We start from the raw sequence: 70,161 nt of genomic DNA on the forward strand, positions 1-70,161 counted from the left end.
CAAACATTGACATTGAAACAGTAAGGTAAAACATCACTCTTGGAACTACCCCACCTGCACTCGAAAAATTAGAGGAGGACTGTAATGCCCGAGATGCGCGTAAACTGACCTGGTCGGATAACGAATCAAAAAAAAAAAAAAAAAACTCGGTCACCCTGCGTTACCCAAAAGAAAGGGTAAAACATCACACCAAAATATAAAGGGCAAGCTATTGTTTGTTTGTTTTTTTTATATCTTTAATGGTCTTCTTTGGATCCAATAATCTGCTCCAGAGGCAATATATAATTGCAATTTACTAGTATTATTTTGTTTGGCTAATCTAGAAACCTAGCTAATTAAGCTGCTCCTATATATGGCAGTTTAGTTATTGAACATGGTGAAAAGCTAGAAGCCCGTGTAGATGAAGACAATGTACGTGGTTGCGTTGTCCTTGTCATTTTGGTTGATCTGGTTTGGTTGTCTAAGTCTCGATGACGAATACTAACAAAAACAAAGGCCACCTATACATATCATGTGTCCTAAACCATCTTTGGTTCTCCGGCGAGGGCGTCCAGGACGTAGCCAATATAGTTTTTTAGTACTTGTACTCTTTTCATCTCACATATATGATATATATATCATGTAATTAGTTACCGAGCCTGACCTTTTCGGATAGCCGCAATCGGAGGAGGAATGGATGCCAAAACAAAAGGGCACAGGGAGAATTTAGTCCAAAATTATGGAGATGGGGTCAATTATGATGCCATAATAAAAAAAGCTAGGCAGCAAATCTAGCAAGAGAGAAGAAAGCTTCCCAAAAGGAGCTGAGATACGGACAATGATTTAACTTCTTCTCTCTTTTTTTGAACTTGAAAAATTTATATCAAAGCTATCAGGAACTTACAAGGATTCCAACAAAACACAATGAAAAAAGCCTAGATATCCAATCTAATCCACCACACCAGGTACAACTATGGAACAAATGAGCATGGGAAAAACGACGTCTTACAACCTAGATGCAAGTCACATGCTCCATTAACGCATATACTTCTAAGAAATTGAAATTTTTAAGCAGACCGAAAAACTCAAAATATCACGTAGGGACGTAAGAGGGGCTAGAGCAATGGACACAATCAAAGAATGACTAGTCTAATTTAGGATTTGCACAATATTTCTTTTTCAAAATAGTTTCCTGCCTTCCATAGGAAAAAAGAAAAGAAAAAAAGAGGTATCCTGCCCTAGACAACAAAAAAAAAAAAAGAAGAAAAATTGTCTAAATTAGTCTGTGAACAAGAGTTATTCTATGTCTATGACAACCTCTATACCGGGTAAAATTTTCCGATTGATAAAGAACAACATGAAAGAGCACGGATATTTCTTCGTGTCGCCGTGTCACTTTCATGGGATACTAAGACATGTACACCACCCGATATCGCGAATCCGTGTGACATACATTGTAGTGAGGAAACAGAGAGTCAATGACCTTCGCATGACTTCTCAATATTAGTCTATAAATTGAAAGAAAATAAGAACCTTAGATATGTATTAAATTGAAGTTATTGAAACACAATAAGAGAAGACAACTGATAAAAAAATATCCACAAAGTCAAACAGATTCCGAACATGGCCTGATCTGTTTGTATCATGAGTTTGATCCTCACACAGTTATCATAGCAAGAAAATCAATAAATCTAATCATTTATAAGAAAGAAACACAACTTGAGGTGCGCGTTAGCTGACCCGGAACACCATGCGTTACCACAAAGAAGAGAGACCAACACAGAGGGGCAATAATGAAACAATAAAAAAACACAAGTCTGTCCAAATTGTAAAAATTCAATATGTAAATCCAATCAGCCACCATAATCACACATTGCAAAGGAGCATTTTGTTTCTCCAGGACACTCCTCAAAACAAGAACCACAGTGGTAACGATCATTTTGAACATCCACACAATTTCCATCGCAACACGCCCGCCCGTAACCACAAGCGCGCCCGCAAGCACCACAATGACTCGAATCGCTCATTGTGTCCTTGCAGAATTTTCGAAAGCAACAAGTCGTACCTCCCCACGGGTTCTTCTCGCGGTCCAAGCACACAGACGGATCCCGATCGCACCACATGACTCTCTGCCTTCCGCGGTAGAAGTTCAAGTGCGCTGAAGGGCGAGAACCCTGCCTACCGTTTTGAAAACCATGAGAAGTGCCTAATAGGAGAAGGACAACAAAGGGCACGAACTGATTCGAAAGAGCGACATTTCCGGGATTGAGAGATGCACACAGCATGGAAATTTGAAGTTTTGCGGAGCAAATTTGACATGGGTGATTGGCGATTGAGTTGAATAACAAGGATTTCTGCTTAGATAGAGAAAGCTTGAAACTGAACCCATGTTTTGTTTATCACGTTGGTTACATCAGCTGTGTGAACTTTAGTCAAATATGTAACATTTCAAAACACTTTCTTACGTAGAGGATCAACCTAACATGTTTCAAATTATTCATGAGCATGCATGAAGTGGATGGGGATATATAATTATAGCATGTTCTTTTTTTTGGTTGATAACCGGATGTTCGGGCCAGTTTGGGCGCACCTCGACTAATAACCGAGACATTCCATTCCAAGTCCATTCTAGTATATATCGATTCCATTCCAATCCAAAATCGAGAGAGAGAGAGAGAGAGAGAGAGAGAGAGAGAGAGAGAGAGAGAGAGAGAGAGAGAGAGAGAGAGAGAGAGAGAGAGAGAGAGAGAGAGAGAGAGAGAGAGAGAGATGAGTGAAATGGGCTTCCCTTCTGAGCCCGATTCAAGGGTCTTATCTGTCTAATGGGCCTAGACCAAATGAACTTGGCCCAAAGAACATGGACTGGGATCACAATTTTGAAGCTTGGGAATTAAGAGCCCGTTAGTCGTTTCTTTTTTCTTTTGTCTTTTTTACATTATGATTAGATTCGCATAAAATTTTATAGATTAATCGTCCGTCTTGAGAATATAAATTTAAAAAATATATATACGATCTAAATTACGAAATTAACTAAGAACATTATAACAAAATGATTCAAAAAAAAATATCCGAGTCCCAATGTCCTTATCCAGCTTCAATCTATATTTTAATTTATCTGATTTTCCTTCTTTGAGATGAATAATAAATTTCAAACATTTTGACCAAACTTTCAACACGTCCAAAGAAATTGCTGGAGCAAATATCATTTCGATCTAGCACCAACACGCCTGATATTAAGAAAAGAGCTCTTGCAGAACGGTTGGTTAGAGATCTCTCGTAAAAACACTAGTCCTGTTGAGTGTAAATTCTGTCCGGATGAGTCGGAAAAGAGGGGTTTTCCACCACCCCGTGGGGCCCTTTTGCTCTTTTTTTGAGTAATCCAAACCGTGCATCTTGTAGGACCTGTATAATACTGTATCCATTCAAAAAATTAGCTTGTCCGAACATCGACAGGTATGTCAAAAGTTAAGTTTTTAGACGAAAAAATGAACGATTGTGGACAATTTAACTTAAAAAACAGTTGATAGATCCAGGCCGTCCATTTTTTTTATCTAGAAATCAACTTTTGACATACCTATCAATGTCCAAACAAGCTGATTTTTTTGCATAGATATATTATTTTACAGGCCCTACAAAATGCATGGTTTGGATTACCCAAAAAAAAGCACGAAAGGGGCCCATAGGGGGGTGCTGGCGGAAAACGAAAAACCCCCTCCGTCTGGCTCATCTGGACAGAATTTAATCTCCAGTTAATAATGAGATTATTTTCATCTTTCTGAGAGTCCCACACAGATGAATGAAAATATCCAAATTTCTTGTGCCACATATAGTCCAGAAATTTGAAAACTGATAAAATTGTAGAAAGTACAAACCTCTTTTTTTTTCTTCGGTACTTGGGATTTTGGAAGGTACAAATCTTTAACATCAGTGTGGAAATAAATTGTATCTTGCGAGAACTTTCCTTCGTAAAGAATACAAATATAGAGTACAATAATTGACTTAACAGAAAATAAGATTCCAGGACAAACATATGAGCATACAAATCTGTGATCCCAGAAAGACCTTTGCAACCATTTGACATTGACCCCTTTGTCTGGGAAATTAAAAAAGTATATACTAATATAGATCAAAGTTGAAAAAAATTCATAAAAGAAGAAAAACAAGTCGAATTTCGCCGTCTTATATGGAACTTTCATCAACTTTGGTCTATGCTTGAATACCTTTCTAATTCCTCTCGTCAAGACGAAAAATTTGATGTAAAATTCGACATGAATCATGTGAAGATTAAGGGAAAACAACCAAGAAGATCGTGTGCCAAAAAGCCCCTGAAAAGTTACGCCAAACTCAATAGTACGATGGCAATGCATTTCAGAGAGTGGGGACTTTAGGCCTTCAGGCACGCTCGTGAACGTACATAACCTGCAAATTGTTTTCCTAGCTTTTATGCCTAGATATTGTCTCACTCATCAGATTATAAGTTTCAAACTTTCACTCGTGATTCTCTGAGGTCCCATAAAATGAAGGGTCAATTGGGCTTAAAATCTTGTGCCAGTGGCAGACAAAAACTAGAATCCATCCCATCTGTACGATTTTTTTTTCAGTGCTGGGCGGGTACCACGTGGTACTCGCTTAGCGCATCCGAGCCGTCCATCGTATTTTTGAACGGCTCGGACTTGGAGAGAGAAAAAAGAGAGAGAAAGTATTGGGGTGAGAGGAGAGAGAGAGTTTCAATCCGAGCCGTCCAAAAAGTGTATTGGACGGTCCGAGTGTGCCGAGCTGGTGCCACGTGGGATATATCCACCCGGCACCGAAAAATTTCTCTTACTGTACCAACACCAATCTAGAACAGTGTTAAGGCATTTGACGATATAGAATCAAATTCATGCACACATTGACCAATCTAGAAGTGTTGGGGTATTTGATGATCAAGAAATGAAACAGTATAGGCTTTGGTTTCTCCTTCATTCCTCTTCTGTGTCTTTTATTTTTAACTTGTTCAGTTGTTCTCATAAAGATTTTTAAGATCCAAACACAATCCGAAGATAATCCGACGTGTAATTCATTTGGTGAGATCAGACTCAGGATACACCTCACAACGCGAAGGTCATGAGTTCGAAAATCCTACTTGCACACAAGGTCCCCTTTGGGCACCCATGGATCCCAAGACGGTCGATAGATATCGGTTCGAAGGCGGGAAGATTCCGTACCGTATCACCGTGCTAATATGGTGTAGGAAACCAATAATAAACTACTCCGTGGGCATTAAATGTCACCATGTAAATACAACTAATTGGTACATGCATCAACTCGCTTCCATTTGTGTAGGCGGATTCACAATGCGCCCATTATGATTTCTTATTTGTTTATAGATTATAACAACCCGATTGGGGATGCTCGCGCTAAGTGAAGAAGAAGACACTCTTAATTTGATGTTTGGATCTTGAATTCGCAGAGGTAAAAGGAAGGAAAAGAGAGAGCAAGGCAACAAAGGGTTTATGTTTTTTTTTGATCCGCACAAAGGGTTTATGTTGAATCTTGAATTTCTGGTGGTGGAAAAAAAAGAAAGGATAATTGGTAACGGGGTTTAAGAGGGACTCATCAACAAAAAACAGAGTTTTAGGGTTAGGTCCTTTTCATGACAGCCTCACGAGAACTAGCTCAATTTGGCCTCCATCAAACAAAACAAGAAACACAATCAAAAGGCCCATCCAGCTACAAGCATTGCAATACACATGACATGGGTCCACAAGATTGATACTCTAGGGTTTACTATAAGAGAATCTCAGCTCTAGCTTGGAAATTTTAACTGGTAATTCACTCAATGAAGAGTATAGTGGTGAATGATTATGGACTAACATGGGGTTGGCCCGGTTTTCAAGACCTGTGACTCAGGACTATGTATTACTTAGATGTGAAACTTGCAGACCTCATTGATTGTGATATTGATCTTACGGGGGAACGAAATCAAAGAATATATAGACTTGTAGAGTAGGTCTTTTTATTTTATCGGATAATTTCGAATAAATTATGTAAATAAAATGTAGGACTCCCATCATATGAAATGGGTTCAACGTCCAATTATGAAACCCTTGAAAAAAAAGGATGAATCGAAATATAGCTGATACGCCAAAGCCTCCTAAGGTCTCAGGTTTGAAACTTTCCAGGTATTGCTGAGTCCTTTAGGGCCAGTCAATACGAAGCTTTGATCCAGCTTTAATTGGACTCTCAGCAAGTGAGCGGTGAGATTGGGCCTCCAAAATTGGTTGAAGTGAGCGTGAGCGGGCCCGGACACCTAAGTTAAAAAAAGAAGATTATGGACTAAGAAGAGAAGATTGCATAGCATACATACCTGGATCTCATGTGCTCGAATCTCTAGAAGAGCAAGTAGAACAAACAGTGTCAGAGACTCAAAATGGATGCATATGCTTTAACTTTCCAATTCTGTCTTAGGCTGTGTTTGGTTTTCCACAAATTTCTGGTCCTACACAGCCTATGGAAAATCGAGAACAGTAGTGTACATACCAAAATCATGATGATAACCAAGCACAGGAGTTAAAGCGCATAGTGAGACTACAGGTCAGGTCAACAGTAACTTATCAATAAAACAAAAGGTTTAAAACAGCCCACAAGCCTATCGTTAAGATTTAAAAAATATATTGAAATATGTTAAGATGGATAAAAGTGTATTGAAAAAGAGAAAATAATACTCCCTATATCCCGCAATATAAGTCTCTTTCGAGAGTTCCTTTTAAGACGACATGCAACTATTACACATTTTCAGATACTGATTTGTAACATTGTATCTTTAAGACGACATGCAACAATTTCACATTTTCAGATACTGATTTGTAACATTGTATCTTTAGCTCCGTTTATGAAAGTATTCACAATGATTTCCAAGGAATGAACTCAGGAAACTAATGAGTTTTATGTCTCGATTTCCAAAGCGGACATGCATTTCAAGACATCTCAAATTGAAAACCATAAGACAAATAAAGTGTGAAGGTTTCGAGAGTTCTTTTTAAGATGACATGCAACTACTACACATTTTCAGATACTGATTTGTACCATTGTATCTTTAGCTCCGTTTCTGAAAGCATTCACAATGATTTCCAAGGGACGAACTCAGGAAACCAATGAGTTTTATGTCTCGATTTTCAAAGCAGACATGCATTTGGAGACATCTCAAATTGAAAACCATAAGACAAATAAAGTGTGAAGGACAGTATAGTGGTTTACCTCCGTTGCTGAAAGTCAATAAATCTGTGTTTGTTTGTTTTCTCAGCACAGGCTCCCCTTCTCTGAGGGAAACAAGTAAAAAAACCTTTCAAATTCTTGTCTGTAGCATCAAGAGAGCAATAGAGAGGGACCAAAACAAATTTGGAAGCTGCCCAATTTCAGTCACGAGCCAATGGCCCTAGCCTCCAAAAATGCTGCAATATTGTGATGTCACCCTCCTCCCCTTTCTTATCTTCTGCTACAACATCTTCATGAGCTCAACATTCCCCACAATTCAATGGCTTCCACCTCTTCTTCCTCTTCTTTTCTGGTTTCTTCTCATGACAAAGATAGACCAAATATCGAATCGATACGGGTAATTGTTGCTTCAGTCAACCAACACATCAATGAGTTCCTCAGAGACTCCCAAACCAGGAAATCTGCGAAATTGAAATGCACTTCAAAGCTGAATATCCAAAAGACGGAATTCTTTGAATTCTCAGAGCAATCTACACTGTCAAATCTGTACTGGGGAATAGAGAGTATTGAGGCGGCTGTTCAGTCGAAATGCGGGGAGGAAAAATCATTGAGGCTGAAGAATTCAGAGCAAATGCTTCAAGTCCCAGCGTTGCTCGATGAAAACGGAGTCACCGCGGGAATTCCAAACCGGTACCTGGTTTCCTCCTCCTATTTTTACCTGTGTCTGGTCAGGAAACTCCAAGGAGATGAGTGGCAGGTCGCCTTACATCTTCTCCAAGCTGTTTTGGTCTCCCCGAGAGTTGTTTGGACACAGTTTGTGCCAAAGCTATGCGAGAGTCTTTTTGTTTCGTGCATGGCTTCTGAAAGGCGGGAAATGGCAGGAAGGAGTTTGAAATCTGAAGTGTTGGTGGATTTTGATGAGGGTGAGATGGGTGAGAAAACCGCAGACATGGCGAGGAGATACAAGGCCTGGTTGACATATTATCAGGTGATGTCATATGGAGAGTTACCAAAGAGAAATTCTGGATGCGGAGATATTGCTTTAGCCAATGATGACTCGCAATTTTTTGAGTAAGCTCTCCTTTGGTACCTGCTTTCTATTTTTCAGTTAAGATTATATTCAGCCCAACAGACTGCAACTTAGAATTAAGAATTTTATAACTATGGAGGAGCATGTTTTGGAAGGAATTAAGGCCAAGTTACCCTATGCGTTTAGCCCCATAGGGAAACTCAGCAGATTTTACTGAAGCACAGGACTACTAAAATATGCCACAACCAATCTGAATTGATCTTACCAAATTCGGGTAGTAACATGCTATGCAGAATATCCATTCCAAACAATTTAAGAAGCCATGGACACTGTTCACTAGCTAAGAGTCAACTAGTAAAGCAGTAAAAGTAATATTGCTCTAAGGTCTGCAACAACGATTACTTGCTCATCCAGCACAAATTAATCATGATCAAGGGTGCCGTCTATAGAAAGTAGAATCAGAGAGTGAGCAAATGTATGAAACCAGTAGATTTTCTGCATGGAAAAGTTGCAGAGATGGTTTTGTATATGGGGTAGGCTCAAATTCAATTTGAAGATGCGCACAAGCCACCATTGTTGACAAAACCATCTCCACTGGATAGAAAGTGATCTTTTCTGGATTCTCCACTGTTTATCTATTTGTAATCTTCCAAGAGATGCGAATTGTAGCAGAAAAATATGAGAGAGGCAAATATTTGATTGGTTTTCCTGTTTTCGGCTCCAGTAAGCGAAATCCTTTTGTAGAACCGAAACCACATAAAAATCTGTGTTTGTGTTTGTGTTTGCGTGCATGCGTGTGTGAGCTTCTAGGCACAACAAAAACTAGTCACAGAAGAAAATGAAGGTAAATAAGTCCCTTAACATTTCCAAAATGTTTTTGGTCTGTGGCTCGAATGATGAATACCTCAGCAAGTTACAAATTGACGTTTATTTATCTCATGAATTCAAACTTACCGCTTCAGTTGTGAGTTCTCATCTTTTGCCCAATGCTTCTGGACAGGAACAGAAAGGCCACTGGCACAGAATCTTCAAATGTACAAGAATATGAAAAGAGATTGCTAAGTTACCGCAATGTAAGCCTTGACTCACTTTCTCGTTCCACTAACATTTCTTTTATACACTGCAGTAAAAATTGCAAATAGTGTTATGATCGTATCCTCCATAATCAACAAGTTTCAGGATGTAGAAAGATAAGAACTGCTTCAATATTATAAACTAAAGCACTTAAGATATGCCAGCATAGAAAAGCACACTCGGCCACATACCATTGAACTTACAATTTCCAAACTGAATCCGGTTCAATTGGGATTAGTATGTCTTTGGCTTGCATAATCCTAACACGATAAAACAATTCATGTATGATATTATCACAACTTGCCTGAAACAGAAAATAAATCCATTCAATTCGATTCATTTTGAAAAGGTCCATCCACTTGATCCTCAAGGATACATAACTCCTATAACGTCAAAGAAGTCCAAGGTATCTGATATTGTGGAGCTTGAAGACCCTACAGAAGCTCATACAGATTCGGAACAAGTTTACAGCGAACCAGAGGCAAGAACCTCAAGTAAATGTCTTCAAGATTTGCTGACAGAATCTCAGTCAGATACCCCTATTTCCGAGAATTCATACAGTAGCAGTTCATCAGATGACGATGATTTTGAGGTAATTTCAGACAAAATATCATTTTATCAGGTATTTTTTTAATCATTTACTCTCTCAGAGCCAAGTATTCTATGATTCTCCCTGATTTCCTGAATCAGGTGTACACAGGTGACACTGGAACCTCGAAGAAAAAAGTAATAAAAGCAGATATTCCTCGGCCACGAATTTCTAATCAGTTTGTGCAGTGCTCCTAACCGTTCTACAATCATATTTATGTCAACCCACTGCATCAATATATACTAAATGTGATTGCATTGGCACATACAGGAAGCAGGTGGCACCTTGCTCCAAATTGGGTCCAGAGTTTGCAATATCACTGCCTCGTGCTCCTGGAAACCTGGCACATGAGGAATACATCACAAATTCCTATACAGAAAGATGTTACAGATCATTCAGTGCTTTTGAGTTATCCATCTTGGAACTACGAGAAATAGATAGCTTTACTCCATCAAAAAGCCACGAGGAAGAAGGGCGGCCAGATCAAAGGAGTTTACACCAACATGATCTCCAAACTTTCGATAATCTCAAATCTACATCTCTGAAGACTTACCACTTCACCCAGATGGATCAGAAAAGGAGTAGTAAAAGGAGTATTAAAAGGAGTAAACAGAATCAATATTTCCCAAGAAAGCCAACTAGAGTTTGTTCGCATCCTCAAAATGGTTCTGAAATTGAATTTCTGGGAATACTTGAGAAAGCAATTTCAAAGCTATGCTTCTCGGAAGGCTTAGGAAGATTCGATGAAGATCACACAGTGGAAATTGTAAGAACGTACGAAATGCTGAGCAATAAAAGAGGAGTAAAGTACACTCTGGTGAAAGACATAATTCTGGATCAACTGCTAACAGCTATTTCAACTTCCAAAGAAGTACGAGTTATCAGGGCATCAGTTGCCATACTTTCAACTCTTGCTTCAGTTAATAAGGGAGTTATACAAGACATCAACAAGAATGGTTTACCTTTGTGCAATTTAGCAAGTGCTCTAAAAAGAAATGTGCACGAGGCAGCAGTTCTAATTTATCTAATCAATCCACCTCCAGCAGCAATAAAGACTTTGGAACTTCTTCCGACACTTGTGGAGGTTGTGTCCACTTCAAAGAGGTACAAGGGAGGCTTAGCATCACTTCTGCCAACACCTCCTGCGGCGTCATTGATGATTATTGAAGTTTTAGTAACTTCATTTGACTATGGAACCAATAACATGCATTTGGCTGCAATTAATTCACCACGAGTCCTTTCTGGGCTACTGAATGCTCCAAGAAATAATAATATGGAAGACTTCACTTCTTTAGCCACCATTCTTGTGAAATGCATGCGGTTTGATGGGCAATGCAGAAAATATATTTCAAAATCTGCTCCTGTGGGACCATTTCTCTCTCTCCTAAGAAGTAACCAGGAGCGAGCCAAGTTCATTGCCCTCGAATTTTTCAACGAAATCCTTTGCATGCCAAGGTAAAGACACATAGCTATCAAGAAATGACAATAAATGGTTAAGATAATTATCACAATGTACAAAACAAAAACTTCCAATACTTAAGAAACTTGTTTTAGGCATCACAAGGTTGATTGTGTTGTTTTTTAGGTCATCAGCCACCAACGTATTGCGGCAGATACAAAAAGAAGGAAGCGTCAACAACATGCATATATTGGCGCTCCTTATTCAACAATCAGAACGCGAGTACAAACTTCTGGCCGCAAATTTGTTGCTTCATCTAGACATCCTGGTAAACTAACAAGTGTGCAAGTCATGATGTTATCTTTTTCCTACAGTCAATTTCGTCATCATACACATTGTATGTTTCCTATTTCATAAGAGGTCATGATGAAAGTTACTTAAGAAAGTGCTCTTTCCAAGAAAATCTTCAAATATTGTATTTTTCAAACTTTAGGCCTCAATTGCCCTAGCTTTCCCTACTTAATAGGAACTCCATTCCATCTCATAATACAGTTTGGGAAAACTCCGAATATATCAACCAGTTAATTTTTATCCTCAATTGATGGGTGTAAATTGTAGAAGAAAAGGGCTATAAGGGTTAAAGCATGAGAAAGACACTAGGCACACTATGAATATGTTTAAGTTGATAGACATCAAAAGCTTGATTGCAATTGAATTTTTTTTCTCAGGAAGACTCACCAGGTAAGAGTACATATACAGAAGAAGCTGTGGAGGCCCTCGCCGAGCCATTGACCTCTGTAGAGAATTCTGCTACACAGCAATTGTCAACATTTCTTCTATCAAACCTTGGTGGAACATATGCCTGGACAGGGGAACCATATACAGTAGCATGGTTGCTAAAAAAGACAGGTTTGGCCACTCAGCATCACAGGAATATGATAAGAAACTTCAACTGGTTGGATCCAACACTACAGGTGAGTGGTGATAAAAAAAAAAAAAAAAAAAACAGTTTAGCATAGTTTAAACAGTTAAACCTATTTTCTAGAGTTCAACTGTGTTTGGATCGTAATGGGATTTGACGAAGGAAAGGAAATGATAGGAAAACCAAAAAAATAAATCCTGACTCTCCAGTCCGTTATCTTGTTATCTTTCCGGCACCTTTTCCTTTCCCTCCATACGTGCCCCCAACAATCCATGATCCAAACACAGCCCCAACGTCCCGGCTTGATAAACTAGAAGAGAAAAGAAAAAGAAAGGATATAGAGTAGAGGAAAGAGAAGAAAATAGACAAAAAAGAAGGAAAACTGATTTCCTTCTTGCTTAGATAGTTAGATGGTTTAGGAGAGGATTTTAGAGAAAAGATTTTCTTAACCTCTCCTCCTGTTTGGGAAAGTTGGAGACAAAAATATGAGTAAGACAGGTAAAAACTGAAACCAGTTGTGGTAAAGAGTAGGGACAAAAGTGGCAAAAACAAACTCCTTGTCATTTTCTACAGATCTCTCCAATCTTGGAGAGACTTAAAATGCAGGTTAAGGGAAAAGATTCCTCTCGTTTTCGCTATGACATCAAGCTATCCAAACAAGTGATTTGGGAGGAGAGACAAACATCATGTTTATTTTTCACAATTCCCCAATCCAAACAGGCCGTTAAGGTTTCATATGTAGACATAATTGTAAATCCATATGGGGTTGCAGGACTCCGCTACAGATACATGGTGCGAAAAGATTGCTAGAAGTGTTACTAAAACAGGAGAGCCTGTATTTCATGCTTTGAAGACAGGATTAAACAGCGAGATAAAGAAGGTTTCTCGAGAATGCCTTACAATCATTGCATGGGTTGGATGCGGAATTGCAAGAACGCAAGATAACTTGAGACATACTGCATGTGAAATCTTACTAACTGCGGTTGAGCAATTTTTGCATCCTGGATTGGAGCTTGAAGAAAGACTTTTAGCTTGTCTATGCATCTATAATTATGCTTCTGGTAAAGGTAATAACTGCACTCAATAAGATTTTGCAAAAATAAGTTCCACGGATTGCTATAAAGCTGAATACAAAAGAACAAAAACAAGACAGTAAATGCAAAAGTTATTCATCAGGATCTAGTTAGGCACATAGTAATCATTCTGCAGGATCAAACTTTAGTATCAACATAACATCCACAAGAGGATCTAATCTAGGTCAGCAAAGGTTTATAACCAGCTGATGAGCTTTGAATTTTTACTACAACTAATCCAACAGTCTAATAAATTTCCCTCTCCTGACCCCAGGGTGGTTTCTTCCTAAAAATTTTGCAGATCTCAAGCCAATTTTTTTTCTTCATATTTTATAGCAGAATTTACATGGATTTCTGCTGAACAGGAATGCAGAAACTAATTCATTTCTCAGAAGGTGTAAAGGAGTCACTTAGAAGGCTTTCGAACATAACTTGGATGGCAGAGGAACTACTCAGGGTTGCTAATTTTTTCCTGCCTAATAAATGGGTAAGTCTGCTTGAATGCTACAACTTTCAGCATTAGCTCAAAGAGTTACGTGCACTTCGAGCAACACCCTTATATACTACTACTTTCACAATTGTCTAATGCCAAGTGCACAAATGTTTGCATTCAAGAACCCAAATTCTACTCCTGGTCTCAAATGAAATTCTAGACGGATGAAATAACTAGAAAAAATACATGGTGACAATGGCATTGATCCTCTCCCCTCCATTTCACACTGGCAGAATACTTCAAAGTGGCCCTTCTATAACAGATTCTGCCAGTGACTTCCTTCCAGAATTCAAATGCCATGAGAATGATGTGTACTAATGAGTAATGAGTCACTATATCATTGTGCTTTATTAATATTCGAAATCATTTTATTTGACTAAGAACCTGGCATATAGGTGAAATATGATACATAAAAAAAACAAACATAGATCAGACAGGACAACTCAACATAAACCAAGCACATCAATCCCCTGTATAGGTGGTTATTATTATCTAGAATGCTTTCCTCATTAATGTAGTTGTGTAACACCTGCCCCGTAAGTTCACAATAGCAGCGATGATATCAAAATATTGCTTTCCATTTTGGGTTTTGTTTTCTGTTGATTGAAATTTGAAACAACTGACAAATTCCATTGACTGTCTTGCATGCCTACATTAAAATCGTAAGAGCAGCGAATTTCTTGTGTTCACACACAAGTTCTGGAGGCAACTCAAAACTACAGTGGAGCTGTAACTGCTCTCATCTACTACAAGGGACAACTTTGCAGTGGATATGCAGATGGTTCAATTAAGGTAGCAATGCCAAGATACTTAAAAGACGTTATTTCAGGTCATTGTACAGTAACTTGGTATATTTTTTCCTCAGAATGAGGAGCAAACCAAAAAAAATTAAAATAAAAGAACAAGAATTAGCATTTCATTGGGAGGGCTAACTTAGCATGTAACCTGAATGTGGAGTCCTCAGCTGCTTCCCGTTCAGAATAAAAAGAAATTATTTGATTGTGGTTGTGTTTGTGTTCATTAAATAGGTATGGGACATAAAGGGACAAACAGCTACACTTGTCCTGGACATGAAGGAGCACAAAAAGGCAGTAACATGTTTTTCTCTTTTCGAACCAGGGGATTGCATGCTGAGTGGATCTGCAGACAAAACAATAAGGGTAATTTAATGTCCTTGGTCACTTTTTTCCATCTTTCAGTTGTGGCTGGCTGGCTGAAAACAGTACCATATCTGAAAATGGCAATCAGAAAGGAAAGAAGAACTATATCTGAAACTTCTCTACCTGTCATTACTACAGATTTGGCAAATGGTCCGAAGAAAACTGGAGTGCATTGAAGTAATAGGAATGAAGGAATCAATTCAGAGTTTAGATACTTCTGGCCAACTGATTTTCACAGTTACACAAAGCCATGAGTTGAAGGTAAAGTTCTATCAACCAGAACTTGTACAAAATACATAGAAAGGAGTCAAACGATTACTGTGTATGGCCGTCGTATATATCGTAGCTGACAACAAGAGTTCTATTTATCCTTCAAATCAATGTCAAAAGAACATTTACTTTAACAAAGAATCTCTGTTGTTCAGGTCATTGATTCATCAAGAAAAGCTAGAGACCTTTACAAATCCAAACCTGTAAAGTGTGTAAGGGTGATTCAGGGGAAGGTTTATGTAGGTTGCATGGATTCTAGCATTCAGGTTGGTAGGAAATTCTATAGTACAAAAGTCATGCACCAACTAACATTGTAAGTAACAATTAATGACATAACACAACGCAGGAATTGGCTATAGAAAACAATCGGGAACGAGAGATCAAACCACCATCAAAGATTTGGATGATACAAAGCAGACCCGTCAATTCAATATCTGTGTATAAAGATTGGCTATATAGTGCAAGTGCAGTTGTTGATGGTTCAAATATCAAGGTAAGGAACACAAATTGTTTATCTATCTCAAGTTCTGAATAAATGACTTGTAGAATAATGCAGGAATGGAGAAGGCAGAGCAAGCCCCAAATGTCCCTACTGCCTGACAGAGGAACAAATGTGCTGGCAATGGAAGTAGTTGAAGACTTCATATACTTAAACTGCAGTTCATCAAGAAGTGTCCTTCAGGTAACTAATATATTTTCCATTTATTAAGTACTTGTTGAGATTGGAGAAGACAAAGCTATGTGCTGTCTATCGTAGAACTTCGTTAAACCATTGGATGGACTCATAAACATAGCAATAAGATTGTTGTTCTGCGACCAGATATGGTTAAGAGGAACACAGCAGAAAGTTGGAAGATTATCAGCTGGTAGCAAAATAACAAGCGTGCTAACAGGCAATGACGTCGTTTTATGTGGTACTGAGAGGGGACTAATCAAGGTTTGTTCATTCAAATCATGGCTCAAGTTAGTTTTCTGTAGCTTGTTTAACTGGTGATTGTCTCACCTCAATTCCTCATTTGTCGTGCCTCTGACAGGGTTGGATCCCCCTCTAGCAGCAGTCTCTCTGAACCCCAAGGTGCCACTGAAGTCTATTTGAAGTACTATACAAGTTTTTATTTAGTGGTCAATCATCAAATAAGCAGCAAAAGTACATAGATATGGAACATGAGTTTTTGGTCAATTTGTCCAATTTCTGTAAACGAATTGGACGAATACCCACTTTCTGAAACACATTTTGTAAAAATAGTCCATTTCCAAAATGTGCTATAGTCCATCGCGCATTTCCAAAATGCGCGATGTCGTTTTACAAAGCTTGCGTGACAACAAAATCCATGACATCGCGCATTTTGGAAATGTGCGATGGACTATTTTTACAAAACGTTTCAAAAAGTGGGTATTCGTCCAATTCGTTTACAGAAATTGGACAAATCAGCCAAAAACTCTATGGAACACAAAGAGTAACATACCAAGCCCAATTTTGGGAAATCAGTTCCTGTACATGTAGTTGTACTTCATACGAGATTTTATTCCTTTATGAATACAAGAAGACAGTGCAAGCTCCCATTAAACTATAAGAAATTCAACTGCACCCTAAATTTGAACAGTCCTCGTTCTTCTATACGTAATATCAAATATCCGTGAGCACAACACCAATTTCACTCCCCTAATACAATACCAATCATCTCAAAATGAACACAGGTTTCTATATTTCTACAAAGGTGTATTTCCACAAATGACGAAGACTCCATATGGAAACAAAACCAATTAATAAAATCAAACTTGTTTGAATTTGCAGGAAACTTTATATCCAATTTCAATTACGCTTTTGGGTTGGATATAAAGTTTGTACATGGTATCAGCGGGCCCATTCCATCCCACATTTCACACATTTACCATCCAAATCCCATGATGATAAACCCAGCAAAAATGTTGCACAATAATAAATCCAAAAAGAGGCTACACATGACCGATCTCAAGCGCGGCTGCACGTGAGGGATGTTAAGAAATACAATATCGCATTCCTTGGGAATGGAGTGGTTGGTGACTTATTAATGTTGAGACCTCTCCACATTATAGCTTGGGGTTGATTATAAAGTTTCTACAGAATTATCGATGAGATAGTATGTATAAGTTGGATACCCTTGAAGTTCCATGGATCCAGAGTTACAAATTGTAGGATCGTAGTTACAAATTATAGTTTTTGAAGGAGACGATACAAATTGTAGGATCATAGGTTTAACAACTATGCTCATAATTACTATCGAGCTCTGTTGTGAGAGAACCAACCACAGCCAAAGATCTAGCAGCTAATCAATACAAGGCAATAAGACTTCCAAATTCACCTGTATGGACAATCCAAGCACTCAGAGATATTCCATGGTACATCTAGAGAAAGGAAAAAAATTATACTTTCGGTGGCAATAACAAGAATTGCAAAGAGAAATAAAAATCCAAGTACCGGAAAAAGAAGATAGACCTGAATTACATTAGGTAACATGAAGTGATGAAATCGATAACTCATTTGAATCCGGTCAAAAATTGAGCTTTTGCATGCCAAAAAATATGAGGCCAGAATGAGCTAGGAGAGGATTGGCGCCCATTTGTGAATGAAGAATATGTATACACACCCAGAGAGAGAGAGAGAGAGGAGAAAACTTGGGGGAAATGGGGACGACGACTGGTGGTGTTCGGTGAGTAATTCGCATATAACAGACGCGAGCTCTGTCTAAACGGCGTCGACGTGGTTCCGTTTAAAGTTCGCAACTTGAACGTTTGAGGTCTATCAAAAACGACGTCGTCCGTGCTCGCTGGTACTTCTCATCTTCATTCTGCGAAGTCCTTTGAAAACAAGAATTCGTCAAATTGTGAGCGCATTCCGATTTATCTCTTTGATCGAAGTTGTTCATGTTGAAGATCTTTTTCAGATTATAAAAATTTATAAATATCATTTGAATCGAATATTCATTGATATACAATCGGAGATGAGAAGTGTGGATTTTTTTTTGTGAAAATAGATTTGGTCACACCGTATCAAACCCGTATCACAAGAAACGGCGTCGTCCCAGTGATTTTATCAACACCTCGCCTTGAAACGACGTTGGAAGCTTGCAGTATTGGATCTGTAACGTGAATTCTTCGAATTGTGATCTTGTTTCGACTGGTATCCGTGATCAAAATCGTTCAGGTTTTAGAGCTTCTAACGAAGATTTCCAATTTCAATGATCATTTGAATCGATTTCTTAACAGTATGTAATCGGAGATGATCAAAGTGAATTTGTATTTATGAAAATAGATTTGGATGCACAGTATCAAACCCATTTTAGGCTCTGTTTAGGAATTTGCAGAAGGAAAGGGAAGGGCGGAGGAAATTTACTAGTACTACTCTATTTACAGAACTCTATTTTGCCATTTTCTTCCCACATTTTCCAAACAAAGCCGAAGGGACGTCCCCGAGAGAGAGAGATATTTAATTCTTGCTCCATAGAGAGAGAGAGAGAGAGAGAGAGAGAGAGATTTAATTCTTGCTCCATTGCATGTTCAAATTGAGGCGATTGTCAAACTACTTTGCGTGTATTACTGTACGAGCTGTTAGGGAACAGCGAGCACTGGTTTTTGCTACGGATTTAGGTTCTTAGAATGGAAATGGTTGCTTTCAGTTTGGATTCTGGACCTTCTGGATTCTCACTCCATCCTAACCGGTGAGCCAATTTCGATTTTTGTGTAGCTTTCATTGTATTTATATGTGCGATTTTTCATTGTATTTATGTGCTTTTGTGTGTATTACTGTACGAGCTTTTGTGAGCACTGGTTTTTGATCGAGATTTTGGTTCTTAAGAATGTAAGAGATTGCTTTCAGTTTGGACTTCATCCACAAAATTTTATTCTAAACGTCCACAAAACTTTGTCGGTCTCCTTCTTCCTTGTCCCTCTGCAAGCTGCACCTCCAGATCTCATACAGGGCGGTATACTCAAGGTTAGGGCTTTTGGGTGTACAAAAGGGTAGATGAGGAAGGGTATTGTGGGTATTTACTGAAACTATCATGGGCATTCAAGTATTTTTTACTCTCACCCCTACGGACAGGATTAACAATTCCTGGTCCCAGGTGGTATTATTAATCCGGTGAAACAATTGCTAATCCTATCCTATGCTCCAAAACACTTATCAAACAGGGCCAAATTTCCTTGTGCTGGTTCCAAAAATGTGTAGGTAGAACTGACAAGTATGCAGCTTTTTAAGTAATGAGCCACCTGTTCAGTTTAGATAACTGGCCGAACTATCTGCCAACGTATTTTCTTAAGTTTTCTGGTGCTTTTATTTGGTCCTTTATGAAGAACTTGATGAGGGGTAAGAGAAGGACATTATCATATCATTTGTTCTGCTTATTAGTTATTCTTTCATGTGTTCTTTATCCCCTCTGCGTAATGAGTTGAGATAGCAATAAACCCTTTCGTTGACCGGATGATGTCAATATGGGTGTTTTGTTTTCACCTAATGTGCCAAAAGTTGTAAAGTTTCTTAATGTTGTTGTGGATTTGGCTTTTTTACTGCAGGTCCCAAAAATTCCAAGTATCCACGGAATGGAGAAGCTCAAACTGATTTAATTGTTGGTTCGACTGTGCAAACAAAGCGGTGCGTAAGCTCTTTATTTGTGAAGTCTCAATATGGTCCTTTTTTTTTAGTCTGGAAGTCTCAATATGGTTTGCAGGGCCAAATTTTGGTATTTAACTAAGTACCGACACCAAATTTATTTGGACTACTTTTTGTTTCCTTAAAAATCTATTCCTTGAATTTCTTCTAAAAAAGAACGCTTTAAACCAAACTATATAACCTAGTTGAGATTCGTGAGTAATCCACATGGCGTGTGAGTGCATGAAACATGTAACTGCGGAGAGTAAATACAATGTAACTGTTATGCATTGGGTATCAACTATGTTACATGGATCCTCCTAATTGTATAAAGCACCCGTGTCGTAGACACTACTTTCAGATGAGGGTGTGGGGCTTATGTCTGGCACATTTAGTTGGGATGGTGAATACACCTAGAAAGTGTACTTATGAATTTGAATTTACCACGAACTATGCCTGCAACTCCTATATCATACATGAAATGCCCTAAGGCACTTGGAAAACACTATTTATCTGGGAAGATAAATGAAACTTCTCTTTGGAACTGATTGGTGCTTGCAAATTGTACAACAGACTTGATGGTGGTCTTTTTGGGAAATGCAGTGCCATTGTTTCTGCTTCTAGTTCATCTGTTCACGTCTGTGTTTATTCTTGTCAAAGAATTGAGATGCGGGAAAGTAGCTTGGTTTATGCTATTTTACTTTTCTCACTTACATTAATGGTTATACGCTTACTCTTCAAAAAGATGCAAGATTGACCATTCATCTTCTTCTTTTTTCCCTTCTTAATTTGGCTCAGTCAGCCATCTACCTCGGCAAATAAAAAGAAGAATATATTTTCATAGAACTAATCTTCAATTGGTTATTGCCTAGATATCCATATTCATTTTGTTTGACAGATTGACATTAATCTTTCTTAGGTCAATCTCATACTATTTGAGATGGATGAGATTTTGTATTGAATTTCGAACTTCTTTGGGACTCTTGGCATAGGTTTCATTTTATTTGGTCCGTTAGATATGTATCTTGATGTTGTTTGGCGTCCACGTGCATTTTTCTAAGATGCAGATACCTCCTGCTATGTAGCATAGCTTATGTTTGAACTTGAAGTGCGCTTACTGGGCACTGGTGATTATGGTCTCTTTCCACAGTGTTCTCAGCCAGACACCACTACGAGTTCTTTTTTCTTTCGTTTTTCTTAGCATTTGGGTCTAGGAGATTGAAAGTCATTGGGAGGTTTTGCAGTTGCGCTCAATGAGCAGCTTAGACAACCATCCATTGCTATATTGTAGTTGATGTGACAAATTGACATAAGTCGCATTGTTTCATTTTTTTTGTTGTCTTCCAGGAATTCCTCAACGTCAGCCATTATGGAAAGAATTCCATATCAACTATATTTTGAAAATTGCACTCCAACTAGATTTAGCATGAAACAGTGTGGTTCAGCTATTCAGCTGCCTCGCAAACTTTATATTTGATTCTGATGCTAGCAACCACTATTAGAGGTCACCGACTACCTAGTAGTATCAAGTGTATAAGAAGTTTTAGATACTTACTGCCGCTTACGATTTTAATTTTATCTATTTCATGATCTGCAGAATTTTGGTTTATTTTATTCTTTAGTTTAATGAACCCCATGAATCGTGCGAAAGTTGGATGAGTTGATAAAAACTGTCTTTGAGAAAGAAGAAGAAGAAGTGAAGACAGGCTAGGAGTGTTCGATACTACCAGTAGAAAAGGAATGTGCTTTGTGACATAGCTGAACTCAATCTGTTCATTTAATTTGCATGACTGCTTGCGAACCCTTCCCTCCCCCCGCGCCCGTCTTCCCTTTCATCTGACGTGGTTGGTTGTCGACTTGTAGCTGCTCCAATTACAGGATCATGAATTCAACGTATCTGTTTTTTTAACCCCTAGATGGATAATATATCTGCCTCATATGCATCATAGCAACAATGGGATTCAATACCAAGTTAGCATTAGGTGTGATCTTTTCATTTCCTATCTGTTAATCTATGGAGGTGTGGTAAATGCTAAACCTTATGATTACCTTTCATTATATCCTATGATTTTTTTTTTCTTTCCACTTTCCTTATTGAGCCTTATCTGCTGTTTGCTATTAATTCAATTCCAGTAATTTATTCTGTGTACCTAGCATTTACGAAAAGAGTTGTCTGAGATGGAAGTTGAAAAAGAGCTGTTGATGAGGCAGTGGTCAAGGATGATGAGTGCCCAAGGCAAGACCATAGGCATGGTCCCCACCATAGGTTACCTCCATGAGGGCCACCTCTCACTCATCAAAGAATCCCACTCCCACACCCACATCCACACCCACACCCACACCCACTGTTGTCTCAATCTACGTCAACCCAAGTCAGTTCTTTCCCTCTGAAGACCTCTCCACATATCCATCTGATTTCAACGGCGATATCAACAAGCTCATGTATAGGGGTGTCAAGTGGGCCGAGCCGGCACAGCACGGCACAGGTACGACACGTTTAAATGTGGCATGGCACGGCACAGACACGATTGTGGTCTTGGCACGACACGATACAGCATGGTCGAAGTGGGCACATGGACAGGCACGTGCACGGAAGTGGGCGAGCACGACACGAAAGTTGGCCTGGCAGGGCACGACATACACGGTCTTAGTTGGGCACAGCACGGAAGTTGCACGGGCACAGCATGGAAGTTGCACGGGCACGACACGAGGCACGAAAAACAAAAATAAATTATTAAATAAATTGACTTGCTATGTTATGACTCATAATGTCATTAATAAAGGTAAAAATAATTAATTAATTAATTTTATTAAATAAATTGACTTTCTTCATTGGTCTATTGCGTTTGCCACCCATTGGAGTGCCAATCAAAGTAGTAGTAAACAACTGAGTAATTCATGGCCAAATTACTTACTATGTGGCATATTGAAAACCAATAAACTCTTCATACCTAGTGTATAAGGTAGAAATTCTTTTCACTTGCAAACTATGAACCATCTTAGTTTGGTTACTTCCTGGCCACTAAAACTTAGTATGTATGACAAATTTTGAACTCAATTACATAAAGGAAAAATAGTTCGTAGATCAGTCCTCCAACTCCCATTTTAAGACCTACATCCTCTCCATTTTCTAGCTCCATCCTCTTTCTTTTTCCTCTTCGATCCATACTTGATACGATCAAGACAGAATCTAGGGTAGCGCATCTCGCCCTTTCCTTATGAATTCAATCAAGTCGTGACCGTCGTTAAATCCCGTCCACAAATCAGTAATTCTAAAAAAAGGAAAAGATAAAATTAATACGATCAATATAGAATTAAAATACAAAAACTAAAAGTGTACGTGCACTATGAGCTACTTACGTAAAGTCGCTCGCATTCATCCTAATATTTGTAGCAACGAGATAGAAAAACTTGGGAACAAAATTGGGGAAATCCTCTGAGAGCAAGCGCATGACATAATCCTCACGGGAACGAAATGTCAACTATGAAGAGATAGAAAAACAAATTAGTGAGAGATTAAAAGACAATTAAAGAAAGTATTTGACCCAAAATAATTAAACAAGTAATTTATTTATACCTTCTCTTGAAGATGTACTAACGAGTTTCCGTGGAAAACTAAGATAGTGTGTGGTTTATTACAACAACGGGATCGTGGTTGTATACATCTTCCAACCCTTTGAACCTCGGGTCCAACAAAAATCTATGCTATCCTGTCCGAGGGGAGCATTGAATGCCAAGAGTGCTTCAGGTTTCTTGATGTTGGAGCCAAGGTAGTCATATAACTTGAAGACGTCATTTTCGAATGTTAAGCAATTCGCATATATGGAATATGCAATGTTCCTACATATAGAAAAAAAATTAAAATAATAAGTATATAACAAAAAAAAAAAAAAAGAGAATTATAATCGAGTACTCTCTTACCTTAAATCCTTTCCGATTGAGTTTTGTGCTTGATAGCACAGGGTCAATGTTTTCAAATCGGGATACGTATCTTGTATCATTTTTTCAATTGTATACATCGTATCGAGATACGTAACTTTTTTTTTAAAGTAAACATAGTTTGTTGGTATTATTAGGTGTATCAACTTTTTAATTGTATTTTTATATTAATTATGACTAATGTTTTTGAAGCATAAACTAAATTTAGTATTTTGGCACAAGAAAATTAAGTCCAAACAAGTCCAATAGACAAATCCAAAGATGGAAGATATTATTGAAGAAGATATAAATATCTAGTCTTTAGGAACACTAAAATATCTATCTGTAAAAGCTCTAAAATATTCTTGCGAAATATCTATAGTTGTTTTGTGAGAATTATAGTCACATGTGTAATTCTAGAATTACCTCAAAGTTTGTCTTGTATGAAAATATCTTTGTACCAAAGCCTTCTATGGAGTAGTATAAATAGGGATGAGTCTAGCTATTTTCAACCAAGCCAAAAAAAGAAGTTTGAGTTCCAGTGTAACACAAATAGTCTCATTCCCCACTCTTGTTTTTCGTGTTCTACTCTTCCAAAATTTTTGTCCAACTAAACAATAAAAACTCACATATCTTAAGATACACGATACGTATCCCGATATAATGTATACATTTGGAAAAAAAAACGATAAAAGATATGTATTCCGATTTGAAAACATTGACCCTGTGCAATCAAACACAAAACTCAATCGAAAAGGATTTAAGGTAAGAGAGTACTCGATTATAATTCTCTATTCCTTTTTTCTGTTTTTTTGTTATATACTTATTATTTTAATTTTTTTTCTATATGTAGGGACATTGCATATTTCATATATGCGAATTGCTTAACATTCAAAAATGAAAACAAAATAAAATTCGTCTTCAAGTTATATGACTACCTTGGCACCAACATAGAAATTTGAAGCTCTATGCTCGCTTGTGGACATGAGGGGATGACATGACGGACCCGAGATTCAAAGGGTTGGAAGATGTATATAATCACATGCGATCTCGTTATTGTAACAACCCACACACTATCTTAGTTTTCCACAGACACCCATTAGTACATCTTCAAGAGAAGGTATAAATAAATTACTTGTTTAATTATTTTGGGTCAAATACTTTCTTTAATTGTTTTTTAATCTCTCACTAATTTGTTTTTCTATTTCTTGATAGTTGACATTTCGTTCCCGTGAGGATTATGCCATGCGCTTGCTCTCAGAGGCTTTCCCCGATTTTGTTCCCAAGTTTTTCTATGTCGTTGCTACAAATATTAGGATGAATGCGAGCGACTTTACGTAAGTAACTCATAGTGCACGTACACTTTTAGCTTTTGTATTTAATTATATCTTGATCGTATTAATTTCATCTTTTCCTTTTTTTAGAATTACTGATCCGTGGACGGGGATTTAATGACAGTCACGACTTGGTTGAATTCACAATGAAAGGGCGAGATGTGCTACCCTAGATTCTGTGTTGATTGTATCAACACAGAATTGTGAGACATCATACGAAATTGTCGTTTATCAGTGGTTGACATAAACATATATATATATTCACCCATTGGTTATGCACGTTTACTAGAGATCGTGAGATATTAGATGTTATATTGCGACAATCCTTCCGTGTTCTTGTTTGGTAAGTTGCTTGGGGATACTAGTGGGATCAAAGTTGAAGTACTTGTTTGGCAACGCCGGTGTTGAAACAACGTAGAGTTTCTAGATACAAGATTAGAACCTAGATGATACCAAGATTGCTTTTTTTTGGTGGAGTATATTTTTCAGGACTCTTCTATCGTTTGCAAACAGCTAAAGGCGGGCTAGGATCAAACACTTGAATATTCTGTGTTTTTTTTTTAGTAATATATCATGAATTTAACATCTTTTTTGGCTCGGGAAAAAAAGAACATGTTACACGCTCAAGCGCTGACACTTGCGGCGTTAGCCGGAGCTGCTCTTGTGGAGTATTACGACCATAGAACAGGAGCAAAGCAGGAGCATGTTGCTAAGTTACTCAATCACAGGCATTCACAGAAAAGTTGAGGCCATGACTTGATTAGATCTTGATTAGATGATCGTGGTTGAATTACAGGAGGACATATACTAATTTCCTTTCTTTAATTCCCTCCCCTTTTTGAAGTCTCAATGTAAGGACGGAATCATATCTTTTAATGAGGTGAATGACCGGATGGAACTAATTTATGAACTAGTTTTAATGTCAAACTATTTCTCAATTCTGTTCATTTTTTGTTTTTGTTTTTGTTTTTGCTCGGCTTTGTGTTCATCATATTTGAGATGGTTGGCAGAAATGTAATGATCTGTCTCTAGAAATTTCAGCGGATGACTGTAAGGATCCGTTCTGCTAAGATTTTTAGGGCGGTTTTGGATTGAAAAGTAAAGTTAGATTTTTTTTTTTATTCAAATTTTTTCCGCACTTGTTAGTTTTGCACTTTTGCGTCAAACTTTTGCAACTTGCTAATTTGTCTTACGAGAGGAATCGAAAATGTAAAACATTATGATCGAAACTTATAATTTTTTGAACAAACGACAAAAATAAATACAAAAAAGACAGCGTATGTGAAATATTTGTGTAATTGACTTTTTAAATATTAAAGTTTGTGCTTTTTAATGATGAGGTGGTTGTAGTTTTATGCATACGAGAGAAATTTATTTACGGAAGAGTATTTGCGGTTTCGCACAATTTTATCCGTCCATCTCGACGGCTCATGATTGGAGATATGTTTTTTAAATTTTATCGGTCAAAAATATTTGTTATTGGTCAAAATTGATTTTTAATTCGAATTATGTAAAACACTTTTGGACATGCGAACGAGCCTCCATAGAAAAGTTTTTCGCTATGCATATGCATACAGGGTAGGGTACATTAACGTGCACTCTCATTGTGACGTGCATAGAACGGGTTGAACGCTAGTAAAAGAGGGATAGTACGGTATATGAAGAGAAACATAAAAAGGTCCGTAACATTGGAACCAACTATTGAGATCAAAAATAATACTCACATAACAATTCAAACACAATCTATCACATATATGTGAGCTCCACACACAAGTTGTGTTTAAATAGTTGTGTGAATAACATTGTTGTATTGAGATTCAAATACTCTCATTATCTCATTTTGGTTGTCCATTTTCGTTATTCGTATCAGTTTTCAAAGAAAATAGGAGGAGGTAAGTATAACATACAAAAGTGCTACACACACAACGGTTGTGTATAACACAACACACAATCAATCTCTAGCCATCCGTGGCTGTAATGAATGGTCAAGATTCGTTCAAACTCTTCCTCATAAAAGTTAAACTTATCTATGCAAGAGTTTTTTTTAAAATCTAGACCATCTAAATACATCTGGACGGTCAGAATTACACACACAACCAACACAACGAACAACCAATCTCTAGCCATCCATGACTGTAATGAATGGTCAGGATTCGCTCAAACTCTTCCTCATAAAAGTTAAACTTATCTATGGAAGAGTTTTTTTTAAAATTTAAACAGTCCAAATACATCTGAACGGTCAGAATTACACACACCCAACACAACAGTTGTGCAATTAGCATTTTTGTATAACATATTGCAAATGAGAGTTCAATATAGGGGAAATTATACTTTGCCCCCTTAAACTATCACCCGGCCACACTTTGCCCCCTCTAACTACTCAATCGAACACTTAACCCCCTTAAACTATTATTTCGCTGCCACCATAACCCTTCCGTTTGTTGTCTGTTAGGGTTTTGGATGGAAAAAAATTTCAGGCCATTTTTTTTGAAGCCCAAGGACAAAATTACCCTCCCTCCCTTTCTAGCATACCCAATCATCTCAAAGTTGAAATTTCCAGACTTTACACAAACCATCTCTCTCTCTCTCTCTCTCTCTCTCTCTCTCTCTCTCCAGACTTTACACAAACCCATCTATCTCTCTCTCTCCATTGATCAGTTCATTTTCTTCTTCCCTCAGTGGAATACAATTCCAATCCATACCAATTGAATGAGTAAACATTGTCTAAAAATCCAATCAGAATAGCAAACCCATGTAATTCCCAATAGCAACTAACGAAAATTACAAAGAAAGAAAACGAAACCTGTGTAGAATTCAGTCTCACAATTCATAAGATTTGACTTTTTTTTTTTTTAAAAAAACATAAACCAAAAGATAATACTCCTACGGAAAAAGAGATACACAAAAGAAATACACATCCACAAAAAGAAACAGAGAGTACCCAAATTAATTTGCCGAGAACAATCGCTATGCACCTGTACATAAGTTTCTCAAAAAATTTGCAACCTTGTGTGTCAAAAAATGCCAACATTTTGCATATCATATCATAATCTGTTACATAAGTGTTCTTAAAGGATCAAGACACACCAGAAATAAGTTGGCAGCAAACAAACTTAGATAGCCATAAAGCTGTCCATAAACTTAGATTGCCATGAAGTGGTCCATAAACTTAGATAGCCATAAACTGGTCCACAAACTTAGATAGCAATTAACTAGCCAAAGTACTTAATTAGAAGCAAAACCAACAGGTGCATATTCCAAAAGTAATACCAAACAAAAACTACCAGCTCCATGAACTTTTCGACTGACTTCTAAAAGGCTGCATATCCATCAAGTGCCATTCCTGAGTTGTGTGCGGATGTGGAGACCTGAGAACCTTGTGTTGGTGCCATGTTTGATAAGCTTTGTGAGTGGCTAATTTGGACAATAGCACCACCTCTTGAGCTTCCCACTCCGGCTGAAAAATACACATCTCCATAAGTGGTGGACCTCCTTTGCATCTGCATCAATTATAATATTGTTTGCCAACATCTCACACTTAGGTATAGGGCTAAACATAGATCTAGTCCACACATATGGAGGTTCTCTCATCAGCCATTCATAAGCATCTTTATTAATACTTTTGATCTGTTGCATGAAATATTCCCAATCCTGAATAGTGTAAGAACAAGCAGCAGCCCATACTAGATCCTTGAGGTCCTTACCTTTAAATAAAAGCTTGAAGTTGGCATACATGTGTCGAACACAGAATCTGTGGTCAACCCCAGGAAGCATTTGCTTGAAAGTCTCAACCAAACCCTACATGGAAATAATAATGTTTTAGTCAAAATTGAACAAGCACATCTTGTCAAAAAAAAAAAAAAAAACCAAGCACATAATAATGTTTTGGTTAAAATTGATCAAGAGTGAGCAGCCCCCACATGGAAATAATAATGTTTTAGTTAAAATTGATCAAGAGTGAGTAGCCCCCACCTTTCACATTTATTCCCCTGCTTTCCAGAGAGGATATACTCCTCCCCTGTTCTTTTTGTTTTTGTAACGACCCATATTTTGGTAGTTAAAATTATCATTATTTTTATATTAAAAAAAAATAGTATTACTTAGAAATTTGAGGTGTATTTGCCGTTTGGAAAAAGAAAAGAAAAGAAAAGAAAACTAGGTTCTAGTAGAAGACAAACTAGGTTCAATTCTATGTGGGGTTTTCATGGAGAAAGGTGATTTCGGTGGCTGTTTTCCTGCTGATTGAATAGGCAGTCCATTTACTCCTCCATTTCTGTTTTCTTTTCCACTAAAAAGTCAAAGTTTGGCTAGGAAAGTGCCAACACAAAATTATAAAGATAAAGTTAAAAGTGAACATGCAAATAACATACCTTTTGCCTATCTGAAATGAATGTCCAGTCTCTCTCCTTTGGCCTCCCTATTACACCAAGCAGTTCATCAAGAAACCAAAGCCAGCTATCTTTGAGCTCGGCTTCAACCACAGCCACAGCCAATGGATATAATTGGTTATTTGCATCCTTTGCAACAGCAGCCATTAGTTGACCACCAAATGGTCCCTTCAAGTGACATGCATCAAGCCCTATTATGGGTCTACAACCAGCTAGAAAACCCTTTACTTGTGCATCATACGCGACAAACATCCTTTGAAAGACAGGGGCTGTATTCTGTAATGTCCTCTCCACTTTCAACAATGCTGTTGAGCCAGGGTTCTGCCTCAAAATCATTTCGCAATAGTCACGTAGCCTCCAATATTGTCGTCTATGATTACCCTCAATAGTCTCTAATGCCTTTTTCTTTGCCCTGTATGCTTGACTATCACTAACCTCCACCATGTGGTCCCTCTTAGCAGCCCTTCTTAGTGCACTAACCTTCCAATGAGGATCATCTGCCAACCTGTCCATGTATGTTCTTGCTAACCATGCAGAATTAGCATGCCCAAATTTGTACACTCTCGGACACTGACATGGGTGATTGAGTAAGCTTTTAATCTGAAATGCTTTGGTGTCTTGAAAAAAACTAGCATGCACTCTCCAACCACATTCATTTTTACATTTCACCGTCACCCTATCACCCTCATTCTTCAAAAACACAAATTCTGTCCCATTTTGGATGGCATGCTTTCTAAGAGCAGCCCTAAAAATAGTTGCATTGGCAAACATCATCCCCTTTTGTAGTTCTGTCCTTTCCATATCCCTATCCTCAAAGAATTCAGGAAACTCCACTTTACCCTCCTCATCAGAATTCATTGGAGTATTTAGGTCATCATCCTCCACCTCTTGTATGTCAGGAGGTAATAGGTTTGATGGACCCTCTCCACTCCCACTTCCCATGTTGAAGGAAAAAGGTTCAGAACCACCTACAAGGGTCTCACTCACCTGTTTAGTGCTAATAGTGTCACCTAAATCATACAGCTCATCTCCATCTCCAAAGTACTCAAGGTCACTACTACCAATACTCCCTCTAGGACTGTTTGGATCTGCCCCACTTTCACTCTCATTGCCTTCACTTTTTTCAATGTCACTATCCAGATTTACCACATCATTAACCATATTTAACTCTACATTCTCCACATAAATAGAAATAGTTTCTCTATCATTATGAATAGCAAACATGTCCCACACCTCAGTATCAGTCTTTAACTCTCTCAACCCACCATCCAAATCACAATCAGGGAGCTTATGATATATGTTGCAATTTTCTGAACACCCCAAGTCCTTAATCATGCTTATCAGCTCAAAATACGACATTAGGTCTTTGTCTACATTTCTTATGAACTCAACCTTGCCCATTGAATACTTTTTTGCTGGCACATTCTCAAAGTAACCCCCATGGTGAACCTCAAACACAAACATTGCATCAGACATCCTAAGAATCCAGTAAACAAATCAAAAAATAAACAACTTTACCATGTAATTTTCATTATTTAAGTAGCAAGTGGTAAGTAAACAATTAATTAAAACTCATAAGTCAAGGGATATCCAGTATACAAATTAAAAAAATATAACTTTAGCATGCAATTTTTCAATATACAAGTACCAAGTAAAGTAATTAAAACTCAAAACAAAACACTACTTTACTATTCTCAACCACTTTTTTGGCCGACATATGCACAGTAGTGTCTATATATATATATATATATATATGTAAAAGCATTTGGGACCACATTCACAAACAAACAACGCAAAGTGTCAAAAGCCCCACCTCACCCACAGACCATTGATTACTCCACCTTCCACCAACAAAGCATTCAATAGTCAAACAATACTAACAACTCACTTTACAGCTTTCAACAGTTCAAAGGAATTGCAGAGAAAAAAAAAATAGTTCAAAGGAATCATACCTCCAAGATCAGATGCCCTTGACCACCGTAAATGATGATCGGATTCTACTGTGAAAACGGTACTGGGATTTTTTCCATAGGTAGTCGAAATTAGGGTTACAGCTCAATGAATGGAGTGTATATATATATATGCGGGTAAAAAAATGGAGGGAAAACTCCCGCTAATTTTAGGGGAAAGGTTTTAGGGTTGGAAAAAACGTATTCTGGGTTGGGGAAATCCTGCAGAAGTATCGTGTATGTAGATACCTGTATTCTGTAAGGGTATTTACGTAACTTTGCTCAAAACGTTAACAGAGTTAAAGGGGTGGCAGCTAAATAATAGTTTAAGGGGGTTAAGTGTTCGATTGAGTAGTTGGAGGGGGCAAAGTGTGGCCGGGTGATAGTTTAAGGGGGCAAAGTATAATTTCCCCTTCAATATACGCATACAGACAGTTCAGTACCCGTATATTGTAGTAGCAGTAGGCTTTGAAGACTCTTCGGCGAGAAGGCGAAGAAGAAGTGAGAGAAAGAGATAAGAGGATATGCCGGGGCCGACGGTGGAGATGGAGCCGGTGGAGCCACAATCGCTCAAGAAGCTTAGTTTCAAATCTCTGAAGCGCGCTCTCGATCTCTTCTCTCCTCTCCACGCCCAATTCCCCCCTCCCGACCCCGATAGGTACGTATTTCTAGAGAGAGAGGACGGTGTTTACGTTTCTGTGTTTATGTAGAGTGATGTGTATTGTTCGTTCCTATTTCTCTTGCGTCCTTTTAAAGCCCTAGTTTTCGTGTCTTAAGCGTAGCTCAATCGGTTTGGAGCCCTACTTCTTCTAATTCCAGCACTTGATCTCGTACGTTTCATAGATGTGTGTGTGTGTGTGTGTAGAGTGATGTATATTGTAGAGCCATACTTTTTGTCTAATTCAAGCACTTTTAATAAGTAACTTATATTTGATTTCTTTGCTAATGCGCTCTTCAGTATTTTCTAGTAACTGGATTTGTGTTTTTGTGTTTCCCTTTGTTTGCAGTAAGAGGATAAGGATGAGCCAGAAGGTTAGTGACTTTAACTTGATTTGTTATGAAGCCTAATTTCTTATGCATTTTGGTTAAGCAAAATACTACGTATTTTTTGAGGTAAACTAGTATAGTTTTTGAGAATGAATTCAGTTGTTTTATAGTCTTGAGAGTTTCAAAAGGTTTTTGTTTGTATTTCCATTTTTATGAGATTGTGAAGTTACCAGTGTGTTTGGGAATATAGAGGAAAAAGTGAGGGAAGGGAAGAGAAAATAACTTAGAAGGAACATGTGAGAAAACTTTGAGGAAAATTTTTCCCTGCCCAATACTTTGTTTTGATGTTCTTTGCACTCTCTTCCGAAACTAAACAATGGAATAGCAAAGGTTTTAATTTTCCATTATCTTCCCTTCACCTGTTATTGGGGTGCTTTTATGAATTATGATATTGTGGCGTCTAAGATTAAGTGCAATTTGATTTGTGAAGTTTAATGCCGAGTATGGAGGGATAAAGAGCACAAGCAGTCAGCCTCTGACTCATGCAAAGTCGGGTAGTCAAGATCAAGCCCAAGAAAGATCTGGTCCTTCAAATGCTTTAGCTCTTCCAGGTACATTGAACTGTTTTTCTATGAGCTTCTTTGAGTTTGACATGCAAATCGTTAGATTATGAGAGATGGGTTTCTTTCATGTTTGCACAACATTTTGAAGCACTTTGGCACACTTGTCTCCTTCTAGAACTGTTCTTATTCTTTAGCAAAGAATCAATTACTGCATGGAAAGAAAAAGTAAATAATAGGAGTTTAAAATGGTTTAGATTGCGCGAGTGTTGGCGTATTGCATACAGCAAAAGAGGGGTGCAAGAGCAAAGGTAGTTGATGTTTTGATAGTTTGTTGGAAAAGTGATCTCTTCAAAGTAGTAGGTGAAATAAGCGACAGATATTCACTGTGATTTTGAATGCCTCTGTCTATGAATCTGCTGTAAGAATCTCCGCTACCGAGCATTGAAGGTCAAAAAGATTGACAAAAAGATAAGAATGCCTATCTCTAGGCTGCGTTCTTGTAAACTTATCTTTCCAAAACTTATTTCGGTATTTTTTACTTTTCGTAACTCTTTGTTCAGCATTTCGCCATAATTTTATGGTTAATTGTTCGTCTCGACGAGACGACTCCGAAAAGTATAAAAATATGGACTGATGTTGAGAAAAGTTCATATAAGACAACACATAGACAAAAAACCACTGCTGTTTGATACTTTTTTGGTCTTTGGTAAACTTTTTTTTGCTCTTCGTCATAATTTTACTTTTTAGACTCCTTTTTTTTTATATGTAATTTTACTTTTTAGACTCCTCTCATCGAGGCATATGATTAATCCAAAAAATGTAATACAAATGTAACAAAAATTCAAAAAAGACAAATAAACTCACAAAACGAAGTTAAAAAAAAAAAAAGTTTACAAGAACCCCCCTTAGGGCGGGCTCTCAAGACAGCATCAAGTTTGTCTTTAGAAAATGGTCGGCTCAGCTATTCAGAGAGGTGCACGCAACGTGCCATTTAGAACAAGTTTCCTTATGCTGGTTCCAAAAATGTCTAGGTGGAACTGACAGTATGCAGCTATTTTAAGTAACGAGCCACCTGTTCAGTTTAGATAACTGGCTGAACAATCCGCCTGCATATTCTCTTAAGTTTTCTGGTGCTTTTATTTGGTCCTTTATAGAAATTTGAGGGGTAACAGAAGGACCATTATCATTTCATTTCTGTTGCTCATTAGTTATCTTTCATGCGTGCTGTATCCTCTATTTAATGAGTTGAGAACTTGAGATAGTATACACCCTTTCGTTGACCATACCAGATGACGTCAATATCTGTGTTTTTTCCCCTAATGTGCCAAAAGTTGTAACATTTATTATTTTCCCTTGGATTTGGCTTTTGACTGTAGGTCCCGAAAATTCCAAGGATCCACGGAATGGAGGAGCTCGAACTGATTTAATTGTTGGTCCGACTGTGCAAACAAAGGGGTGTGTAAGCTCTTTATTTATGAAGTCTCAATATGGTCTACAGGGCCAGTTATGGCTCTAGTGTTTTCTTGGTGACCCCCACCAGATGTTTGTATTTAACTAATTACTGGCACCAAATTTCTTTGGACAGCATTTTGTTTCCTTAAAAGTCCATTCCTTGACTTTCTTCGACAAACAAAGCGCTTAACCAATTACCAACCTATATTACCTAGTGGAGATTCGAGTTATCCGCATGGGCTGCGTGTGAGTGCATGAAACATATACCTGCGGAGAGTGGATACAATATTTCTATTATTCATTGGGTACCAACTACCAACTATGTTGCATGAATCCTCTTAAATGTGTAAAACACCCGTGTCTTAGACACTGTACTCGGATAAGGGTGTGGGGCCCGTGTCTGACACATTTAGTTGGGCAGAGTGCATACACCAAGCAAGTGCATTTTTGAATTTGAATTTACCACAAACTATACCTGCAACTCGTACGTCAAAAGTGAAATGCCCTAAGGCACTTTGAAAACTTTATTTATGAGATAAAATAAGCGAGATATGCTAAGAAATTTGAATGTTTTGGTCTATCCCTAGTAGGCTAGTCCTTTGCATGAAAATTGGATGAATCGGACAGTTAGACACAAACCCGCAACCAAGTCTGTGTAACATAGGGTATCAGAGGCATATTGGGGCCTTTTCATTTTTGTTTGGTATATATATGATATGCAGTTGTGCACATTATCTTCTGTTCACAAAGGAAGCTTCTTTATGGAACTGATTGGTGCTTTTAACTTGTATAACAGACTTGATGGTGGTCTTTCTGGGAAAAGCAGTGCCATTGTTTCTGCTTCTGGTTCATCTGAGAGGTTCGTGTATTTCAACTCCGTGTTTATTATTGTCAAAGAATTGAGATGTGGGAAAGTTGTGTGCTTTATGCTATTTTAGTTTTCTCACTTATGTCGATGGTTATGCGCTGACTCTTCAGAAAGCTGCTAGATTGATCATCTCGTTTTTTTATAAATTTGGCTCAGTCAGACATCTACTGCGGCAAATAAAAAGAGAATATATTTTCATAAAACTGAACTTCATTTGGTTATTTCCCTAGATATCCATTGTCATGTTTGGTAATCTTTCTTAGGTCAATCTCATACTATCTGAGATGGATGAAGATTTTGGATTGAATTTCAAACTCTTTTTGGGACTCTTGAGATATGGTTTCACTTTATTTGGTCCGTTACGTATGTATCTTGATGTTGTTTGGCGTCCACTTGCATTTCTGTAAGATGCAGTTACCTCCTGCTATGTAGCATGGCTTATGTTTGAACTTGAAGTGCACTTAATGGGCACTGGTGATTATGGCGTCTTTCTACAGTGTTCTCAGCCGGACACCACTGGGAGTTTTTTTTTTGAGCGGAGATTGAAACTCAATGAGCAGCTTAGACAACCATCCATTGCAATATTGTAGTTGATGTGACATGTTGACACGCCTGGCATGGCATAATTTTATTTTGCCGTCTTCCAGGAATTTCTCAACGTCAGCCATTATGGAAAGAATTCCAAGCAGATGGCCACGTCCTGTTTGGCATGCACCATGGAAAAACTACAGGGTAAGAGAACTCTTATTCTGTAAGACTCTTCCATTTTGAGCATTACCCCAAATGTTAGGAATTTAGTCTGTATTTTTAAATGTCCTTGTCAGAATTGGCTCATCTGTCTCATCAACTATATTTTGAAAATTGCACTCCAACTATATTTAGCATGAAACAGTGTGGTTCAGCTAATCAGCACAGTGTGTTCTCTGACATCCTTAAATATTAACTTCTTTAGGTGATAAGTGGCCATTTGGGATGGGTGAGATCTATTGCATTTGATCCAAGTAATATGTGGTTCTGTACTGGCTCTGCAGATCGCACGATAAAGGTACCTTCTCTCGTGAATTTCCTTTCTGCTGGTTGACGCTAAGTTTTTGTACTGATGATAGAATACATTATCTGTGATGAATGATACTTTAATTTCATCATGGATGTATGTCAACCTCAATAGTTCAGGTCATTGGATTAGTATGCAGATCAATACTTTCTTCCTCTGCCCAAGAAACTGTTCATAGAAGCCAAATGCTTCTTTCGGTAAACGGTTTGGTAATTCTCCTGACCAACTTCTAATATATTTTGTAATGCCTTCTCCTTTATTTTGGTGACAAGATATGGGATGTGGGAACTGGAAGGTTAAAGCTCACACTAACTGGGCACATTGAACAAGTACGAGGTTTGTTCCTTACTTCTTGTTGGCATTTACAGCTGCTACTGTAACTTCATAAATCATGTATTGCGAATGGTTAAGTTGGATGTTTCTTTGCAGGCCTTGCCGTCAGCAATAAACACACATATATGTTCTCTGCTGGTGATGACAAACAAGTTAAATGCTGGGACCTAGAGCAGAACAAGGTTGGCCGTGATAAGCCTGGATTAGAGCTTTATATAAAATGCACATACTTCCATAGCCGTGTATCTAGTAACAATGGTTAAACTTAATTTTTTTCCAGGTTATCCGGTCTTATCATGGTCATCTAAGTGGAGTTTATTGCCTTGCTCTTCATCCGACTATTGACATTCTACTCACAGGTGGTCGAGATTCTGTCTGCCGGGTAAGGATTCAATTTCACAAATGAAAGTAAAGATCGCAATGTTACTTCTCCTTCAAGTTTGTATAAAATTTGTGTTTAAAGGGGAAATAATATTCTTATACTTGGATGCTACGTCATGTTTTCAGGTCTGGGATATTCGTAGCAAGATGCAAATTCATGCATTGTCTGGGCATGAGAATACAGTTTGCTCAGTTTTTACTAGACCTACGGTATGATATCTTTCCTGCAGTGGGCATAAAATGATTTTGATGCTGTGTAGTAGCCATATAATCACGACTACCATCTGCAGAAGTCCTTGTCTTGTGATTCCATCCTCATCTTAACATGTTTATTTTCAGGATCCACAAGTTATAACTGGCTCCCATGACACGACGATAAAGTTCTGGGACCTTAGATATGGTGATCATTTTTCCTGTTTTGTTTCCTTTTCCTTGGTTTCTTTTCCCTTTTGTTTTTAGTTATGACAATTGATTGTTTGTCTGGCAGGTAAAACAATGGTTACTCTTACTCACCACAAAAAATCTGTGCGAGCAATGGCTCTACATCCTACAGAGTATGTGCCTATGAATACAATAGTTTCCTTGAGGAGGCTCTCCAATTTTTTTATTTAGTTCGTCCTTTTACCTTAATTTCTTGCTCTTGTTTTCCAGGAACTGTTTTGCATCTGCGTCGGCTGACAATATAAAAAAATTCAACCTTCCGAAAGGAGAATTTATGCACAACATGCTGTGAGTATTTTTTTTTTCTTGAAAATCACATTTCTACACACCTTCCACTTAAGCAGATGTAAGATGGACATGTTCTTCAATGTTATTTTGGCACCATTATCTATCTCTTTCTTTATTTCTTTCTTTCTTCTGTTTGTTATACACGAGAGCTTGAGATTGACTCCTTCGCCATCTAAACGTGGTAAAGTGAACACCAGTAGCGTCGCTCAAGTACATTGGCATCATTATCCCTCTTGCAAGGAACTTTCATTCTGAGGTGGTTAAATGTGGGACAATTTATCCTTATTGGGCGAGGAAAAAGCTAAAATATTGCTGTATTCAGTGCTTGCAAATATTTTTCCCCTGTTTATGTTTGTTTTCCTAACTTTCCAGTTGAGTGTTTTTGTGTGGCTTCCAACACAGTCACAGCTGCCAGCCAGAGGGCCATGTATGTATGCATGTGGTCTTAGCAAAGTTAAATTTGGATAGGAATTTTTATTCGATTTTAGAAGTCTGTAGATGTGCTATGATTTTGTTACGTAAGAAGAATGACAACTTTATTTTTATTATCCCTGCGCAGAAGGAAGTCTAGAAATTGTATCACCTATATATGAAAAGCTGAAAGTCTACAAAATCTAGAATTGTTCAAGTTCTACATCCTCTTCTTTTGTCTAAAAAGTTCGCATCCACCCCCTTGAATGGACCTTTGGTTATACTTCCCGCAAATGAACCACATCAAACACAGACTTCTTTTTGAACTTCTGTGCCCTTCCAACTGCTATTCTTGGTCGTGTTTATCTTAGGACTTCTAGGCCCTTATGCAGGGTCATCCTGCACACACCTCGTTTTCCATTGGAAGTTCCGAAAACTGAACTCTCTCTCTCTTTCTCTCTCAGAACTATATCTTGTCTTGTTCTTTAAGCTTAAATTTCTATATCTCTCTCTTTCTCCCTCTCTCTCTCTCTCTCTCTCTCTCTCTCTCTCTCTCTCTCTCTCTCTGAGAACTTTATCTTGTCTTGTTCTCTAAGCTTAAATTCCTAAATATCTGACATTGGTGGTGTTCGCTCATGCAGTTCTCAGCAGAAAACCATCATCAATGCAATGGCAGTCAATGAAGACGGTGTAATGGTCACAGGAGGTAAGAGTCTGACTTTTCGAGTTTTGTGCACTTCCTGTTAATGATGAATTTGAATCAGTTCCGTTCCTCATGTTATGCAAAAGCTCGTCTAATGATACTATGGACCGAAAACCAAAAATTTTCCACTCTCATTTCTGTGTTTTCTTTTGTCCTTCAGTTATTATTGTCTTTTGATGGGTGTCTTTGAGGATGGAACTGTTATTGGCTCTTCTTTTTAATTTTCTGGTTTTTTTTTTCCTGAAGGTGACAATGGAAGTTTATGGTTCTGGGATTGGAAGAGTGGTCATAATTTCCAGCAATCCCAAACAATTGTACAGCCAGGTATGTATTTTAAGCAACCTTAGATAATCTCAAACAAGTTTGTCAATTTAAGCGATGCCAAATTTATGCGAAGGCTTGCGTATCTATACCAAAATATTTTCCAAATGCCAATCTATTGTTTTTCGTGTAATTTTTACCCAAATCATCTGTTAAATCTCAAAATTTAGGCAAAATTGTGGAACCTATGGAAGGAAACAGTAATCATAATGAAGAAAGATTTGAGTTGGTATATTTCTTGTCTAATTTGACACGAGAGAAGAGATGGCCAATATCACCTATACAATTGACACTTCGGTTATACTTTTTTCACTTGAAAATTGTATCCACTTGACACGCCGTCAAATTAATGGAGATTCTCTTAGACCCCAGCTTTGATTATCAACGAAGGGGGAGGTGGAACATTAATTTTGTGTGTGCTTTGTTTCAGGTTCGCTGGACAGTGAAGCCGGTATCTATGCCAGTTCTTACGATGTGACCGGTACAAGACTAGTCACTTGCGAAGCTGACAAGACAATAAAGATGTGGAAAGAGGACGAAAATGCCACCCCTGAAACTCATCCTCTCCACTTCAGACCACCTAAAGATATCAGAAGGTTCTAATAGTCGTCTCTACAAGTCCTATCATTCTTTTCCAGGCTTTGAGGATATCATAAAACTTTATGAAGATGTGATTCCTTTCAACTTTCGAGTGATGACTGTGTAAGGGAATTAGGTCAAGGTTTGATAAGAAGAAAAAGTAGGAATGGATTGTCAAAGGTGTCATGAGGATTGTATACTAGTTAAGTTGAGTATTGAATGCCCTAATTCCCTTGAATAGTAGTAGTTTATATATTGCAAGAACGTTTGGAGGGTCTACTGTACTGTAATTTAACCTCTGTTTTAGGGGACACACCACTTTGCGTCCAGAACAATGCACATGGTTACTTATTCTTGACCCTAGCTGCATTTCTTTTTAGGGAAGGCATTATTAAGCGGCTTTGAGGTTTCGTGTATGGTGGTTTTGCTCTCTTCGGCAGCTCCAATTACTGTTGACTTCACATTGAAATTGCATCTGAATTCTTGAATCTTTAGATCAACTAGTAGCGTTTTACTGGTTTCTTCTTCTTTTTGTGGTAGTTTATTACATATTCCTCGACATATTAAATTGGGATTTCGAAATTTTGAGTATGTGTTATTGAAGGTGGTCTGATTTTGCCAGACTGCAATGGTGTATAAGTGATGGTTCAATACAGGCCTAAGGCGAAGGGTGACTATCAAGGTCATGGCGCTTATTGTTGATTAGGAAAAAAGAAAAGAAAAAGGATTGTGTTTGTGGGTCAACAGTACGGCCTAGCTTGAGGAGGCTTCTCCTCCAAAATTGAGAAACTTGAAATACGAGTTGTGCTTTAAAATGACTCATTTTTTGATGTCAAACGAGTCCTTAGGAGACCGCTCGATGATTTTATCATTTTTACATGAAACCAAATTGAAATTAATTTACTTTGATGGTTCTATTTAACATAACAATATCCACAGTCTTATCTAAGTCAAAACGATATCGTGAACAAAGCATGCGATTCAAATTACTTTGTTGTCAAGAATAAACATCTCTCAACTAAGGGCCAATGAATCCGTCATTTATCAAGAGACAACAACAGAACGATAATAACACACGATACGATTAAAAAATGACAATTACGTGTAGGGGTCAATTTGACGGTAGAACGATAATAACATGCGATAAAATTAAAAAGTGACAATCACGTGTAGGGGTGAATTTGTTGCAGTAGTAAACAGCATAATAATTTTTAGATAGTTCGAATTGTTCAAGGGCGTGGCTGCAACTTTATACTCCATAGTATGTAGCCGCGGTAGGCGCTGCCTACTCACTCAGACAATGCTCTAAACACGAAGAGAGTGACCACCACTTTTAAGGGCATGGCGCAAGGTTTAGGGAATGGCCGCAACTTCGAGGGAATGGGGGCATGACCGCAAGGTTGAAAAAAACCTTATTTATTGGCTTATAAAAGGGGGTGATAGCAAGACAAGTCACGCGCGTGCAAAAGTAATCTCACCTCATCACCATCTCAGTTCTCAAACTCTCCTTTGAGTCTCTCTCACATAAAGAGATCCCCATCTCCTCTCTCTCTCTCTCTCTCTCTCTCTCTCTCTCTCATACATGCAAATATATATGCATAGATACATGTAACATTTTTTCTGAAATTTACGAGTGGGAAAATGGGTACTGGAGAAATGTGGGTCCCCGTATCGAAACCCATGGGATACATTATGAGGGAGCAACGACTCGTCTTCGTTCTGGTCGGAATCTCCATCGCCACCGCCTTCTTCAGCGCCAGACCTTGGTGGTCTCCGTCGCCAAATCATCATGTGCAGGAGGTCGCTGCTGACTCGTTCCCGACCCAGTCGGCTCACCGGGTCGCGTACCAAGTCCATAGCGGGTTGATGGGGCATGTCAGTGCAGGTACGTATAGTATAGTTCATCTGAATTACCCTCTCGTATTTGAGAATCCATAAATTATTTCTGTTAAGTCTGTTGAAATTACTTTAAGTAATTGCAAAAAAATTGGAACAAATTTACTCCATACAAAAAGTCTAGCTAGAACACAACTTTAAAACACTGCTCCGGAGCCGTTGGATCAATGTATGTAGTCCATGTGCATGTGCATTCAACGGCTCTAACAAAGTAACGTTAGGAGTTGTGTTTACGCAACGACAGCCTTTTTTCTGGTACTTTTGTTCCTATTTTAAAATATTTGCAATAATTTAAAGAAATAATTGTGATCCTTAAATCGGTGAAGAAGTTTCAAAAATTACATGCAGAAATGTTTTTGTTATCTGTTAGATTTAAATATGGACATGATTTTTTTTTAATGGATTAAAATTATGAAACGAGTGAATAATATTATACATTAGAGCTATTATTTAGAAAAAAGTAATGGAGTAAATCGTTGTTTTGACCAGGGCTTCTAGCCGAGTTGGTCGTTTACATTTAGGTGCTGGGAGGTAGCTGATGAAATAGCATCGATACCCTTGTACTCTCCCCGTCCCATAATGTTTGTCCGGTCTGTAAAACAAGAATGTAAAAATAATAATGTACAATTTTTGTAAGAAAAAATCAAATTTTTTTCAACAATTCACTAGATGTCGATGAATTCTTTTAATTTATGAAAAAAGTTTAAATTTTTTATTGAAAGAAGTGCGTTATTTTTGAGTCATCATTTTGCGAACCGGACAAACAATTTGAGACGGATGGAGTAGTAAAATAAACTAACACACACCGTATCGTCTGACAACAAAATCGTTATTTTGTATGTGGAAAATAAAAAATCAGGTGGGAGGATACCACTAGGGCTAAAGAAGAAAGGTCTGAGGGTAGTGGTGACGGGCGGCGCCGGGTTCGTGGGTAGCCACCTCGTGGACCGTCTGATCCAGCGAGGGGACAGTGTGATAGTGATAGACAATTTTTTTACGGGTCGGAAAGAGAACTTGATCCATCACTATGGGAACCCGAGGTTCGAGCTGATACGGCACGACGTGGTTGAGCCGATTTTGTTGGAGGTGGACCAGATCTACCACCTGGCTTGCCCTGCTTCCCCTGTTCACTACAAGTTCAATCCAGTCAAGACCATGATATCCTTTTTTCCTTTTTCTTTTAAGCAATGCTCAACTTTCAATACAATTGTTTTGAAGTCCACTCGATGCATAGGTTCACGTGCATAAGTTTAGTCAACTAAGAAAGTCGTGTTTGTAAAGTTTCTTAGGCCCCGTTCCGGAATGATAAATAAGTACTTATTTTTTAAAAAGATAATTTCAAGCTCAAAAATTATTTGTTTACGTAAATAATTTTTCTATCACTATGGATCTTGTTTGATAGATTTCATTGAGATCTTTAATACGGTTCAAAAAAAATTGAAAAATTATTTTTCATTTACATTATTTTTGAGTTTGAAAATATGAAATAAGTACTTATTTTTTAAGAAAGTGTTCTGGAACGAGGCCTTAGTACCGCCGTGCATGATTTTTTGCGCTAATTTAAGGATTTTATTACTTACTTAAATTGGTGGGGAAAAAATTTAAAAAAAATTATGTACGAATATATTCTAGTAATTCTTATCAAAAGAATAATATAAATTATTTTTTCTTAGAGAACTAGATTTATGTGACAGATGGTAATTATTTGTTAATCTGAAATCTCCGAATTGGGTCGATTTTTTTTTTTTTACAAAAGTTTTTATGGTTCTTTTAGTGGGAGTGCACCTAAAAATAGACAATTTTGATCATGTGGAAAATCCTCTAAGGACAAAGCCGTTTTTCTAGTGACAAATTAATTTGGTAGCTCTAATATATTTTCCGAAGTTAATTGGCCTGTTTTCCTTAATTTATGGATGTAATTAAAGTGTAGAACTGCCAAAACTTTTTCAGAAAATTCACTCAAGACCAAAAGATTCTTGAAAAGATCTGAATCTTTTGGATACAACATATGTTAAAATCGAAATTATGTGGTTAAAAATGCGTATATCCGGAAAAGAATTATGATCTATCGGCTTCTTAGAAGTCGATGCTGTGAAAAGGTAAGATCCCGGGATCTTGATTTTTTCTCTGTGATCGCGAGTGATTTGAGATCAAAGCTGGTCGACCCATAACTTGTTTACTCATTTACGCATGAACACAAACACTTTTGGTAATGCTGGTATACCTTGACTCATGGACGTCGACACAAGACAAGTGTGCTGGGGACAATGAACATGCTCGGGCTGGCAAAGAGGGTTGGCGCGCGGTTCTTGCTAACCAGCACCAGCGAGGTGTACGGCGATCCTCTCCAACATCCACAAGTCGAGACCTACTGGGGCAACGTCAACCCCATCGGTGAGTAATCGAAATCAATGCAGACCCACTTTGCTACAACCGGAAATACACGGATTTGAGGTTATCGTTGGTTTTTCGGAAATGTTTGCTGAAACCCGATGATGTAACTGATCATGCTTGTTTTTGGGGTCCGGGTTTGGGGCAGGCGTTCGAAGCTGTTACGATGAGGGAAAGCGGACTGCTGAGACCTTGACAATGGACTACCATAGAGGACTTGGCGTTGAGGTTAATCCTGCATTAACGTTGATACAAAATCGTACGATATCTATGCGGATAACGACGATATTTGTACATTGATTACGTCCGAGAGACTATAATTATTGCGCAATGAGAATAGCTTGATCAGTTATCAGATTTTGATGGTTTTGCAGGTGAGGATTGCAAGGATTTTCAACACGTACGGACCACGTATGTGCATCGACGATGGCCGCGTCGTTAGCAATTTCGTTGCTCAGGTAATGCATGTATGCCAATACTGCTTTCGGACACTGATATCTTTTCTTAAGCCGTTCTTGTGGCTCCCATAGTGCATTCGTGGGACTTGCGTGTATTGGATACACAGCCCCAAACCCGTCACATATGTGTCCAGATCTGTGTCCAGATGTCTGTGTCTTTATCATTGCTCTACACGTATACAGTTTTTCCCGTTGTTTTTATAATGAAAAATCAAATGTGTTCAGGCCACACACACAGTATCATGTTTTTATAAAAACTAGTGTTTATTTTGCATTGACTTAGTAATTAATTGTAATGCACATGGTGCAGGCATTGAGGAAGGAGCCATTGACTGTTTATGGGGATGGGTTGCAGACTAGGAGTTTCCAATACGTCTCTGACTTGGTAAAGTCTTTTTTGTTGGGAAAGCCATCTTTTGATTTAGATATGTTCTCATTTCATCTCTTCATGTTTTCTATATAGACGTGTTACTAGTTAAAGCACTATTACTACTCTTCAATGGTGGAATTAGGATTTTGTGTCTCGAACTTCTATTTTTTTCTGTCGTGGAGAACTTCTAAATTTTAGGCCTTGATGAGAACTATACAAAGCCCCTTGTTATCATTTGTAAACTAGCACAATCATTTGCCTATGTGCTTCTTATTGGACCAAACACTCTCTTAGTTGTTTTTCGAAAATGACAATGTTAGTATTTTCTACTCAAGGTATAACTTTTACGAATAGTTTGATCAAAGAGCAACTATGATGTTTGAGAGAGAGGGGGTGGTTCGGGAAACCCCAAGTGAACAAAGCCAAACACTCTCTTAATTGCTTTTCGAAAATGACAACCTTAGTATTTTCTACTCAAGGTATAACTTTTACAGATAGTTTGATCAAAGAGCAACTATGATGTTTGAGAGAGGGGGTGGTTCGGGAGACCCCAAGTGAACAAAGCCTGGGATTTCACTAACCTACTTTTATTTGCCAAATGAAATGAACAGGTGGAGGGGTTGATGCGATTGATGGACGGGGAACATATAGGCCCTTTCAATCTTGGCAACCCTGGTGAATTCACCATGCTTGAACTTGCTCAGGTACGTAGCTTACATTGGTGTTTGGCTTTAGTTTTTTCAGTTTTGTGCGTCGAGTGATTTGAATCGTCCTTTTTATTTCGCGTCACGAATCAATTTGCACCTTTCGAATGTTGAAATAAGTATAATTATATCATCAAATGGATTGTTATTGAAGCATAATCCTAAGCTACTTAAAAGGAATTTACGGGGACACACCTCAAACATTCCGTTCCATGAATAAACACGCTGTCAAAGAGGACCCATGCGAGTAACGACGGTGCACATGCGACGTTGTCCACTCGTCTTCTTATATACTAGTACTTGATGAAATTATCTTGGTGATTAGCTTCATCGTAATGGAGCAAGATCATTGGTACCCAATATCCATCATCCATGTTTCCTCGTTCCAAACAATTGGCAAGTACACGATATCGTTAAAATATCGACATACATGATTCTTGAGATACTCCATCCGTCCCGATTTGTTTGTCCCTTTTTTGACAGCGTTTGACCTCTAAAAAAATTGTCTGTAATTTTTAATTCTTAATGTTTTTAATATGCAATATGGATCTTGTTTGGTAGATTTCAATTAGTTTTATTATACAAAATCTTCAAAATCATAAAAAAAATTTACAAAATGTAAGATATAAGTATATTTTTGAAAGACACGAATTTCGACAATTGGACAAACAAATTGAGACGGAGGGAGTACTATTGTGTGACGGTTAATGCATTGGGCAATAGGTATTGCTTGTTTTTTGCATCCAACTCTATCATGCATCCTAATTGGGCTGGTTTTTATGCAGGTGGTGCAAGAGACAATCGACCCAAATGCAAGAATAGAATACAGGCCAAACACAGAGGATGATCCCCACAAGAGAAAACCAGACATTTCAAAAGCTAAAGAACTTCTTGGTTGGGAGCCTACCGTTTCCCTCCGAGAAGGCCTCCCTCTCATGGTTTCCAATTTCCGGCAACGCTTATTCGGCGACGACCCAACACACAAGAAACTGACGAGAAAACAGATCTATACATGATTATAAACAGTCTCATCGTATCATATTGTCTGTTTGTCATTTTGTATTTGACGAAAATAATGTCCCAAAAACGATAACAAAACAACACGAACTAGGAGAGAAAGAGATATTTCTGCAGATTTGTAGCCGTTCAATATTTCTTTACATTTGTATAATAAATGTGTTCTTCTTTTTTTTATTTTTTTTTATTTTTTTTTCCATTTCGAAAATGTAAGGAATGAATAATTCCAACTAATTTTATGTGCTTCATTTCATTACATGAAAGATGCGAAAGTGGCCTTCCGTGATATTAAGGTACTTTTGCCATATGAGATTCAGTAATTCGACCTGAATTATTCTATTCGTGGGCTTTTCAAACACACCATCCATGTGGGAAAAAAAATTCTGATTGATTGAACATTGGCAAACAAAAATTAGACGGCTAGAATGATTTTGAAATTTTATAAGGATTTTTCCACATTGATTTTACAAAATAAACCACTAGCTAGATTTTTTGACAACTACATGGTCAATGCGCTCCAATCACATGACAACCGACATCCCATGAATCTATAATTTTTTTTATTTTTCACGAGTTAAGTGAATGCCGAGACTCTAAAAATGAACGATTATGATCAAATCATCGGATCCAGGATGTGTCCAATAGGGCTATAAATGAACCGAGCAGCTCACAAGTTCGAGTTCGAGTTTTCGGCTCATTTAGTAAATGAGCAAGTGGAACTTGACTCGTTCGACAAAAGCTCAGTTCGTTAAGAAATGTTCGGCTCAATTAAAAAGACTCGTTTAGTAAATGACTAAATTCGACTTGTTAAGACTTGAGCTGAGTTTGAACTCAAGTTTTTGCTCGTTTAATAGTCGTGCTCAAGCTTAACAAAGCTCGGCTCGTTTGCAACCTAATAATACGTTCACATATATTGGCCCATGTCTTTCGGCCAAATCCACGAAAATGCCGGCCCATGTCTTTCGGCCCACAACACCTCTACCGTAATTTTACACCTCCGACAAACCCTAGCTTAAACCCTAGCCTCTCTCTCTCTCTCTCTCTCTCTCTCTCTCTCCATATATACCATCGCTCTTTGATCTGTAGGAGAGAGAGAGAGAAACGAAGATGAGTCGAGGAGCGGCGGCGGGCGGTGGGGCCAAGGGTAAGAAGAAGGGAGTGACGTTCACGATCGACTGTGGGAAGCCGGTGGAGGATGGTATCATGGAAATCGCCACACTGGAAAAGTTCCTCCAGGAGCGCATCAAGGTCGGCGGCAAGGCCGGTGCTCTCGGCGACTCCGTCACTGTCTCCCGCGAGAAGAGCAAGCTCACCGTCGCCTCCGATTCTCACTTCTCTAAGCGGTAAAATCACCACGCATACGTATATATGTGTGTATGTATATGTATGTAAGTTGTTGCGTACGTTTTACGGTGATTGTCGCTTTCGTTGGATTAGTATAGTTCAGTTAGGGTTGTTCATTTGTGTCTGTTGAGGGAAAGGGTTCATTTGGGATGTGTTTGGAGACATGTGGATGGAAATGAAGGGATTTGACTTCGTTATGTAATGGCAACTCCTCAGATTTCGATTTATATAGCTTGCATATCTATTTACTATTTCCGGACTGATGTGTAATTCGACGTGCTGAGGGTTGTAGGCTTGTAGGGTACAAACGAGCCGAGCTTTAGAGGGTTACGAGCCTTTTTCTCGAGCTCAGCTCTTTAATTTGTAGCCGAGCCGAGCTTTTGCGAGCCTTTTAAGTGTTGAGCTCTGCTCTTTTGGTAAACGAGCCTAAAACTCGAACTCGGATTGATTACTAAATGAGTCGAGCCGAGCCACAAGCTACTCATTTGCAGCCCTAGTCTTCTGCATCTAATCTAATAGAGGGATGTTATGTCATTAAACATTATTGAACTCGAAGTTGAAATTCATAATTGTGGAATTTATGTGAAGGGATTTTAACATCATTTCAATGACAGTAGCTGAAATTTGGATTTGATAGATTACATATGGATGTCAGACACTGAGTTTTTGGAGCTCTTCATGATGGATTAAGATTTGAAATAACTTTGTAAAAATACTAATCCTAGCGTCGTATCCTTGATGCGAAGAGTATTTCATTATGCAAGGATACCATAGAAATATAATCTTTTATCTCTCATCCATCTTCCCCTCCAGTTTCACAAGCTGTCTGCTGCAAAACCTCTCATATTGTTGTTGACAATTGAACATGAAATATTGATTATATCGGCGCCAGAGCTGTAAATTTTGGTACTCCAGTATGTTTTGGGATGATTTTTATACATTAGAGAACTTGGCTAGGCAAAGCATAATTCAATTACTGGATTTTGTTCCGGGGCTGAAGTTTGGCTCTTTGGCTTTTGATATTGTGCCTTAGAGATGAATGCAGCACCCCATATCATCATCGACCTTATGTTTGAATTCAGATAGGCAATGTCAGAAGCCCAGCTGAACATCAGGAAAGGAAACATGCAAATAATCGAGACTAGACATTGTTATTTGATGAGAGCTACTGAAATTTAGGTCTTTTATATCTGGCCTTGCATAGTTGCATATGTATTTCGACATTGAGATTGGGATTTTCATTGTGATGGATATGAAACAGAAAATTAGTTGGAGTGATGTATTGTCTTTTAAGTTAAGGAGTGTAGTTGTGGAAGGATTCTGACGAAAACATCTAATCTATACTCCAAATGAAGGGATTTTAAGATTATTGTTAAACTCATTGTGGAAATCCATAGATGTGGAATTTTTATGGAAGGTTATGACATCAATTTCTCAAATTCGGATTTGATAGCTTACATATGGATGTCGTTATACTTGGGAGATTCTTCATAGTGGGTTCGGAATAGCTATTCCATAAAAGTGATTTTTAATCCTTTATGCTAATGAGTGTTGTATGCAGCAGCTAAATCCCTTCTATTTTTGGTGAAATGGAAAGTGAAATTCCTTCATTTGAAATCCACATATTTTGAGCAATCTGATTTTTGGTGTTCTTCCTTTTATATATGATATGAGGACTTGACTAGGCAAAGATGTGTGTGAGCTTTGTTTGAGTACAGAATTTTGTAATGGGGCTGGAGTTTGGCTCTTTGGCTTTTGATACTGTGCCTTAGAGATGAATGCAGCACCCTAAATCAATGTAGACCTTATCTTTGAATTCAGATAGGCAATGTTAGGAGCCTAGCTGAACATCAGGCAAGGAAACATGAAAATATTTGGAACCGATTACTCAATATATATCCTTTTATTTTCTAAAAATAAGGTCAATTGAATGCATACTCATGCACCCAGGGCCACATCTCTGTTTACCATTCTTGTTTTCCTCAGGCAAGAAATTTTTAAATCCAATCAAGAATGCATTTGATGAGGAATTGTTTCTCCTATAATTGTGAATTTATTGGGCTCAGATTCCACCTGAAACAGAACGATTGTGCATTTGCTTTCTGCTTAAATTCTCTCTTACAGTGATTATTTAGGTTTCCCTTGAGGGAAGATAAGACAGACTCAACACTCATCCCAATGGATGTGAGACAGCTTAACTGATGTGGTTTCCTATTTATTATCAGATTATCTTTTGGTACCCCATTATCCATATCATCATATTGTAGAAGTAGTCTCATTGAACCATTTCTAGCTCACTAATTTCGTACAAAGATTCTCAACTACTCCCAATTGCCCTTGTGTGTGTTGGATTTCGTTAACATGCCTTTGCTTATGATAAATTGCTGGTGTTTTTCTCAGATATCTGAAGTATCTGACGAAGAAGTTCTTGAAGAAACACAATGTGCGTGATTGGCTTCGAGTTATTTCATCGAACAAGGACCGTAACGTTTATGAGTTGCGATACTTCAACATTGCTGAGAACGAGGATGAGGATGAAGACTAAATGGCCGACCAAGTGCCCAAGCCGATATACAGTCTCTACACTATGGTAGGAATAATTTGTTGAGAGTGCGTTTGTATTGTGAAACTCAGCTTCTGGAATTTTGTTTAGGGATTATAGTTTTGCCCTTTGGTGGGTTTAGGCAATTTTGCTGAAATGTGAATTGGTTATTTAGTGTTATGAGAGGAACAAAGAAACAGAGGAGTTTCCTTATGCAGAAGATAAATCTTGTTATGTTGCAACATATTGGGGGTATTTGTAATAGTTTTTTCTTAGATTTTAGATTGTGATTCTGCATCAGAGCTAAGTTTTACTACACGTTCTCTTGTTTCATAGTTTCCTTCGAGCATAGTTTCCTCGAAGGAAACGCTTCTGCCGATTGACTAGCATACTCTGGATACTATGCCTACTTGTATTTCGACTTAGGGCAGATGCTCAGAGGGTCATGTACCCAAGACTTGTGTACTCTAATAGTATTTTGAAATTTTGCTCCTTTTAACAAAAAAAAAAAAGGATTTATCTTTACCCATCTCAAACAGTGTGGCAAACATTTATGCTGCAAATTTTGATGCATTCATTCACCTAACCAGAATGTGGGGGTTTAAGGTTTGTTGGTGTAAAATGAAGCTTCAAATCTACCATTACCGCCGTACACTTCATTCTGACCGGAAACGGGGATGGTGTTGTGCAGCAGTGCACAGCACCATTCGAGCTGTCCATTTGGCAATTCAATGGTCCAGATTTCATCTTGGCAGTGAACAGGGGTGTGCACTGGTCGGGCTGGTCGGGTTTGACCCTGAACCCGACCCGACCCTGGCGGGGTAAAACATTTTAGGGCCCGCAAACCAAACCGAACAAGGGGTAAGAACCGTCCGGGAGCCTGATTTTTTACGTTAGGGCGGGTGGGGCAGGGCTGGTCCAACCCCACGGGTAAGGAACGCACCAACCCGAAACCCGAACCGAAACTCTTTTTTTTGTACAAAACCCAACCCATACCCGACCGAAGCATCTGTTCGAAGACGCCCGAGACCCTTGGGGTCGGGTCGGGTAGTCGGGGATTTTGCACAGACCTAAATTAGTCTATAGTGAACGCTCAAATATTACACGGTGGAGATGATATCTAGACTATTGAATTGCCGAACAAACGGCTCTGCACAGCACCATTCCCGTTCCTGACCTCCTCCAAGTTTCATAAATACCAAATGCCCCACTTTTTGTTTTTTTGACCAGACCGAATGTCCCCCCACTTTGATTCCATTATGCTTTTCAAAACATAAAGACAACATAAAAGTATTAAGGACACTCAAACCCTCCACAGCCCTGAGACGACAAAAAAGGAAGGAAAGGAAAGGAAAAAAATGGTAGATCCCACTTCTACAGAGCAATGTGAGAGGGGCCTTAAATTGATGGTGAAAGTGACAAGCCATGACCAACCACATTGTGGAGCCAGGGTATTACTCTTTTTCACTTTCACAGGATCTGGGGAAAAAGTTTTCTCCATTTCTGCGAAAGGCACACCCACCCCACCCCACCATATGATCTAAACAAGCATTTGTTCATATGGGATCTGGAGATACTCTTTCTGGACGGTTCGGATTAAAACATTCTCTCTCCTCTCCTTTCCTCTCATCTTAACACACTCTCTCTCTCTCAAAATCCGAATCGTCCAAAAATACAGTGGACGGCTCAGATGCGCCGAGCAAGTACCACGTGGTACCCACCTGACACTGAAAAATTTTCCCTATGTCTACGGGGTTCTAAGGTACATGTCCTTTTGAGCACCCCCCTCCCCCAATGCCCCCATAGATCATGTCCTTTTCTATATTCCCCTTTTCTAGATCTGCTGTGCTTCAACTTCGTCATGTGACGCATTCATCTTTCTGCTGTTTGTACCTTGATTATTCTTCTTGCTATAGTGGCAAAATTTAGAGGGACTTTCGAAGTTCTAAACCCTTCTCGAAATTCCATTTCACAAACGTAAAGTTTGCGGACGACATCATTTACCTAATCAAGCGGTGGAGCATGTGGTGTGATTCGATTTCATGTCGAAAAAAATTGTATCAATGCACTAGGTTCTCACTTACAGCAAGGGTTAAGGGGAGATCGAGGCTGATTACGCAACTTGAATACTTGAATTTTTGCTTCAATCGTTTGAGACAAATAACACTCGTCCACCAATCAAGTTTTACATAAAACCAGTCTAAATAACCCAACATTTCTCAACCATTGAAATGGAGTCAAAATTATTGAACCTGAACTTTAGGTGGTTTTAGGCATATTTCTTTTGAAGTAGATACATGAATGCCAAGTAAGTTCGGGGCATACAACAATTCTTTCACCATATGAGGCGTTAATTAACAAAATAAAGTGTTGTCTCCTACCAAAATCCTAGCATCATGATTCCATTTTTATCTTTACTCATCATACAAAGCAAATTGAAGGCCATTTAGAGAAGGTTTAAGATCAGATTCGTAACGAGAGAGAAAATGAAAGGTTGCTGCCAGGTTGAACCAAGGACTTATGGAAGTTGGGGCTATCCCATCACCATAGGCAACACAATAATGTCCTGAGGGAGACTTCAGAGGCCTTATAGTAGTACAAATTTCTTTTCTGATCACGTGCCTATTGAAGAATGAGCCAACGACTTATAGGTAGTGGCTTGGTCAAGGAAAGTAACCAGAGTCATAACACAAGTGAGACTTCGTACCCGTCACTTCCTAAAGCAGGAAAAGGGATCTCTGATCTACAACCAACGAAAAAACAACATTTTAACTCTGCACAAACTTAAGGAAGATGGAAATGGAGTGGAAATTATTGAACCCAAACTTAAAATTCCGACATCTTGTTAAATCACTGTCATATAGGAAACTCTCATTTGTGTCTGTATGCAGTAGTAATTACTAAAATCTTGTGTGAAGTTCATTAGTTCTCCATGGATTAGATGTGTGGGTTTGTCATATTCCACCAACCAAACATGTGCAGCATTTGATTGAAAACTTGAAAATGATTTCTTCACCCTCAGGTTTATTATCTCTTCCTTTTGTAAATGTAATGATGGGTTCGGCCAATGGACCCTTGCACATGAACAGAATTGTTTATCCCTACGAGCCTATTTTCAGTAAAATTAGGCCATGTTAGTAATAATTAGAAGGTAGTACAGACATAAGTCACATAATTCGCGTGCGTGAACATGAGCAAAAGCGCGCGTGTGTGAGCGTTTTTGAAACACATTCTACAACAGTACTAAAATTCGCGAGAGCGCAATGCAAGAATTAAGAGCGGGAGCACGGAACATTTTGAAGAATGACGCGACTAAAGTCAAGACTAGCAGAGACTCCAGGATTGGACTCAGACGTCAGGGATCTAAGCCCACGAAAGTCGCTACAGAGTTCACAATTATAAAAGTTAGACAATCATTAATTTCATTAACTAACAGATAGGGACCACACGTATAAACCTACAAATATCATCAAATCAAGAACCCCTTTTCTGTAACTTGCAAAGTTGCTTACATTGCACAATATAAAGTATTACAGAATCTCTTTGTCATAACATGATTTACGGCTCAGAAATAGAGAAGAAGTATAAACAACAAAGGGAGACCCTGTGGTTGCTTGTGGGTTTTTTTTGTATGTGTAACCCTGTGTACTTATAAGCTATAACCATAATCGCTACTAACTAACGATCCGTTTGTTGGACGAATAAGATTTTGAGTGATAAGGAAGCTATAACCATAATTGCTAGTAACTAACGGCCCGTTTGTTGGATGGATAAGATTTTGAGTGATAAGAAATAAACCTGATCTCCCTCCCTTATCTTCCCAACAACAAACAGACCCTAAAGGGCTTGATAAGAGAGAGAGAGAGAGAGAGAGAGAGAGAGAGAGAGTAACACTCTAGGGCAGAATAACAAAACAACAAAGCCTTCATAACCAAAACCACAATAATTTCATGATATATGAATCAAATCTAAGTTACATAATTCACGTGTAGATGTGTAAATGGGAGCACGAAAGCATCTTTAAAACATAACATTCACAAGAGAGAAGATTAAGATTGTGAGAGAATTGAGAGCGCGAGTGCATAGCATTTTAAATGATTATGTGACTAGATTTCGACTCATAACTAAATAAAGACTCTCACTTTGAACACCTTCCACATTTATTTAACTAACACCACAATGCATTTTTTTCCATTACTACCTTGTTTGGCTAAATAATACATCATCATGGATTATTTTTTGTCCTTATTCAAATTTTATTTGCATTTGTCAATTTTTCGTAAATTTTTTGAGGATTATTACTTCATCATGACGAAAGGAATCTAAAAAATAAAAAATTACAATCAAAATTTAAATTTTTTTGAATAAAGACAAAAATAAGCTAATAAACTAATTTTTTTCGTCTTTATTTAAAAAAATGAATTTTGATCGTAATTTTTTATTTTTTAGATTCCTTTCGTCGTGACGAAATAATAATTTTAAAAAAATTGAAGAAAATCTAACAAATGCGAAATTTTTTTTGAATAAGGACAAATAATACTCCCTCCGTCCCTTTTTAAATGTCCTACTTCGTAACTCCAACTTATTAAAAAAACATCATCATTATACCTTTCACATCAACTTTTTCCTCCACTTTCCCTACTTACCCATCATCATTACACTTTTTACTCACTAACTTTTCAAAATGGAATTTACTTTTAGGGACAAAATAGACAATGTACCAACTTTTACCCACTAACTTTACCAAATGGACACTTATTAAGGGACAGCCCAAAATGGAATACTGGACTATAATAAAGGGACGGAGGGAGTAATACAAGATTGACTATTTAGCCAAACAATAATCAATGCAGCACAAAACTCAAATGCAAATGAAAGAGAAGTGCAAGTAAAATTGGAGTAAATTATTCATCAGTTATTCGTACACTATGGGAAACCAACCAAGGAGAGACATATTATTTGTTTTCTTTTTTCCTTACTCTACAAAAACCCAAGATCCGGAACAGCACTAAGCAACTACTAAGATTGAAGTGACCATTAAGAACTAACCTGCTCAAGTTTTGTTTCCAAGGTTTGATTAGATAAGAGGAATGGACATGGTGGTATCAAAGATCAAATACAAAAGTATTCGAGCTCCAATAAGATAGGGTTCGGAATTCGAATCCCCTCAATTCCAAGTTTTTGACAGGACGGGACAGTCCAAATCTAGACCATATATTGGTATAAGGCTATAAGCAATGATTCGGATATGCTAAGAAACTCTTATGGTAAGAGCTTATTGATAAGAGTCTCTAAGCAAATTCGAGTCATTGATTGCAGCAATGCACAATCCAAATTTGGACCGTCCCGTCGAGTTCAAATTAAGGACCAGAGAGGATCCAATTCAGTAAGAATAAATGCATCTACCATTTGAATGCAAGAGCTTAATTACATCAACTTCGTACCCCATTTCCCCATTGGACACTATCTCCAAATTGAAAAAGAAGAGCTTAAAAAGTCACTTGTGATTCTCAAAAGTCATTCTTCAAGCAGTATTATACTAATCAAGACCAGCTAGAGCCTAGAAAGGAAGCACAAACAATTATGAAGACTCCTGATTGAGACATGAGGGGATCTAAGTCCACCAAAGTCACAATATAAAGTTCAACAATTCTTCTTGTGCATAAAAGTGAGACATCATACCCTAATCAAGAAATTGGGACCACATATACAACACCCATGTCATCAAACAAGAACACTTTGTGAAGCATGAACCAAAAAAAATGCACCCTTTTCACAATGAAAGATTTCTATTCCATTTTCCTTTCACGAAACACAGAATGAAGCAAAGTACAAGACTAGAAAAGTGAAACTAATGAGGACCAGTGTGATTTGGACTTGGATGAACTTCATACCCCCATTCCAGAATTGGACTCCACTATCAAGCCAATTACCAAACCAAAGAACTTTCTATTTTCAAAGAACAGTTACCACATACAGATACGGAGAGAGAGAGAGCGGGGGGGGGGGGGGGGGGGGGGGGGGGGGGGGGGGGAAAAAAGGTAAAATGTGCACTATAGAAACCTACTTAACCCAGAAATTTTCAACGCTAACGGTTATTTGTAAAGCCCCTCTCATATGGGATGGGACCGCATCATTCATTGAAACCTTTTTCCTACGAACCCAACATAATGCATATTAACCTCTGTAGACCAATATGGAAGGAATGGCATGGATGTTGGGAGTCATGGGACTGGTATTCTTCTTCCTATTGGAGCTTCCTCTCTTCCCATTAGAAGGATGCTTATTCAAAGCCCTGAGGGGACTAGCAAAAGCCCATCCCCAACTCTTACTCCTCCCATGCCTCACCACCGCCGCCGCCGCCGCCGCCCCACCGTCTTCAACCGAAGATGAAACCAGGCAAGAAGAAGAAGACGACGAAGAGGATGAGGAATTGGGCATGAACCCACTAAAAATCCCACCACACTTCACTCTCTCGTTGACATAACCCCGCCTGCCGCCGTCCACGGCGGCGGAACCGCGGCGGCGATGAACGGCGGTGATTTTCTGCTTGGATTCTCTGTACGATTCGGCTCGCCGGAGGGCGCAGTCGCCGAACCCAGTCGAGATCCGGTCGAAAAAGTCGCCGGAAAAGCTCCGGCTGCTGCCGCCGCCGCACCCGACGGATCTAGATCTCGACACCTTCCGGTCAAACGCCTCCGTTTCCGGGCTCCCTTCCTTCTCCTCCACTAAAACCGCCGCGAAATCCTCCCTTTTCCTAGGGGTATCTCCGTCAATTTCCTCTCTCCAGTCCCTACTCTCGATCTTCCGAGCGCTAGGGTTTCTAGAGAGAGAGACCAACGACCTGAAAAACCCTCTTTTCCTGGGGGTATTTTCGTCGAAATCTCTCCCGCCGCCGCTGCGCGGAGTGGTGGTGGATTTGCTCCGGTTGAAAAAGATAGTACTGTCCTTTTCTTGGTCCTTGTTCTTGTCTTTCTTCTTCTTCTTCTGGGTTTGCACGAAAGGTATTCGAAGAAATGCCCGAGTGGAGTTATACTCGTGATTATAGGAATTAGTAGTGGAGTTAAGATGGTGGATTACGTTCAAACTGTTGAGTGACGAGGTGGAGAGGGTGGGTTTGGGGGGTATGGAGTCAGATCTGGAGGACTCAGTGTTAGGGGATGGGGGTGAGGGGCAAGATTGGGAAATGGGGAAAGGAGAGGTGGAGGAGGAGACAAGTTTGGTGAGTTTTTCTTGGAGGCAGAAGGGGCAGATGCCTGATTCTGTGGTGGGTTTGTGAGGGTGGTGGTGGGTGCATTGGGTGGTACTGGGTTCGGCTGTGTCTTCTTCTTCTTCTTCTTGGACTCTTTCCATTACCATTTTTCCCGGTTTTTGTAAACACCAAAAGGTATGGAAGAAGTTGTTTGCTTGCTGCTGCAGGTCTTGTGTGTGTGTGTGAGAGAGAGAGAGGTCAAAAGGGTAGGGGTTGAATGAAAGGAAGGGAGGAGAAAAGTTTACTACAGTATTTGGGAGGGTAGGCTCTCCCCGTCCTCTTGTGATCACATAGGATCCGGATCACATAAGGCCAGTGATGATTTTTGTTTATTTATCTATTTAGGCGATGGTAAACCATAAAGTCGTATCGCGCGTATGAGCGTGAGTAAGATCGTAAACGAACAAAGTCGCTTGAGACATAAATAGAGAAACTTAAGCTCAAATTTTAAGCTCATGTTGTTTTCAAACCGAACACAAGCCAGTAGAGGCTCGCCTCAAGTTGGCTCGAGATATATATACGTTTTTTCGTTGGCCCATTAGGGCTCGTGAACAAGCTCGAACTCGCGTCAAACCAAGGCCGGCTCGGCTCGAGCTTGGCTCGTTAAGTTTTCAACCAAGCTTGACTCGGCTCGGTTCGGCTCGTTTGCAGCTTTAAGTGTGAGCATGAATGTATTGAATATTCTAAATTATGATATTTGTGAGAATAAGGATTAAAAGCAAAAGCAAAGGATATTCTTAAAAATTAAGGAATATGTGACTATGATTGGAAGTCTTAGCAAATAAACTATTGATATGAAAAAAGAAGAAGAAAAAAAAGAGAGTAGGTTATTCGAACATGAATTGATGCAAGTATCTTGTTGAATTATATCTGTCTAAAAAATGAACAGTTAATGTACAATGACCATTAGTAAATACTAATTTTACCTATATTTACAAATCTGTTAAGTTATAAGTTACAAAAGTATATCATATTAATTTTGTATAAATTAAAATCTTACTCTAAATGAAAAAACGGATGGATAGAAGAGACTAATCGTTTAGCCTAATCTCCCATTCTCGTTTCGTTCTACTGTTGTACCTTCTTTTGTCTTTTTTCTTTTTTTTATCTGCTTCTACCGTTGTACCTAATCATCCTACTATCAAACAATAGCGCTCTCTCTCTCTCACCGATTCACTTAATCGTAGAGAAGGAGCAGCGCACTCTCTCTCTCTCTCTCTCTCTCTCTCTCTCTCTCTCTCTCTCTCTCTCACTGATTCGGTTAATCGCAGAGGAGCAGCTCCTAGTCGGAATCTAGAATTTGGTTGTTACATTATGCAAGAATTTGGTTTTTGTTTGCCGCACTAGAAATGTGGAATGAGTTTGCTGGCATTTTTTGACTAGACCGTCGGAGGTTATTTTCGGTCTCTGATCGGTCTAGCTCTTAGTCATGCGTTATCTGTGCAGGTCAAACAAATGACTAGACAAACTCAGTCGCTGAACCAAGAGCTCAAAAGAGGTTCACCGATCTTGATCGACAACTCCCACAAAACACCTACAGGCATACAACACCACTGCACCCTGAGACAAAGAGCAACAACCAAAGGGCAACAACAATTGTGAAGAAAAAGTGCTAGGGGACATGCAGATTCCACTGATTAGATATTATCTTGGTTCAGTGAACTATACACGCTTCCTATCAACTTTAGACTGTTTTCATTTTTCGATTGTCCAGCAATCATAATTTAGTCTGCGTTCTTATGAACTTAATTTTAATTTGAAATTTTTATTTTTATTTAATTTTTTTTCGTATTTGTTAGTTTTGCACCTAATTTTTGTGGGTTATTGATTCATCTCGACCAGAGGAAATCGAAAAAGTTAAATTTTTTTACATTTACCTAAATATTTTGAAAAATAACCACTTTTTAGGCAAAAAGTGACTCTTTTTCTCTTTTAAAGAATGGTTATTTTTCTAAATACTCGGGTAAAAGTAAAAAAAAAAATTATTTTTTCGATTCCTCTCGTCGAGACGAATCAATAATCCACAAAAGTTTGACACAAAACTAACAAATGTGAAAAAAATTCAAATAATGACAAAACTCTCAAATTTAGTAGTTGGTTAAAAAAATTTTGGGACAGATATTACTAGTTGATAGAGACTTGTCATGCATTCGTGCATCACTTTGGGCCTAATTGCTTCCAATAATAATTTCGCATCATTTAATCTCTGTCCATTGATGGCCTGACCGCCAACAATAACATTTAAACCCAGTGTTAACTTTTCCTTTGGGTAATTCAGGATATCTCGTGAATTTGTGCGCAATTCGAACTATATCTGTAGCCCTTTCTATAACTCTTTCACACGCTTACGCATAGGGGGTGAGGTAGCCCCAAGAATTATTAATAAGGAAAATTGAACCCGAGATCTTAGGAAGGAAGCCAAACTCTAATTAAATCCCAAGTCAAGATCACGAAGCCAACCTCTCGGGATTTTTAAACCTACTAACTGGGGTCTATAGAAGTACGTATGTGATATCTCATCATTTGAAAATTATATGAGGAATATTATTAGCAGCTAATTAAACAAAGTGATGCCGAATTCACAGACGGTGGTGGTATGTGCATATAACGCCGACGTTGGGCTCAAGTACAAAATAATAACTTATAAAAAAATAAAAAAAATCAAGTTGGTCGAACATTCGTAGTTGCATGATCTGTGTCAGAGTTCTGCTATTGCATTGATCACGGACGAACCACCAGAGCGTACCCTCAGATCGTTTTGATAAAAGAGCACACATTAAGAGAAGGCAACAAAGTCGCGAATAGACTTGCAAACATGGGCGTTCCCCTCCTTGAGAGACGGATATGAGAGGAGTGGCCTTCGAGAGATTTTGGTTTGTTTTTTTCGTTTCCAGTCTACCCAGGAAAAAAAACTACCTTCAAGAAGGCCCTGGAAAGATCCCACCATTGCTAGAGAGAGAGAGAGAGAGAGAGAGAGAGAGAGTTTCCTGCTAACTCGGCAAGGTGGGCTAAAAAATACAGCTAAATGGGCTTTGAAATTGGGCCTGAAGCTGGATCAGGATCAAGTTAGACTTAAGGCTTTCACCAGCTATGTACAGACTACTGGAGCTACGGCCCATACATATAGGGCGTGTTTGATAACCCTCTTGGAGGGAGGGATTGGGATTGAGAAGGTGATAGAATTGTTAATTCTTTGTTTGGTTGGCATTTGTGGATGGGGATTAGTTATCCCATGGGATTGTTAATCCCCCAAAATGGGGGTATTAGCAATACCATGGGGGGGGGGGGGGGGGGGGGGGGTTACTACTAATCCCATCCCCATGGGATTGAGCAAGACTAGTTTGAAAACTCATCTTAATCCCAATTTCAATCCTAATCCTAGCCAAAACAAACATGTTATTTACAATCTCACCTCATTCTCAATTCCAATCTCAATCCTAATCATGTGCAAAACAAACATGAATGAATGATTCATCCCCTCATTAATAATCCCACCTCATTCTTAATCCCAATCCTAATCCCACCTCATTACGAATCCCTCCAAAACGAAATCTGCAATCAAACACGCCCATAGTTTCTTCTTATCAACAGGCTCATCAATTTTTTGCTTATACGAGGAAGCAATCGATATCCAAGAAAGATATATTGATATCCGTAAAATAAAATCGATACTCAAGAAAAACTTGAACTACGTAAATAATTTTTGCCTCGCTTGATCCTTAGTCAATAAGGGATTCAAAATATCTCTTTGTTTGACAGAAAGAGAATGAGCGTTCATTTGATCTTGGTCCTTGTGGAGCGAAGCCCTCTTGATAATCAAATATCCATAAATGACTTGTTTTTGGTTTTTGGTAAGAGATGAACATTACCGTATATCTTAAAGACCCTTAAGATATTTGTTTTGGTCTCCCTTTTTTAAGCTGTGCTGCAAATTTCCATGCCTAAAAATTGCCCCCTAGACATTAATCACTTTTTATAATTGAAATTTTATAACTACTTCAGTTCCTCATTTTTGTTTGACCTAATTCATTCTGATCAGTCTACAGCCTTCAATTTCGAAAGAACATTAATTAAGGAACCATGCATTAAAGGGTATGAGTTCTTTTGGGTCTATATATAGCACAATCATCTTGTTAATTTGCATACCTTCTTCTACAAGAGGACAAGACACATACACTAAATAGACAAGACATATACACTAGACTTAACGTGGTCAATTTGACCGGTATGCTTGTTCCACGTGCCGAGATGAACGGCCGGATGGGTCGCTTTGGGTCTGTTCTCAGGTCTTCTCAAGCCACTTGGGCGGTCGCTTTCGTCGACTTGGGAGGAAATCAATCAACATTATGTATTTATGCATATATATATCAATCTTTTCAACGTTTCTACAGTCTGAGAAGCTTTTGACAACAATCATTTGTGAATTGTGATAGCAACTTGAAACCAACACAAAGAATAATAAAAGGGGGGGAAAGAAAAAACAGGTAGCAAGAGACGTAGTAGAAAACTACAACAGCAACTCATGATTCTTGCTGTGAAATTATTTGATCTGAAGGCAGGATGAGGTGCTCATGTTGGTGGCCCTCTTCCAGTAATCCATTGATCAGGCCATTTTTGGAGGGCTTGGGATTTCTGTAAATAGCATATAGCACTAGCTGTGCACTTCCAAGTATGAAGCCAGTCCCATTTGGTACCTACACCCCCCCAAAGTGCATTCTCTTTGATCAGTACATTTTTAGAATTCAACAGCGTCCAAAGCCGTTCAATACATATAGCCAGACCCACATATACGTCGAAAAGCTCCGAACGTTTTAAAGTAGTATTCATAGACTTTTGGTTGTTTATTCTATAGTACTCATTGAGAACGTCACTTGTACTCAATAATCATGTTGATCAGTATGATATTCCAATAGGTTCATTATGGGGGGGGGGGGGGGGGGGGGGGGGGGGAAGATTTACATTCTGTATCATCCAAAGCCGTTCGATACATATAGCCAGACCCACATATACGTCGAAAAGCTCTGGACGTTTTAAAGTAGTATTCATAGACTTTTGGTTGTTTATTCTACAGTACTCGTTGAGAACGCCACTTGTACTCAATAATCATGTTGATCAGTATGATATTCCAATAGGTTCGTTATGAGGGGGGGGGGGGGGAAATATTTACATTCTGTATCAAAACTCACTTATTTCGAGATATATGTGCTGCAAATTTTGCGTCGATTGATTCTCGATCGACGTGATTCTTGACATGTTTGATATTTGATCATCAAATTGGACGAACTCAACATTTAGAGTTAATGATGGAAGGTCATAAATATTTCTTGTATGGAAAATGGAAAGCATAAATTTTACTCACAGCAAGGATATAATCCTGAACGAGGATAGCATAGAAAGCCCAAACGCCTCCATTCAAGAAAAAGGAAAATGAGAGGAAGAATGGCATGAACTCTACGCTCTTTGTTGTCACCACCCTTTTCTGGGGAAAAACAAAACAAAAAACATCAAGTGTGAGCATCTAATAGTAACATGTAAAGTTACAACATCACCTTTTCTATGTGACAATCTCCACAGGCAATCCCCTTTCTTAAAGTTCCCGTCCCGAGGTTTAAGGCTAATGGTAGGCTCAGAGTCAAAATTCGAATTAATGAGTACATAGGCGTGGGAAACTCTTCGGTGAAGAAGCATTTTCCTTAGTCAAACAAGTGAGACGGGACTTTCCGAAGTGAGACCAATACGCATGTGATTTCCAAACCAAAAAAGCGCGGGCTTCAACTTTTTTACATAATAGAGGATAACATTGTAAATTCACATACAGAAGACAACGAAAAGAAATGCAATCGTATACCAAAATAATGGAGATTAAAAAAATTAAAAGTACACATTTGATCTTACCATGGCAGCCAGTGGTGAGGCATACATGATGATGTTAAGCCCTGCACCCATAATTCCCATGGCATCTATTCTATTATCACCTTTCAAAGCCAATTGAGTCACCATAATTGCTACTGCCAGAAAACCCACGTCCAGAATCCCCACAAGAATCGCAGTCTTAGCCTAAAAACATGATGATCATGGCTAATTAAAAATATAGGGAGATTAATTATAAAAAAAAAAAACACGTAATCACTTATATCTTTTCCTACATCTATATATATATATATATATATATATATATATATATATATATATATATATATCTCCATAAGATAAAATTAATAAGCCTAATTAGTAATTCAACCTTTGATGATAAATTGGATTTTCGAAAAAAAAAAACTTTAGATGTTGCCCTCCCATTCCCCCCTTTTGGAAATATACTGCTAACATTTTAGAAAAAAAAGTTGTATAATATACAAAAAGTGATATCAATTTTTGCCGATACAAGTCGCAAAACGCTACGAATTAACGTATAAAAGGTGATGATGAGGAAAATCTTAGGAGAGAGATCACTATTTTTTTCAACAAATTCTTATGTGAAAGAGGCTAGGGTGTAGGATTTTTGAAAAAGGAGATCATCTCTATAGTTCTAAATTTTGAAGAACAAAAACCTAAAATGATTATACTAACACGATAATTTCGCAACGTGAGTAGGGCAGTTGTACGTCCAGACTCATACGCCCCTTGATACTATACCTTGTGTACACATACATGGAATGTATATTCGGAATGTATATTTGTATATACGAGAATAGAAATATATAGAAGTGAAGGAAAAAGACGATGGTGGTGTTGATGGATGTTGTCGAGCAGATCCCTGCCGAGCAGGTGCAGAGCGGCCCATCCGGCTATTCATCTCAACACGGATGGCTTGAATCGAATCTGAGCGCCTACAAATTGCATACAGATCTGAACCGCTCATTGCTTGGTTAAGATTAGAGCCATCGAAGCGGCCTAGCTCTCTGCACCGCTCCACGGGATGCTGCCATCTCCCATTCTGTTGATGATCAAGTGGTAGCTAGAAGCCTAGAAGTACTTACTCTCGTATTTTGGGGTGCGTATATGAGAAATATGGAGAGATAGATTGCTTCAACAACGATGCCGAAGCCATTGACAGTGGCAACAAGTAATTCACCAGATTTCATGAGCCCGTAATAAGTCCACAACGAAGAATTCAACAATGTGCAGATGTAAGGAAGGCTTTCAAACTCTTCGGTCGATCGCTGCTTTATTATTCTCCAGAATGTACTCCTGCATTAATTCACAAATTAAGGTTTTCATTCTCAATCTCTACGGTTGCGATTTTTCATTCCTTGAAAATAACAATACGGAATTAAAAAAATACTAAGACACAAATTAAATCGTGGGAATATTTGTAAAATAGATTAGCATTTGTATGATGCTTGATTCCGAAAATTCGGTTGTTTTCAGAATCAATTGTGCAGAACACTTAAGACAATCAACTCTCTCTCTCTCTCTCTCTCTCTCTCTCTCTCTCTCTCTCTCTCTCTCTCTCTCTCTCTCTCTCTCTCTCGATCTCGATCTCGAAAGTATGTGCATGGACAAACATGTGAAAAGAAGAATGGGGCAAATTTAAGAAGCTAGAAATAGCTTACATGGGGGAGAGAAACATCAGAACAGAGATAACGTTGCCTGCAACAAGAAAAGGCCAACAAATGAGTCCCTTTTTTTTTTTCTTTTCTATTTTTGCCCTCCTAAATTAATCAAATGAATGATAAAACACCGACATCGATCGATCACACTTCGACTTAAATGTGTAGAACAAGAATATAAATGTAAGTTACCTATCACTCCAATAACCAAACTCAAGCCTTCCATTTCCAGGTGAGAAAACCTGAAAGAAAAAAGCACTGAGTTTTGATACTGATGTTGGGAATTATTTGAGGCTTGCTGAGTGCTGGCTTTGGGGAGAACGATTAGAAAATGATAACTCATGTTGCATGCTTCAACAACTCATGTTGACTGCTCTATATAGTATATTCCATCACATGTTTTGCACTACCAATGAAGATCATAAATTATTTGGGTGCTATCAACGGAGTCAATTTATATTTGATTTGATCTTGGGGGTTTTTTTGTTACCCAGACATCCGGGTCAACTTGCACGCATCTCGATCGACTAATTTTGGACTCCTGAAGTTAACGACCAAGTAAACCCTCGAGTGGGCTCACGGTTTGGAATGTTTAGCCTCTTTGGGATTGAAACATGTGAAATCATGGAGAACAAACATTTATTTGATTTCTCATGTTATTGGTTTTGGCTCGGCTTTAAGTGGACTCTCGCTGGTAGATTGTGGAGTTAGTCCCGCAGGAATTAATCGTTTTCTACGTAACCTCGCTCGGACACTCGAGTTATCATTAAAATGCATTATTTGGGAGGAGCCCATTGTAAAGCTTGTAGCAACCTATGTAAATTAATTAACAAGTGGTCAACTAGCCGTTAGGTAGGACATATATTTCTTTCGGTTTCGTGATTAATGCGTATTCGTATTTGTATTTACCCCAAAAAAAATAAAATAAAATAATGCGTATTTGTAGCTGCTTAACATGTGCTTTAAGATTTTTTTTCGAGAAAACTGAAACTTTCATTACCAAAACATAGCCAAAGAACAAGCCCTGGGTTCCCGTTGTTCGCAAGGCCATCCAAGCCGTTCGTGCTCGGCAACGGACGATTCAGATTTCATTTCAGCTGACGGTTCAAATTTTATCTTGATAGACGGCAGAGATATGTTCGTCTAAGATAAAATCTGCGCCGTTCATTGCCGAGCACAGACGACTTAAACAACCACGTACTAGCCCTCCCCTTTCAGACTTGTTGCTTTAGGAGTGTACAAAGAAACTTTTGGCATTATCGACTTTTCACAGGTTTTACACCCCATATTGAGTTGAGCTTTACAATGCGACTCAACCAAATTTCACAACTACTAGCCAGGATGGGGAAAAAAAAATACATCAAGAAGGATTGTAGGGTCCAAGAATTAGTCCGAGATAAACGTAAGTTTGCTCGAGATTCTCTGCATTACTAAAACAATCATAAAGCGCTATGGAACTGTCGCGGTGTTATGCATACCCACGGCCCACCACATATTTTGCATGAGATCAATTGTCAAATCATGAAAAAGGAAAAATAAAAAAAAGAAAAGAAAAGCCAAAGCTCTCTATTTGTAAATTGATTATTAATTAGGGCATCCGCACCAGCCTCTTTATATTTTGGATCAATTTACACCTTAAAAAGTCACTTTATTACTTTAGCTACCCATTTTTAAAATAACTACTGCATCAGATTCTTTACTCTCATTCTCCTCTCAATAAATAATCAAACCCATCTCAATTAAATACTCTCCATTGCCTCGGAGAGGGAAACAAAAGCAAGAAAAGGTGCAAAAATCAGAAGAGGTGGACTGGTGGAGTACAGAAAGAGGGATTGGGAAACAATATAAAAGTGGGAAGCCAGTGAACAGTTCCTCGGCTGTCCAACCGAGCAACTGTAGCAATGTTAGAGTTTTTTAAAAGTAGAGAGGAAAGAAGAGAGACTGATGCAAGGGTTTTTGGGTGTTTTTTTTTCTTTTGGCTCTTTAATTTAGTTTGAAGAGGGAAGTAAAGAGAGAGGTGTGGATGCTCTAAAACCTAAATGTACCCTTCACTCAACAAATCCTTCAAGGTTAAGCTTTATTATGGACTAGAATTGAGTATTGGACTATTATTTCTCTTCAAGAAAAAATTTGGGAGCTCGAGAAAGATAGATTTGTGCGTACATGAGACTTACGTATATTAATGGGCTTCACACATTAATTTTGTTAATTAAAGCGCTAATATTACCCAGCTCGCCGGTGTTGAATTTTGCTTAATTTTGTTTTCTTCACCGGGTATAGCTTTTTGGGATTCAGATCCTCTCCACACCTCACTCTCCACACATCTTCCACACCTTTTCTTACCAAGCTGACAGCACATTAATGAAATCAACAAACGGTTCAGATCAAGCCACCAATTCAGATTTCAAATCTTATAATTGGACGACGTCGTTTTTGCTCTTTACTCCAAACGGTAAATTAACTCCCCGTTTACTTCCAACCATCACTCTCGTCAAAGAGTACGCAGATCAAAATCAAAAGAAGAACAGAGATGCTCTCTAGCTAGAGATGATCTTCACTGCTACATGGTCCGCCCAATCGATCCGGCGACTCCAACGATTCTCGGTTCTTCATCTCCACTGTGTAATTTATTGATGCCTCTATGGTCTGTAGTTGATTTAGTTTTATTTTCCCTAAGAAGAATAGGGTTTTGTTGATTTGGTTTCGTTTTGATTTCTGGTAAATGGAGTAAATGTTTTGATTCTCCTCCATGTAACCGAGGAGCAGGATGTGTTCCGAAATTACACTTGATGTTGATGAATTTTTACATTGGATGGCTGATCAATTAACTGGGGATTTGAGAATCCATTAATGTATGTATTTTTTCCTTGGAAAAAAATTTCTTCGAGGATGGTGTTTGTCCTGCTCAAATCTAGGTCTAGGGAGGTCAAAAAAAACGAAAATGGAAGATAAATGAGAACGTGAGAATGTAAAATCAGATAAAGTGCAAGAGGAGAGAGAGAGAGAGAGAGAGAGAGAGAGAGAGAGAGAGAGAGAGAGAGATTGTTGCGGATGGAGAAGGAGAGAGAAGAGAGAGAAAGGTGGGTTTTGGGGGAAGAAATTGGGATTTAATTTAACGCCTGGAGCTTCTAAACGGAGAAAATGGGGAAGTTAATCCACTGTTTGGAGAAAAGAGAAAAAACGACGTCGCCCAACAATGGCATTTGAAAGTTGAATTGATGGTTTGATCTGAACCGTCCGTTGATTTCATTAATGTACTGTCAGCTTGGGAAGAAAAGGTGTGGAAGATGTGGGGAGAGCGAGGTGTGGAGAGGATCTGAATCCAGCTTTTTGTTGTCCTTTTCAAACTCTTATTGGTTTTAAATACTAGTATATTGGAGCCCTACGTCATGAATAATAGACATAGGTGTATTATCTCTAATCCATATTTTAACCAACCTAGTTGTAGAATCTAGCTACTAATATATCTCAATGTTACCAAAAGAATTATTATAATTATTATTGGACGGAGCCCTATTGCATGAATAATACTTTGTGCATGTTTTTGGCGGGTATTAATTATCAAAACACGTCCTGGACCGTCATTTTTCCGCCCAAATATGAACCAATTATTTGGCCTGCCTGTAATTTATCAATCTAGTTATAGAGTTTTGCTACTATTATCTCAAGGCATATCACAATGTCACTAAATAAATAGTACTCCACTGAGTTTAAAACTACTAGTACTACTATTTGTGCCAAATGAGCTGGCCCATGAATTGGACAAAGACATTTCCAGGTCACCTTCAAGGGCCCTGATGTGATCACTAACTGGCCACACTGCTCAGAGCAAGTGTTCGTTTTATTGAACGAGACAGCCAGAGCATGAAGCTCATGCTTTCAAAAAAATTGAAAAGGAAACCTATCCTTTTGTTTAAAATTGAATATACATTCAGATTATTTCTTTTTGCATCACATAAGTGAACTTATTAGGAAAACTATTATGACAAAAATAATTTTTCCAAGGGAACGCTAATTGCAAGTGGAGTGGAATCCAATTGGTGCCGCCCTAATACTCTCATGCATATGGACAACATTCGATTTCCGCAAGCATCCACGCACAACTGACCCCATGCCAATCATAGCATCTTTACCATGAATAACCTACGTGCATGTTAGGATAAGGAGACAAGGAAAAAAATCGCATTAGTGTGAAAGCAACCACTTACAACTGGCTCCCTTGCATTGAAACACTCAATCCTTTTGGTTTGGAATTCGACTCCTACTTACATGCTACTTTCTCCGTCCCAAATTGGATGTCAATTTTTGATATCTGTGCCAATTCAGTTCATTATATTTTTTAATATGGATCTCAAAAAATATGCAATATGGATCTTGTTTGATAGTTCTCGATTAATTCTATTTTACAAAGTTTTCAAACTCATAAAAAACATTATAGATTAAAAGATATAAGCGATGAAAAAAACACGAATTTCAAAAATTGTACTAATGTTTTTTGGGATGGACGGAGTATTAATTTTCGTGTTGGGTTAGTTCATACGAGGGTTTTTCCTTACTTTAATTGAGCATACTGCGAACAATGAAATTAATTTCTAAATTGTTCGAATTTTGAATTTCGAGACCAAAAATTGTGATATAACTGTAAACCAAAAGCAAGGACGGATCCTTCAAATCCTTTTCAGACATTATAACAAGCATTTGGCCCTGCATCACATGCAAAATTGTGATACAACTGTAAACCAAAAGCAAGGACGGATCCTTCAAATCCTTTTCAGACATTATAACAAGCATCTGAGGCATCACATGCTGGTGGGCACACAAACTCTACGCCTACTACTCCTTTTCACCCCTTCG

General features: G+C 38.3%; 7 protein-coding genes and 2 long non-coding RNA genes across 11 annotated transcripts; 5 read left to right on the top strand and 4 right to left on the bottom strand.

Moving 5' to 3' along the window:
• Positions 1-5,974: 5,974 nt before the first annotated feature.
• LOC131324518 (uncharacterized) lies at positions 5,975-16,329 on the bottom strand. The gene is made up of 8 exons (XR_009199373.1): positions 16,190-16,329; positions 14,702-14,896; positions 12,007-13,264; positions 10,832-11,338; positions 10,138-10,209; positions 9,161-9,326; positions 7,219-8,266; positions 5,975-6,271 (listed from the first exon to the last, which is right to left on the bottom strand). It is a non-coding gene; the product is annotated as an uncharacterized LOC131324518 (long non-coding RNA).
• LOC131324517 (putative E3 ubiquitin-protein ligase LIN) lies at positions 7,496-16,833 on the top strand. 3 transcript variants are annotated; one of them, XM_058356499.1, is made up of 18 exons: positions 7,496-8,247; positions 9,207-9,279; positions 9,594-9,872; positions 9,971-10,047; positions 10,140-11,324; positions 11,455-11,596; positions 11,997-12,242; positions 12,963-13,257; positions 13,629-13,750; positions 14,429-14,548; positions 14,785-14,916; positions 15,055-15,177; positions 15,342-15,452; positions 15,533-15,679; positions 15,743-15,868; positions 16,007-16,123; positions 16,221-16,361; positions 16,645-16,833. In XM_058356499.1, exons 1-17 carry the CDS (start codon positions 7,496-7,498, stop codon positions 16,236-16,238), a joined length of 4,065 nt encoding a protein of 1,354 aa, XP_058212482.1. In that variant the 3' UTR covers positions 16,239-16,361; positions 16,645-16,833. The 3 variants fall into 3 exon arrangements, with proteins under 3 accessions (XP_058212482.1, XP_058212483.1, XP_058212484.1); XM_058356500.1 differs by having other exon boundaries at positions 9,630-9,872; XM_058356501.1 differs by lacking the exons at positions 15,342-15,452; positions 15,533-15,679; positions 15,743-15,868; ... (1 more) ...; positions 16,221-16,361; positions 16,645-16,833 and having other exon boundaries at positions 14,876-14,916.
• Positions 16,834-18,604: 1,771 nt separating this feature from the next.
• LOC131324520 (uncharacterized) lies at positions 18,605-26,001 on the top strand. The gene is made up of 3 exons (XR_009199374.1): positions 18,605-18,884; positions 19,738-19,816; positions 25,675-26,001. It is a non-coding gene; the product is annotated as an uncharacterized LOC131324520 (long non-coding RNA).
• A 2,478-nt stretch (positions 26,002-28,479) lies between these two features.
• LOC131324051 (uncharacterized) lies at positions 28,480-31,080 on the bottom strand. The gene is made up of 2 exons (XM_058355876.1): positions 29,436-31,080; positions 28,480-28,863 (listed from the first exon to the last, which is right to left on the bottom strand). The coding sequence occupies exons 1-2, from the start codon at positions 30,927-30,929 to the stop codon at positions 28,480-28,482; spliced, it is 1,878 nt and encodes a 625-aa protein (XP_058211859.1). The 5' UTR covers positions 30,930-31,080.
• Positions 31,081-31,815: 735 nt separating this feature from the next.
• Positions 31,816-40,146, top strand: LOC131324519 (protein pleiotropic regulatory locus 1). The gene is made up of 17 exons (XM_058356502.1): positions 31,816-32,060; positions 32,410-32,434; positions 32,880-33,000; positions 34,329-34,407; positions 35,201-35,263; positions 35,920-36,004; positions 36,225-36,317; positions 36,599-36,662; positions 36,756-36,841; positions 36,940-37,041; positions 37,167-37,250; positions 37,380-37,440; positions 37,528-37,594; positions 37,692-37,769; positions 38,822-38,886; positions 39,130-39,207; positions 39,635-40,146. Exons 1-17 carry the CDS (start codon positions 31,927-31,929, stop codon positions 39,805-39,807), a joined length of 1,458 nt encoding a protein of 485 aa, XP_058212485.1. The 5' UTR covers positions 31,816-31,926; the 3' UTR covers positions 39,808-40,146.
• A 1,100-nt stretch (positions 40,147-41,246) lies between these two features.
• LOC131324529 (UDP-glucuronic acid decarboxylase 2-like) lies at positions 41,247-46,902 on the top strand. The gene is made up of 8 exons (XM_058356512.1): positions 41,247-41,668; positions 42,539-42,837; positions 43,926-44,073; positions 44,219-44,298; positions 44,445-44,528; positions 44,839-44,913; positions 45,510-45,602; positions 46,388-46,902. The coding sequence occupies exons 1-8, from the start codon at positions 41,425-41,427 to the stop codon at positions 46,616-46,618; spliced, it is 1,254 nt and encodes a 417-aa protein (XP_058212495.1). The 5' UTR covers positions 41,247-41,424; the 3' UTR covers positions 46,619-46,902.
• A 686-nt stretch (positions 46,903-47,588) lies between these two features.
• Positions 47,589-50,805, top strand: LOC131324527 (large ribosomal subunit protein eL22z-like). The gene is made up of 2 exons (XM_058356510.1): positions 47,589-47,962; positions 50,364-50,805. The coding sequence occupies exons 1-2, from the start codon at positions 47,727-47,729 to the stop codon at positions 50,506-50,508; spliced, it is 381 nt and encodes a 126-aa protein (XP_058212493.1). The 5' UTR covers positions 47,589-47,726; the 3' UTR covers positions 50,509-50,805.
• A 5,877-nt stretch (positions 50,806-56,682) lies between these two features.
• Positions 56,683-57,864, bottom strand: LOC131324052 (uncharacterized). Its single transcript, XM_058355878.1, has one exon. The coding sequence runs from the start codon at positions 57,862-57,864 to the stop codon at positions 56,683-56,685; it is 1,182 nt and encodes a 393-aa protein (XP_058211861.1).
• A 4,227-nt stretch (positions 57,865-62,091) lies between these two features.
• On the bottom strand, positions 62,092-65,739 carry LOC131324525 (bidirectional sugar transporter SWEET17-like). The gene is made up of 6 exons (XM_058356508.1): positions 65,500-65,739; positions 65,311-65,347; positions 64,735-64,945; positions 63,653-63,814; positions 63,117-63,236; positions 62,092-62,451 (listed from the first exon to the last, which is right to left on the bottom strand). The coding sequence occupies exons 1-6, from the start codon at positions 65,648-65,650 to the stop codon at positions 62,278-62,280; spliced, it is 855 nt and encodes a 284-aa protein (XP_058212491.1). The 5' UTR covers positions 65,651-65,739; the 3' UTR covers positions 62,092-62,277.
• Positions 65,740-70,161: the final 4,422 nt, after the last annotated feature.

This window comes from Rhododendron vialii, chromosome 4a (assembly GCF_030253575.1).
Source record: "Rhododendron vialii isolate Sample 1 chromosome 4a, ASM3025357v1".
NCBI lineage: Eukaryota > Viridiplantae > Streptophyta > Magnoliopsida > Ericales > Ericaceae > Rhododendron > Rhododendron vialii.

Coding starts and splice junctions, on each gene's coding strand:
- LOC131324051 (XM_058355876.1), bottom strand. CDS start 30,929: ATGTCTGATGCAATGTTTGTGTTTGAGGTTCACCATGGGGGTTACTTT. Junction 28,864..29,435: donor TCATTTCAGATAGGCAAAAG/GTATGTTATTTG, acceptor ATTTCCATGTAG/GGTTTGGTTGAGACTTTCAA.
- LOC131324517 (XM_058356499.1), top strand. CDS start 7,496: ATGGCTTCCACCTCTTCTTCCTCTTCTTTTCTGGTTTCTTCTCATGAC. Junction 11,325..11,454: donor GAAATCCTTTGCATGCCAAG/GTAAAGACACAT, acceptor GTTGTTTTTTAG/GTCATCAGCCACCAACGTAT. Junction 15,453..15,532: donor GCATGGATTCTAGCATTCAG/GTTGGTAGGAAA, acceptor AACACAACGCAG/GAATTGGCTATAGAAAACAA.
- LOC131324525 (XM_058356508.1), bottom strand. CDS start 65,650: ATGAGTTATCATTTTCTAATCGTTCTCCCCAAAGCCAGCACTCAGCAA. Junction 64,946..65,310: donor CTGATGTTTCTCTCCCCCAT/GTAAGCTATTTC, acceptor GAATTAATGCAG/GAGTACATTCTGGAGAATAA. Junction 63,815..64,734: donor ACGCACCCCAAAATACGAGA/GTAAGTACTTCT, acceptor TCATGTTTTTAG/GCTAAGACTGCGATTCTTGT.
- LOC131324519 (XM_058356502.1), top strand. CDS start 31,927: ATGCCGGGGCCGACGGTGGAGATGGAGCCGGTGGAGCCACAATCGCTC. Junction 36,663..36,755: donor GCACATTGAACAAGTACGAG/GTTTGTTCCTTA, acceptor GTTTCTTTGCAG/GCCTTGCCGTCAGCAATAAA. Junction 37,770..38,821: donor GAATTTATGCACAACATGCT/GTGAGTATTTTT, acceptor TCGCTCATGCAG/TTCTCAGCAGAAAACCATCA.
- LOC131324527 (XM_058356510.1), top strand. CDS start 47,727: ATGAGTCGAGGAGCGGCGGCGGGCGGTGGGGCCAAGGGTAAGAAGAAG. Junction 47,963..50,363: donor GATTCTCACTTCTCTAAGCG/GTAAAATCACCA, acceptor TGTTTTTCTCAG/ATATCTGAAGTATCTGACGA.
- LOC131324052 (XM_058355878.1), bottom strand. CDS start 57,864: ATGGTAATGGAAAGAGTCCAAGAAGAAGAAGAAGAAGACACAGCCGAA.
- LOC131324529 (XM_058356512.1), top strand. CDS start 41,425: ATGGGTACTGGAGAAATGTGGGTCCCCGTATCGAAACCCATGGGATAC. Junction 41,669..42,538: donor GATGGGGCATGTCAGTGCAG/GTACGTATAGTA, acceptor ATAAAAAATCAG/GTGGGAGGATACCACTAGGG. Junction 44,299..44,444: donor ATAGAGGACTTGGCGTTGAG/GTTAATCCTGCA, acceptor ATGGTTTTGCAG/GTGAGGATTGCAAGGATTTT.